Source organism: Vigna unguiculata, chromosome 1 (genome assembly GCF_004118075.2).
Source record: "Vigna unguiculata cultivar IT97K-499-35 chromosome 1, ASM411807v1, whole genome shotgun sequence".
Lineage (NCBI taxonomy): Eukaryota > Viridiplantae > Streptophyta > Magnoliopsida > Fabales > Fabaceae > Vigna > Vigna unguiculata.
The window spans coordinates 23,170,491-23,242,579 of NC_040279.1; the positions used below are offsets into that span (position 1 = coordinate 23,170,491).

Here is a 72,089-nt window from a genome sequence, read left to right on the forward strand (position 1 = left end):
TAATAAAACACAGATAAATTAGGAATTGTCACCATAGAAAAATACATGCTAGCTTAAAACTTGCAAACATGTTTCAGATCTAGCTCTGCCAAAGGATATGAAATAAATAAGTTCATTAATGACACTAATGGGTGTGGAAGGAAACAATTCTAAACTAAATGTCTATAACAATCAACCAACATTTATCGATAACAAAATACCTCACCAATACAACAACATCGCAATCTAACATAACCCAAATATAAAGGCAGCCATCAAGACACATGCCAAAAGAAATAGATGCATTTTCAAACTCCTAAATCAGTCACCAGCGCACCAGAATGTCAATAAAGGGCACCAAAACAAAAAATTCTCAATACCAAGAGACTTCTCGTAGTTATGGTTCAAAGCTTTGTCAAAAGAAGCAGTTTTATGGTCTTGCATCACTTCAAGGAATAAAAACAACTTTATTCATTAAACTTAATAGTCAATAAAATCACAATAAGTCCATATAATACAATATTAACTTACATTGATCAAATAATACATATAAGTAATTTGGGGCTAAGTTAGCCAATAACATGATTGCTTTGGCATCTTTTGTCATCAATATTCCCTTAGATCACTGTAGAATCTTTTGTCAAGCATAATACCAACAAGCTACAAAATAAATACAAATAATGAGCAACACGAAAATAATGTAAACCACAAAATAAGTACATAAAAGCATATAAGGAACTAACACAATACCCAAAATACAAACCACGAAAACCGCAAATACAATATTCAGAGCACAAATAGTGAAAACTATATAAATAATCGTTTATAAAATAGAAATTTATTACCTTGATATTTGAGTTCTTAATCTCCAAATAGTCCAGTAGACTTTAACTTCTATTTTCCAAACCTGAACAAAAACCCCCAAATACCAGGATATTAATTAAACTAAAACTTAATCCCACAGCTAAAATTCATAAAATTAATAGGTTCTAACATCTACTTTATAAACCGTAAACAATTGATTTAGTCTTGGATCAACTTCATAATAGGTTCTAATGGAGTTGTTAATGACTTGGATGATGAAAAATACAACTATTATGACAAATATATGTATCCAAAAGATCTACAAAACAGAGAGCAAGTATACAAACTTCATAAAATAAGAATAAGACAATAATAAAGGAAGGAACTTTTAATTGTATTATCCTATAAAACCTTCATTAAAAGAAAACAACCAAAAAACAAAGGTACTAGAAAACTAAAAACCCATACTATGAAAACTAAAACGAAGTTAAGAAGAACAACATAATAACAACCTAAAAAAAACTTCTTAAAGAACCATGAGACGAAAAGAATTTTGGTTGAAGAAGATCTAACCTTCAAATTGATACTGAAAAAAAAATAGTAGAAGAAGAAGAAGAAGAAGAACTAATGATCAACAACACCTAAACTTCAAAGTCATTGTGACCGAATAAAAAGATGAGGGGCTGAGAAAGTAATGGAAGATGAAGAAGAACTAATGTTCAAACAAATACACCATTGATAAACAAAAAATGTTAGTGGAAGAGGTAGCACCTAAACTTCAAAGTCGTGGTGACCGAATAAAAAGATGAGGGGCTGAGAAAGTAATGCAAGATGAAGAAGAACTAATGTTCAAACAAATACACCATTGATAGAAGAAGAAGACAGAGACGAAAAATGTTAGTGGAAGAGGTAGCGGGAAATTTAAGTAACTTGCACACCACCATTTGTTCGTCTACCAAATTTCGACATACATCTTTTGATGCGAATGCTTGGGTTCGTCCGAACCAAATGAAAAACAATGGAAGCAATTTGAGTCGAATCTAGATTGTAGTGATCCTGTGAAATTAATGTAGAGAAACATGTATGTCGACCGTCAATGGACCTGATTTCTCAATGATGTCTGATTTTACTATAACTAGCCCTCAAACACCATTGGCATCCATTGTTGTAATGGATGCATCGTGCAACGTAAAGATGGAGTTTCGATTCTAAAACTTTGAAGTTGTATCCATTAGTGATTTGATAATATTTTATTGCAGACATTATTGCCTCTTTTGAATCAAAGTGCATCTGTTTCCGCAGTTCGACTTCTCTATATGGATTGTAATTCATAGTAGGGACCGAAAGAATTTCTTGATCGTCTGGATTGTCTTCATAAAAATCATCAGAAGTAAACTCATCCACGATGTCTGGAATGGCAGGTTCGTCTTCGATTGGATTAGACGAAGAAGATCCTCTATAACTCCATGAACTCATTATGTTAATGTTGCTATGAAATGAGTTGTAAGAGATTTGAGATGTGAAGTGAGCGGTGTATGCATAGAAAATTTGGTAGAAGAACAAATGGTGGTGTATTTCAATATATAAGCACTTAAAAGCATGTTCACATAGCATTAATAACAAAGGAATATGAAGATCTAGAACCAAAATAGATGGAGCGGGATGCACAAAGAAAAAAAAAACCATGAAAACGTGCACCCATAGGATATTTTCTTCTAAAAACGTAGGGCCCCCACATGTTTTCTAATAGAAAACGTGCCCTCTTAGCGTTTTCTTTTTAAATGTTGCCCACGATTTCTGACTTCGACCAAAAAACGCACAGGGGTCACACGATTTCTTCATGAGAAAACATGTTTTGCCTAAAATCATAATTTTTAAAAAACTTGCCTATTCTTGTAATTATGCAGTGTGATTTGCCCAGTAAAAAAAAACCCAGCAAATTGACATAGCAATAAGATAGGAAAAAGATTAAGAGAAGGATAAAATTGTAAACTAAGTACAAAAAACCCGTTGTTTAGGACATGTATCAGTAAAATAAAGTGGATTAAAATATATTTTACCTAATGGTTCATTATATATATATATATATATATATATATATATATATATATATATATATTAGAATATAGCGGAGTTTGTTTGATAGAGAAGAAAGTTTCATCACTCTAATAAAGTAGAATCATCAAATTACATATGTTGAATAGCATTCTAGAACACTTTTATGATAGATTAAGTAAAAGATGTTTTGTGCTCCAAGGCATTCAACATTATTATTGCAACAAATTTATTTTTTAATTTTTCAGTTAGTATTATAATTATAGTTCAAAACTTCCAAAGTAAAAAAAGTATTTAAGATTACAAAAGTTAGAATTTGTAATTACATTTTTTTATTAGAAATTCTAAAAATGGTTTGTGAATTTTTTTAATTTACAGTTACAAATCTTGAAATTATTTTAATATATAAGGTGCTTTTCAAAATTATATAATCTAAAATTTATACCATTTTAATTAGTTTTTTTTTTCTGTACTACACTTCATCTAAAAAAATAAAAAATAAAACATCCTTTCTTATTCTATTATATTATTGTTATGTTGTTGCTGTCATCGTACTGTGCTATCATTGCTGCATAATGGAAAAAAGTAAAAATAAAAAAGCTCTTTCTGAAAAAAGAAACTCATTTCAAAAATATCATTCTATAATAAGAAATGATCTTTTGACTCTTCCTTCTCTTACTCAATTTTTACTCCATTATGTGTGAATGCGTATTTTCACTTTTTGTATTATGCACCAACACATTTGCTTGTACTTAAGTTGTAACGGTTATTCACTTTCTATACACTGCATCACTCAACCTTCCATTATATTTCTTTTAAATTTTTAATTATTTTATTTTTCAATTTTGTTTCAATTTTTCTTAAATAATATTGATAAAATTTAATGACTTTTATGATAATTATCAAACTAAAACTCCACCACATCCGTGTATATACGTTTTGAGTTTATTAAATATTACTTTTACATTTTAAATAATATTTTACGATTATGTTTTTCATTATTTTTTTAAAATACTTTTTGTATTACTTCGAAATCTCTTTTACTAATTTGTAAAACAAAATCATTTAATTATTGTATTATATTTAAGGTTAAAATCTCTTACGGATAGTGTTTTTATTCCAAAAACTTAATTAGATTTTCGGGATTTAAGTCATCTTAATTGGATTTTTATTTTCGAAAATATGTGTCAATTAGGCCATTTCAATTAGTATTTTGCTAATAGAGTTAAATTTGTATGTCAGCTCATGTTTTTTTTTTAAATTTTTTAATTTTTATTAATATTAAAAAATTGGTATATCTCAAAACACCATTGTGCCACATGATGATATAATAAATTTATTTGAAATATAAATTTTTTGGAATATATATTTTAAATAAATTTAAATTTATAATTTTAAAACAAAATTTAAAATTAATTGGTTGTTGATGTTGTCATGCATAAATGGGGACCTACATCAAATTAAGTGGGGAACTGCGTTATATTTTTTGAACAAATTTTTCAACTTTGACTAGTCAAAGATTTTTGACAGCACACCTCCACTATTTTTCGTTTCTTTCAAACTTGAACTTTAACATAAACTAGGTTTTGACCCGTGCATTTTTTTTTTTTTTTTTTTACTTAGACATGATATTTACATATAATTATTTAAAGAATGAATGTTTGATTGTTAGATATCTTTATTATTTAATTATTATTTTAGTATTAATTTATTATTTTGAAAATAAAATATAAAATATCTTTGTATCAGCTAATGCAGAATGTCTTTTCGGATGTCAGAATAAAATTTTTGGATTGTGTAGAAATTTATTTGTGATGAGGTTATACATAGTGTGTAAAAGTATTTTTCAAGATTTATTGTGGAATTTTAAATATAATACTTAAGTTAAGAATTATGATAAAGTTAAAATTTTTGAATTTTGTGTATATTTTTATAATAGTAATCATTTAACTATAAATAAGTAGTATTTTTTATTATTGATTTCTGATTAATTTAGTAGATCATATTGATCTTAATAGTCATTTACAGTACTTTGTTGAATTATTTTTTATTAATAAGAATAACATTAATTGATGGGAAGGTAGAAGTTGAAGTGTTTAAATATTTTAGTATTTAGAATAATTTTAATTAGTTATTATTGTATGGTTAGAATTGAATTATTATTGTTTAGTAGAGCAATATTAAATAAAAAATGTGTTTGCTAAGGTATTATTGCACAAGTCGATTTTTTTTTTGTTTTCTTTTAAACTTAGATTAAGAAAATTATTATAATTATTATTAATTTTAAATAAATAATTTATTTCTATAATTATATTTAAGTGTTATAATTATTTATAATTATAGTTATATAAATATATAATATTTAAAAAATGTTAATAATTTTTTATTATACTAATAATAAGTTTACTATTAATATTAATAATACCAATATTAAAACAATATTGTTCTATGATTAAACTTTATAATTAAATTTTTGAATTATATATTATATTAAAATGAGATGCATATACACGAATCATTGTTAAAATAAAATGTAGGTATATTATGCATTATGGATCCGTACAAAATAAAAATACAGAACCATTAAAATTTGTTAACAAAAACATAGACCTCAAAACTTAAATAAATATTTAAAAATAATTGGTCATATAGAACGATTAATCAATATATATTTAAAAGATTTACAATAACATGAAATCTGTACACAAACTATAGCTAAAATAAAATGTAGTCATATGATTAGTTATAGATCCCACAAAAAACAACAATATTAATAAAAATAAAAATATTATTAGTATTATTATTACTACTAATAAGAATAATAATAATGAAAAATATTAACAATAATATTAATAATAAAAATAATAATAATACTAAATATTCAATAATCTATAACAAAGAGGATTATCTCTTTTGTGTCCATATTTTATAATGTTAATTCTACCCTTTACAATATAATTATTTATTATTATTTTTTAAAATTAATGGTTATTTTTACCTATTTTCTATAAAAATGTTTATCTTTTCTTCTTCTTTTTTTATTCATCAACAATTAATTTCTCTATTCATTTCACTTTATCTTTAAATTTCTCTATTCATTTTAATTTATTTTTAAATTTTTCTATTCATTTCACTTTATTTTTAATAAATATAAATTTATTTTATATATTAATTTAATAACATTACACTATTATCACCTACTAACATACTACCATTCATATTTAAAAGAAAAGATGTGTAGTACTTGTGTGTACACTAATATTAATAATAGTAGTAATATTAATATTAATTCAAATAATAATAATAACAATAATGGTGGTAGAATAGTGTAACAATATTGTAGATCATGGATCCCACACAATAATAATAATAATAATAATAATAATAATAATAATAATAATAATAAAAGTATTAATAATAACAATAATAATTTTATTATTATTAATACTAAGAATAATGCAAAATAATAATAAAATAACAGTAACATTAATAATAATACAAAATATTTATTAATATTAATAAAAATAATAGTAATATTAATTTAAATAATAATAATAATAGTAATAGAATAGTGTAGGCATATTTTTTATCATGAATCTCATACACAATGTTCAAAATAATAATAATTATGATTATTATAGTAATAATAATAATAAATAGTTATTAATACTAATCATATTAATATTAATAATAATAGTAATATATTATTAGTTAGGTGTAGTAAAACAATATTGTTGTATAATTAAAATTTATAATTAAACTTTTGAACTATATATTAAATTAAAAGAAAATATGTATGCACATATCATTGTTAAAATAAAACGTAGATATATTATGCATTATAATTTGGTACAAAACAAAAATAAAAGATGAAGTTTATGTTAAATTTTGTTAAACAGAACCATAGATATAAAAGCTTAAACCAATATTTAAAATAAATTAGCCATATTAAATCATAAAATATGAAGTTAATTAACATAAATTATTTTAATTAAAAGTTGTAACATCCCGTTTTCATAGTTTTTATGCTATTAAATAAAACATTAAATTTTAATAATTCAGAAGCAGGTGATAGTAATAGGCCAGTATAAAGTAACGATACAGTCATCCTCAAAATAACTATACATATACTGCCTATACTAAACAAAAGGGGGTTACAAAACACCCTAAGCATCTAAGAGGAACAACAAATAACAACTATTGCTGGAAACGTCCCAAAACCCACTCAACTCCTGTCCAGGAGGGGTATATCCTCACCTGCACCTATATCTGCTCACGCCATTCAATAAGGACGATCATTGCAAAAATAGAAGACATATAGAACACACAACATGCAAGAAGGGTAAGCTAACTTAAATCAAGGATAAATCATGAAATTTTGATAGTTAAGCATTAATCAGAGTTGATCACACAATTATCAGAATCATCCACATCACCACAACCATAACACAATATCACCAGTCTAGACTCAATATCCGGATTATATAAGTGACATTGGAGCTCTCGGTAGCTTGCACTTGTGACGGTTCCCAAACTCTGCAGAGTTTTGGGCACAAGGGGTATTCACCCAACTACTCCCAAGGTAAGTCTCCTTCACGTCTATGACGGATCGGGTCCATAGACTAGGACCTCCTACTACTCCCCCCGACATAATCCATTATATTCTACATGAGTCTTAATGGTTATTAGGAGCGTCAATATGCCACCAATATGAGTCCTCATGTCCTTACATTTACTAAAACCATTTTCCTTAGAATTTCCCTTGAAATCCTAACTCCAACACATACTCATACAGACCAATTCCACACAATTTCATCATACTGACTATCATGCATAAGAATCACATACCAGACTAACCATTATCACATTAATTCAATTAATACAGCTGTAATTAATCAAAAACAGGGAAGAAACTCAATTTCTGCAATGAATCTTGCTCAAGCTAGAGGGTCTCGCCTAAGCTAGAGAGTTGTCTCGCTTAGGCGAGTTGCTCTCGCCTGGGCGAGACTTCTTACAGTGGCAATTCAATAATCCTAGGCGAACTCTCGCTCAGGCCAAGCTGGCTCGCCTAGACGAGGAGTTCTCTCGCTCAAGCGACTCCAGCTCGCCTAGGCGAGACTTCGCACAGTGACAAAGGCAAACTTCTGGTATTTTTGCTCAGGCGAGAGCTGCTCACCTGGGCGAAATTTCCAGGATTTCTCATCTGTTCTTCACATGCAGACTCGCTCAACTTCATCCAACACTCAATTTCACACACAAGCAGTTCCAAACACAGATTAAACACATAATCAAGCAATTCTATCACTTATGAACACATTTCATACGAAAATTGGGCGAATAGTCAGCTTCCCTTACCTTTTTGCCAAGAATTAGATTGGTGGAGTCAATGAATAACAAGGGAGCAGAATCCTTCCGTTTAACCTAGAAGAATCCATCATCAAGATAGGGAGAATGGAGAATAACGCGATCAGACCCATAATTCAAAGATTAGCTAGCGAATTCTAGCTGGAATTGAACCCAATTTAAAGATGAAACCTACCTAGGAGAGTGGAAGCTGAGGGAGGAAACTGTTGAGGGACATATTGGCTGGTTCTTCCAGAATCTGAATATGGAATAGGGAAACTGTGAGATGGCAGCAAACAGAGAAGAGAGGTTGGGAGAAGGTTGGGTTGCAGAGGAGTTGAGAGAGAAGTAATGTTTTTGTGTTTTAAGGGGAATTAAGAAAGAGGAGGTATCACAAAAGTCACCTCTATATATATATATATATATATATATATATATATATATATATATATATATATATATATATATATATATATATATATAAAAGACAGTATGACATTTAAAAAAAGTTAGAATAACATGACATGTATATACACGAGTTATTGCTAAAATAAAATATAGATATAGTATGTATCATGGATCCCAGTACAGAACAACCACAACAACAACAACAATAATAATAATAATAATAATTATTATTATTATTATTATTATAATTATTATTATAATAATAATAATAATAATAATAATAATAATAATAATTATTATTATTATTATTATTATTATTATTATTATTATTATTATTATTATTATTATTATTATTATTATTATTATTATTATTATTATTATTACAGTAATATAATAGGATAAATATATTTGTGCATTACGCATCTCGTAAAAATTAATAATAATAATAGTATGAAAAATTAAAATAATTAATTACAAGTATTTTTTGTAACAAAATAATTAAAAAAATAATATTTTTTATACCAACCTTTTAAATGTGAATAATAAAGTGTAATAAATGTTTATAATTTTCAATAAATATAAATTCAATAAATGTTTATATTTTTTATACCAAAAACTAAGATTTATTTAGCATTTCAACCATAAATCACAACTAATCCATAAACCATAATAAAAAAACCATGATAGTAGTTCAAGAAAATGGGTTAAAAGAACATTTAACCTTATAATCTCAGTTTGTCAACTGCAAATGCTTCAATGGCGAATGTCTGAACTTATTTTTGTAGCTTGTGATTTGTAAACCCTTCAAAATTGTGAGTATATACCACATACCAACTAAAATTGACAATAAAAATTAAAAACATAAGAAAAATTAAGTAAATAAAACCTCAAATGCTAAAAAAATACCTTTTTGCTAACACCATACCATTGCATTATTCTTGGATGTATAAAGCCCTACACTTAAACGTAACAAAAAAAAACTTACAAAATGTGACAAACGCACAACGACATATGTAAAATAGGAGCAAAAGAAGGATGTGGAATAATAGATTAAAACCCTAAAAAATATACCAACAAAATCCAAACAAAACCACAAACCCTAAGACGGTAAACACCAAGTAAAACTATCATAAAAAATGTAAACACCAAGTAAAACCACAATCGAAAAACCATAATAAAAAAGCAACTAAACCATGATAATGTTGGAAGAAATGGGGTTAAGAAACATCCAACCGTTTCGTGACCTCTAAATCCTTCAATGGAAACCTCATAACTTTTAGGGAGTACAGAGTGTTGTTCATCAAGTCTTTCATACAGGGTATGGTAGAGAAGAAAAAAAAGGGGAAATACAGAACCACAAAACAAAGAGAAGAAATAACGGGGAAAGGAGAGCCCCTTTTCTCAGACATTTGAAGTGCGAGCCCAATTACGTCTATCAGCTACAGTCTCTGCTTTTGATATTAAAGAACGCTGGAAAGACAAAGTTGTCATTAAAGATGCACATCTTCAAAACAAAAGCAGGGGTACATTAGTAAAGCAACAATGTCACCAATACAATGACGAAAAGACCATGAGTGAGGACAACTCTTCAAATAAAGATAATGGGTATAAACAGAACAATAAAAATGGAAATGACTAAAAACCCATCTATTTGGACAGCTGTCAAGAAATTAAGTATGAGTATTTGGGTAATATCTCTACCAGTATGTTTTCTTATAGTTATAGTAGATTAGTAAAGCAACAATGTCACCAATACAATGACGAAAAGACCATGAGTGAGGACAACTCTTCAAATAAAGATAATGGGTATAAACAGAACAATAAAAATGGAAATGACTAAAAACCCATCTATTTGGACAGCTGTCAAGAAATTAAGTATGAGTATTTGGGTAATATCTCTACCAGTTTGTTTTCTTATAGTTATAGTAAAAGTACCATAGTACTATTTATTTTGCCTTGGCTAGTAATTACCAAAAAATGAACTCGTTTCTATTGTCATGCATAAGTGGGGACTAGAGTGTAATTAAGTGAGGAGTTGCAGTAAACTTTTTGAACAAGTTTTTCAGTTATGGGTTAAGATACACTAGACTTTTTGAACAAGTTTTTCAATTTTAGGTTGGCATACATTTTTTACAACACAACTCTACTGTTTTTCGTTTCCATCAAAGTTGAGCTATAACATAGATCCACCATTTACTTGGATTTGGATCATTCATTACCAAAATGAACTAATTGCTTCTGTTATACATAAATGGGAACCTACATCAAATTAAGTGGGAGCTGCAGTAGATTTTTTGAACAAATTTTTCAACTTTGGCTTACTAAATCATTGTTGTTACCTAATATGTCATTATGTGTAGAGTTTCGTCCATCTGTATCTTCCTAAGAATATATGGACAAGTAGTGATGAAAACATGTGAACAAAGTTTTTTTTTTTCTAATATGTGTAATTAAGTTATTAATTTAAATATAACACAATAGTTAAATGATTTTATTTTAAAAACTAGTACAAAAGATAGTAATAAAAGAATATTTTAAAAAAATAATAAAAAAATATTATCAGATTGATTAAAATGTAAAATAATATTTAATGAACTCAAAACATAGATATAATCATGTGATAGAATTTTAATTCGATAGTTATCATAAAAAGTCGTTAAATATTATAACATGTTATTTAAGAAAAATTAAAATATAAGTGAAAAATAAAATAATTAAAGATTAAAAGGAAATAGAATGAGAGATTGAGTGATGCAGGTATAGAAAATATCAAAAGTTCAAGCAAAAGCATGTGTGCAAAGATAAAAAGTGAAAATACCTGCACTGCCACGTTAGTGAGTAAAAATGAAGCAAGAAAAAAGAGTAAAAATATCATTTCTCTTTCAAAAAACTTAATTTGAAAAATATTATACACATTTCAAAATATTCATTTTTAGAAATTTGATTCCGAAAAGCTTGTTGTGAAAATCATGTTTAAAAAAAGACATTGAAATATTTTTGACCTCAAAAATCACTTTCATAAAGAGTAAGATAATTATTTTAAAAATTGTAAAAGTAAAAGAAAAAAATAGGAGGTGATGAAGAAAAAGTATTTTAATCAAGTACACAAAAATGTTATATTGAATCCGTAACACTAGGAAGAAATCACAGTATGCAGGAAGCAAAAGCTAACAAGATATCTTAAGATTATCCTATCGTTCCTCTTTAATTTTTGGTATACAGAAAATATCTGAACACCAACTTCTGAACACAAATTTGTTGGCATCACTCCCTCCACACAGGCTTCGCTTTGAAACGATGGTCGTAACATGATACCACAACACTGACATTTTTCATATTACAAAAGATAATCCTTCTTTGTTTCCAACAACAAAACCCCTCCAAAACCTTCATCTTCCAATTATCCTTCCTTTTCACACTCTTCTTCTCCAATGGCATTCTGAACACACACCCACATGGCTTCTTCTTCTTCTCTCCTCCCAAGGCCACACCTTCCCACACCCCTCATCTCCAAACTCAGCTCTTTTCCGAGAACATGGAGTCTCTTCATCCTCACACACCCCAAACACGGGAACAAGCAAAAGCTGTCACCTTTCACCATCAATGCAGTGTACACCCCACATAGCCCCTACACCCCTTCCACACCCTCCAAAACTGAGCCCCGCAACGACCCCATCTCCGTCCTCAACGAGAGGATTCGCCGCGAGTACAGCAAGAAAGAGGTTTTCAGAACGGTGATGAACTCAGAGGAAGCGGGGAAGTACATGCGGATGGTGAAGGAGCAGCAGCAGAAGGGGTTGCAGAAGTTGAAGGGCGAAAGGGAGAGAAAAGATGGGGTCTTCAGCTACAGGGTCGACCCTTACACGCTCCGTTCTGGGGACTATGTTGTGCACAAGAAAGTGGGGATTGGGAGGTTTGTTGGGATACGGTTTGATTCTGCTAAGAATTCTTCACAGGCCTCTGAGTATGTTTTCATCGAGTATGCTGACGGCATGGCAAAACTACCAGTCAACCAGGCTTCCAAAATGCTCTACAGATATAGTCTGTGAGTTTTCTTATGCTGCATACTTCTTTGTCATTTGTTGAATCAAATGTGGAGGTGGTGATGCTGAACTTTAGATTGGATGAACTTTTCATTAAGCGCTTATCAGAGAAGAAAATAAGAAGGAAAAACCAGTTAAATTTATCTTATGTATAAGTTAAAATCAACTTTAGAAGAAACTAAATTGGATGGTCTGTGTAAAGGTTAGACTGCATAAGTTGATTCTAACTTATAGGAAAAGTTTACTTCATTTTATCTTCTTATTTTCTTCTTTCCTATGAGTTAAACTCATTGGAGAAATTAAATGCTAGAGTTTGGATATAAATTTGAAGTGCTTAAGTGATTTATTTAGCTTATTCATTTTATTTTCTTCATTTGCAAATGCTTTATCATAAGTTTATTCAAACATGGACTTAGATGCTTTGGTAAATATTGTTGTGTGAAATGTCGCGTGATTGCATTTGTAGGCCAAATGAAACCAAGAAGCCAAGGACATTGAGCAAGTTGAATGATACTGGTGCGTGGGAGAGAAGAAAGGTTAAGGGTAAGGTCGCAATACAGAAGATGGTTGTGGACCTGATGGAACTATATCTACACAGGCTTAAGCAAAGAAGGCCTGCATATCTGAAGACTCCTGCCTTGGCCGAATTTGAAGCTCAGTTCCCTTATGAACCCACACCAGATCAGAAACAGGTGACATTGTAATAGATGCTATGGAGGCTTAATTGATTGCGGTTTTTTGTTGCAATTTTATATGTTATTTTATCTCTTCTGAGTGAACATTCTTGTAGGCATTCATTGATGTTGAGAGGGATTTGACGGAGCAAGAAACGCCAATGGACAGATTAATTTGTGGAGATGTTGGTTTTGGTAAAACTGAGGTTGCAATACGTGCTATCTTCTGTGTTGTCTCAGCTAAAAAGCAAGCGATGGTTCTGGCACCAACAATAGTTCTAGCAAAACAACATTTTGATGTTATTTCAGAGCGCTTTTCTGTATACCCTGATATCAAGGTTGGGCTACTAAGCAGGTTCCAGGTATGTTTGGGAAATTTTTCCATTTTAGTTAAATTCATCTAGTCGATAGTCTTACACAGTAAAAGTAGATATTTTTCATTAATCAAATTAAACTTCTTTGATTGTGAAATAATAATATATTGTTGAGAAGTTCTCTCTATTGATAATCCACTTGAATCAGCATCAGACTATTTGAAGTATCCCATAGATTAGAACCATGGCCTGGACTACATAAATGGCAGTTTATGGGTAGAGTAACATTTCCTGGCACTAACGACACAAATTAAGTTAGTTAATTAGCAATCATAGGTCATTTACACCTCTAATTGTTGTTGATGTTTTGGTGTACATTTCTATCCTCTCATTTTTCTAATTATGAACTAATGACTGTATTAGATAGTTGTTGCAGTTATCCACGTATTATTAATACATATATGAAATATGTCACGTATTTTGCTTTGGTGTATCTATATTGTCCATCACCTATTTTGGTTTTATGGGCTAATTTCGAGGAGGAAGGAGGGGAAGGGGGGAGGTGAATTGAACTATCACAAATTTTTTCAAATAATTAGAATGAGAAATCTTATTAAATCTTTGAATTTCAGAATTTGGTTAATTAATGCACACACTTAAGAATGTACTATATCAAGAAACTGAGATAGATCAAGACAACGAATTTTGATACTTGTTCACTCTATACCAGGAGCTACAACTAGTGCTCAGCCATACTCGCTAAGCTCACTATAATTGTAGAGTTTTTACAAACACAACCAAAACAGTGAAAGTAAATAACTCAAGAAACCTAATCTTGAACCCTACAGAACCTGATTACTGTCCTAGTAACACTCTGTTACTACTATACTTACCTGAAAACCCTATCCAGAAACTATCTAAAGACTAAAATTTAATTGAGGAATAAGAAGAATGTCACCTGGAACAAGATCAACCAGCAGAAAAACAAAACCCAGGTGAACTGCTATGTTTTCTTCAAATCAAGGTATTGATACAAAAATTGCATAAAGCAAGCTTCAAGAATAGTTTTTAGATCAATTTGGACTCTCTCAGTAAGTAAAAATGATTTCAGAAGGAATGGTTTTGATTTCATGTTCAATGGTTTTGAAATGATAGTTATATAGAATTCAATCGGTCAATTTTAATGGATTAAAACAAAAAGTAATCAATTAACTCCTCGTTTTAACATATTAAAACAAAAGGGTCCAAAACTTTAATGTAGCTTAAGTGATTTTAATCTATTAAAATCTCGTTTTAACATATTAAAACAGAAAGGATAGAACTGAACATGGTTTTAAGTAATTCTAAATTCTAATCGATTAAAATGCTTCCTATAGTCATTCCAAACCAGCCAAGAATATGTTAACAGATTAAAGCATATTTTAATCAATTAAAAAACTACATGAAAAGCTCTAATGAGTCAAAAAAGCTTTTTAATTGCAATGTAGGGTCAAATCTTGAAAGGACAACATACATTAATGTTCTAATCAACACAAAACAACCTAAAATACTTGTAGGTTTTCATGAATATTCAAAATCTTCATGGGAATGATTGGATCCATCAAATATATGCCATAGCTCCAACAACCTACAAATTTTTATGCAATGCTGGTTTCTTTCTCCTCATTTGGCAAATGCATTTTATCAAGCTGTTTATGATTGCTACTCTATGCTTAATCTGTTCATCTATCTGAATTCATATTAAATTCAATATTTTACTGAGAAACTGGATGCGTTGCTCCCCCTTTTTCATGCTACAAACTTTTCTTATAAAGTGGAACCACATGGATGTTGTAGGAACATGAAATTGGGAAAATTTTTAAGGTCAATCAAATATGGGCTACATCATGAGCTTCTAGATGAATATTTATGAATAACTTACAAGTTCTATATCAGTTATAGATTATTTCACTTGTCTCAACTTGCAGACCAAAGCTGAGAAAGAAGAGAATTTGGACATGATTAAGAATGGTAGCCTGGATATTATAGTTGGGACTCATTCACTCCTAGGAGATCGTGTTACATATAACAATCTTGGTCTACTTGTGGTTGATGAGGAGCAGGTTTACCAATTATCTGCAATTCATATTTTCCTTTTTCTTTTAATTACAGTGCATTCCCCCCTCCTTCCTTACTGAGCAACAATTTATTGCTTGCAGAGGTTTGGTGTTAAACAAAAGGAGAAGATTGCTTCTTTTAAAACTTCTGTGGATGTACTTACTTTATCTGCAACCCCCATACCACGAACTCTTTACTTAGCATTAACAGGGTTTCGTGATGCCAGGTAAGGTAACTAGTCTTTCTTCAAATTATGAAGGAAGATTCACTGTCTTTGATTAACTAGGTATTGAAGAGAGAGTCTGTGATGAATCTGTCTTGCACATTGTTGGAAAAAAAATTCTAAAATATCAGGTTGATGAAAAATAAAGAATGTAATTTTTGTTTTGCTCACTTAATCATGTAGTGGGGTGCATGTTTTATAGATGTCTTTGTGTGTGAGCGAGTGCGAGAGATACAGTGAGGGAACTATATTGAATTGTGATATAATTGATCTTCCATATTACGGTACATTAGCATATTTTAAGTTGCTTTACTAGTAGTTGGTTTAAGTTGGGTATTGGTTCATTAGATATTAAACCATTCATTAGCCTAACCTGATTGGTTAGGCTTTTGGAAGAGTTAGTTCTTGACACGGTATTAAAGCCTCTATGACCACCACTCGATTAGGAGTTTGATTCAGATTTCCCACATTGTTCTGAATGAGAAGTTAAATTTAGCCCAAGGTAGAGCAACTTGTGAATTAGCCACTCTTGATATTAAGTATAAAACCATTTGCAAGCCTTCACCTGATTGCTAATGCTTGATAGCTTAATCTTTGAGAGTTATTTTTTGACAACTCTTTTAAACTGCCTGTGTTGGTCACACCGAAGATGTCTTTTATCCTAAAATCTAGAAAAAAAGGAGGAGGCTAAGTAAAAATATATGTTCAGAAAAGGGATAATGAAGCACTCTAATATCTTTTATACTTGATGGCTAAGTTATTCCTCTGCCTGCACTGCTTTCTCCCCCAAATTTGTGTATAACAGGATATCTGTACTGTTGAATAAGAAAATCTAGAGCAAAAGGCATAAGTATGCAACTATCTTAGTTATCAGAGAGTTGGTTCATCAATTCCCTAGAAAAATGAAAAATTACCTTAAACACAAATCTGTGTAACAATAAAATTGGTCTTAGAAATGCCCTTAACCTTTTTTTGCTCCTTAATCTTGTGGTTCTAGTTTTGCTGAGTATTACACTTTGGGTGCTTAGATGGAAGCATCATCTATTGTATGTTAGCTCTTCCTATTGAAATCAGGACTAATCAAACATCATTACCTGAGCTTAAGTATAAGGCTAGATATGATTTCTATTAATTTCTGTTTCAGTTTAATATCAACACCACCTCCAGAAAGAGTTCCGATCAAGACTCATCTTTCTTCATTCAGCAAGGAAAAAGTAATCTCAGCCATCAAGTATGAGCTGGATCGTGGTGGTCAAGTTTTTTATGTTCTGCCACGTATTAAAGGTGAGATACTAATTTCTATACATGTATCTGTGTGTAAGCTTATGTATTGTTCAAGTCTGAAAATAAGACCTTTTTGTTTGACTGTAAAAAGTGTTCTTCATATTACTCAGGTGGCTGATTATTAGTGTTCTATGGATAGGGTTTTCATTTGAGAGGAAAAAAGAAGAATGTTTTGAATGGATAAAAATGATAAAAAGGACACAATATTCTTTAGAAGATCTCTTATTGGGATAACCATCTGAATCTGCATCACAATACCCTATAATTTGAATATATCCTTAGTCCTCATACCTCAATATTGGTCCAGGAGCCTTTTTGATATATCTGAGAGTGCAGATTACAACATTTTAGTAGCCAATTTGAGGGTTTTGCATGAATTGACTACCAACTCAGACTAGATAAGAAATATCAGGTCTTGTAATACTGATATAAATAAGTTTTTCCATCAGCTTCTTATAACTTTTTGCATCTGAAAAATTTCACCTTCGTCCACAACTTTTGATTTGGATCATAGGATTATCAATAGGCTTGCATTTACCAACCCTGTCTCCTCTAGAATGTCAAGAGGATATTTTCTTTGTGAAATAGCAACACCTTCCTCTCATTGAGCCACTTCATAATGGTCTAACTCTTGCCACAATTTTGTAACTCATGGTCATACTCTCTAATTGAGTAATTCCCTTGTTTGAATTAGAGATTCTCATCTTAACCTCAAATTTGGGCAGCATCACCAATCTTGGAATAGTTTGCTTTACAGTTATCTCAATGCCCCCTTAGCTGTCTTCATAAACATGTAAGCATCACTCACTTTGGTGTCATGACATTCCATAACCATGACATACCACTGCATCTGCCTTGTCCCAACGTTAGAAATTTGGGATCTGAAAATTTCATACTGTTGAGAAGATGACTTTATTTGGCCTTCCCTTTTGAAATGGTTTGGACAAAATGAGACCATTTTATTTATTTTTTCCCATTGAATCTCATTATCCAAATTTTCTGATTGGTTAAGGGTTTTTTGTCTATCGGACATTTTGGAAGTTTGAAGTTGGAAATGCAGGCCTAGAAGGATAACAACATAAGAAAGAGGCATTGCAGCAATGCAGGCTGCAAAGATGATTACACAGGTTCCCAAGGATTTTGTAGCTCTAGTACCATGTCAGATAAATTGCATCTGATAATTTTTATAGAAGAGCAATTGCTCTTAAATAGAATACAAAGAATCTAATTAAGTAAACTCCTAATTTATGATAGACACAATCTATCCCTATAATTCAGCATCAGTGCAAGGTACAAAGAAAACAAAATATTTAACCACTCTATTACTTATGAAATATAATTAAATCTGTGCAAGGAAATATCCTATACTCCTAATGATAGAATTTAATTAATTCTTTGGAGGTGAATATTATCTTCAGCGAATTCCTAGATATTCTGACATTATCTTAAACATATTTCTAGGGATTCTGACAAAGAGTGTCCTTTGATACAATAAATTGCTGATGATCAGAATGCTTGTCTACCACTAGAAAATTTATTAGAAAATTGCTCAAGTGTTGCTTTGTAATATCAAGCTACCTCATTTCACTTGATTAGTTTGTTTACTTTTTTTTTTCATTAATTTTCAAAAGGTGTTAAAAACAAGTCTTATTTTTCAGCATTTGTGAGAATTCTTGGAAACAAAAAATAAAGTGAAGACAAGGTCGCAAGCTCATAGTACTAATGAAGATAAATCAACAGAGGATAAACCAAATGCACCCTAGTAGAGTTTGTGATTGTATATTAGCTTAAGTGTTTAAGATTCTGTTGTAAGCTATAGATTAGCCTCTGCCAGCCGTAGTTGATTATACCACCTTCTGTTGTTAACCAAACACACCCTTAAGTATTCCTGAAATCATTTGAGACATTAAAATTTAGAAGAAATAACTGTAGAATGAGCTACGCTGGTAATTTTATCAGAGGAATGTGAGTCCAGAAAACTTGTGATTTCAGTTCCTGAGAAGCCTGTTGATATATCAGTTATACATGGATGATAGAAAGAAGTTGATCTAAGGTCTCTCATTAGTGTGAATACATTTTTGTGCACATTTGGTGTTGCTCTTCTCAGAAAAAGAATTATACTATTACATGGCCATCACAGTCCTGTAAGAGGGTCATCATGATGTTGCTGTTAATGTATATTTTCTAATATGTATGATGTCTATTACAGTACTGAATCTGGTTTCTTAATAATTGTTGTGTTACAGGACTGGATGAAGTAATGGCATTTCTTGCAGAGCCATTCCCGAATGTGGAAATAGCCATTGCCCATGGGAAGGTAGTTACACACTTACCTTTTTAAGGGTCTATTGCAAGAAGAATGTTAGTTTGCTAAAGTGTGAGGAATGTTAGTTTTGGCTGAATACATTTGCTCTATAACTCTGTGTAGGTGGATAAGTAACTAAAAAAATTACATTTATTTTTGTATTTTGATACTCTCTCCATTCCAAAATAATAGTCTTTTTATCTTTTTATTTTTGTCCGAAAAACAATATTGCTTTTAGCTTTGTAAAGCTATTTTTCCAGCAGCCTCTACATATGGTTACGAGTAATAAATATTCCACTAGCATTGAAAAGAGATACTAGATAAGTTTAAAAGTTAGAGGTACTTTTGCCTAAATTTATTTTAATTTAAAGGACTTTTATGAAGAGATCTATTGAGATGTTTTAGAAAGTTTTAGATTTTATTGTCAAGATATTTTAGGAAGTTTAAGATTTTATTCTTAATGGTTTTAATTATGTATATTGGTTGTATTTGGGATTTATTACTGTTAGATATTGTTTAGATATTGTTTGATATTATTAAGATATTGTTAGATATTGTTAATCACAATTGCAAACAATATCTTCTATTTACTCTATTTATTTTCAGTTACTCTTTTTAATTGTACCTCTCTCTATTATAAATAGATTACCTATGTGTGATTTATACACAAGGGAAATTAATCTCAATCCCTATTTTCTTTATTCTCAACATGATATCTAGAGCATGGGTCTATTGTTCCACTTGTTTTCGAGCCGTTATGGGACCACTCATCAATGTTCAGTCCCATGCTCTAGATGTTCATGCCTCGGTGTGAGAGTGTGTGTCGGAAGTTCTACATCAATTAGAGATAAGTCCAATTTATCGTATATAAAGGGGATCAAACCTTACCCTACAAGTCCGTTTTGATTGGCGACCACTCGGTTTTGATTGTCTCGGCCAGGAGACCTTCATTCTGTCAACAACGTTTTCATCAAAGCTCCCATGCGCTCCCAAGTGCCTCTTGAAGTTGCCGATTTGCTCCCTTTATCGCTGCACTTGGTGGCGTGTCCTGTCTCCTCTCAGACAACGATTCAAACTACTGAGTTCGCCTCTTTCTCCTCTTTCAGGATGTGTGCTTGGTGCCTTTACTAGAGGCTCTTCAATTTTTAAGGTTTTTCTCTCTCCTGCTCGTCCATGGCTTCTTCCACTAGTGTCTCTTTTGACCTCTCTTCTACTAGTGGTGCCTCTGACCCGTTCATATATACTATGTCAATGTGGACTGGTTATACTTTTCCTCCAGTGGCAAAGATGTGGCAAAGATGGATTTTGTTTGTTTATTTATAGCCATAATGACTTTTCAATAATGGCCATTTTATCAACTAGATGTCAAAAATGCATTCCTCAACGGTGATTTGCAAGAAGAGATTTATATGGAGCAACCTCACAGATTTGTTGCTCATGGGGAGTTTTCTGGGTTGGTATTTTCACTAAGTCTTTACGGGAATCCGAGAATTGATTATATTTCTTGAAGTCCAATTTTAGTTGCTTTCCAAAAGTAGATATGCTTCACTCGTTCAATTTCACTTCTTCCTTTTATTCAATGCAAGGTGATAGTGCTACTTCAAATACAATGGAGAACACTGCCTCTACCATGATAAATGTGTCTTGGATCTTTTGATGGCATTCGTGCATCATAAAAATACTTAGTATACAAATTCATTCTTCATATGATGAATTGGATTGATCAACTCAAGTTAAATTCTGTTATATCAAAAGTGTATGTATGCATCATATATGTTAACATTTGACATTGAGAATTTGATCTTAATTGTATGCGTTTGACTGTTTATCTGGAGTAGCTGTTCTCAAAGCAATTAGAGGATACAATGGAGAAATTTGCTCTAGGCGAAATAAAAATCCTTATCTGCACAAATATAGTAGAAAGTGGGCTTGATATTCAAAATGCAAATACCATTATCATTCAGGATGTTCAGCAATTTGGCCTTGCACAGTTATACCAGGTTTTGTTCTTCCTAATTTCATTCTATTATTTTTGGTTTATAAGTTCTCATATTTTTTGTTGCTGACTCCAAGCATTGTTTAGAACTGGTTATTCTTATTAAATTTGTTGTGTAATTCGTATTACACTATCACTAGGTATAATGCATTTTTTTTTTCAAATTTCAGATATTGTGCTGGAGTAATTCTTTCCTCTCTTACAATCAACTTAATATTTTTTCAAATAAGCATGTTTTTGATAACCATGAAAGAATTTGAATGTGAAGTGTCAGAATTACATGGATTTTGTTAAAGGAGACTACGGATAATAGTCTCTTATTCTTGTTGATGTGGTGCAAAAGGCCAAAGGACTAATCCTTATTTATATTAGTATCCTCTTAATTCTAATCAAATTAGGAATTGTATGATGAAATTCAATGAAAATGGAATTTGCAAACCACTATAAGAGGCCATCCACTCTAAATATGGGATGTAATTCTGACATAAATATGGGATGTATATCGGAGAAAGTACGGAATTCCACATAGTCGCCCTTGAATTTCATTTGCTAACATTGTCTAAATAATTTATTTTTTAGAAGTTCTTTATTATATTTTGGGCTCAATAGCCCTTAGATGACTACTGTGAAAAAATATAGTTTGTTGATGTCTTGGAAATGGTGCACAAATCCCGGATCGAGTAGTATGGGATGTTTGGTATGTTTGGTGGAGTATTAAAGTGTTTGGTTCCCTCACTATAATAGTTGTGGGTTCCCCAAATGTTTTGGTACTCGTCTGAACTTTATGTAGTTGTTATCCGGATGTAGAAGAAAGTAGAACCTGTATGCATTTTGTTAACTTTTTCATTTGTTCAATATTTATAGTTGCGTGGAAGGGTTGGGCGAGCAGATAAGGAAGCACATGCATACTTATTTTATCCTGACAAAGGCCTGCTTTCTGATCAAGCACTGGTATGTTTTTCATCAATCCGTACCTTTTATTTGTAGAACTTATTGCACAAAAGAATTTCGAGTTCATCATATACATCTAACAAATGTAATATAACTCGGTATGTTACATACTTTAGTAATATTCCTATCTGTAAATTGATTCTTTCATTTCAAATATAGAAAGTTAGATGCTAAAGAATTGCTTAAAACCAGCGTTCTCCTTGGTGTTCTCCCATAGGAGAGGCTTGCTGCTATTGAAGAATGTCGTGAACTTGGTCAAGGCTTCCAACTGGCCGAGAAAGACATGGGTATTAGAGGTTTTGGTGCAATTTTTGGTGAACAACAATCAGGGGATGTTGGAAATGTTGGTGTTGATCTGTTTTTTGAGATGCTCTTTGAGAGCTTGTCCAAGGTAAAGTTTGATTTGTGATGTCTATTTGGTATGTAGCATCGGTCCTAGAATTTTAGTTAAAATAGAAGAATTCTTGATCATCTGCATGATAGTTTTGGGCTTATCCTATTCTTCTTTCACTTGTAGGTTGAAGATCACTGTGTTGTTTCAGTTCCTTATCACTCGGTACAGGTATCCTTGATGTACTACAAATAATTATTATAATGAAATGATATTTATTTTCTTTATTTTATATTATAATTAAATGGAAAAATTTAGAAGTCTTTTTTGCAGAAAAGGTAGTTGTTGGTCATCTATATTAATTTTTATAATAATATAACGATGCCAAACACATTAAAGTAATTACTCAATAAGTACTGGTCTAATTAGGGTTAGATGATTATAATGAACTACTTTTGTTGTTTGGAATCTTTCCTCTCTAAGTTGAACTTACAGACAAGATTTTAAATGATCCATATTCACAAGTAAAGTATATCGTTTATGTCATCAGTCTTTAACAGGATGAATTTTGCCCTTTTGTAGAACTCTTTCTTATTTGCTTTGGAAGTATTTTTTATTCTTTTAATTATTCAAACAAACTTTTGGATAAATTTGTAGTTCTGTTAAAACATGATTGATGGATAATAATCTGTATCTTGCATCTGTATAAATGCATGTAGTAGAAATGTTGGGTTGATGAATTTTCTACTTTATTATTATTATTTAGGTAGACATCAACATAAATCCTCATCTCCCTTCTGACTACATTAATTATCTGGAGAACCCTCTGAAAATTATAAGTGATGCTGAGAGAGTTGCTGAGAAAGACATCTGGAGTCTGATGCAATTTACAGAGAATTTGCGCCGCCAATATGGCAAAGAGCCTCGCTCCATGGAGATTTTACTGAAGAAGCTTTACTTGAGGAGAATGGCGGCTGATTTAGGGATAACCAGAATTTACACTTTAGGGAAGATGATCTTTATGAAAACAAACATGAGCAAAAAGGTATTCAAGCTGATGATACAGTCCATGGCATCAGATTTACATAGAAATTCGTTGGTTCTTGAGGGGGACCAAATTAAGGTATTCCATAGAATTTCTTTATTTCTGAATTCTTTAATTTGATGAATTTTGGCACCTCCTGTGATTTGCATTTGTATTTTTTTCATTTTTTTCCTCATTACACATTAAATATTGAATTGTATATAGTTAATTTGGTCATTTTATTGATAGATATTTTTATAGTTAAAATTCCATTTTGTTAAGGGTTCAATTTGTGTAGAAGCACTAATCATAATTTTCTTTTGGTTTGAAATTAATGCATTTGGACAGAAAATTCGTTTATGCTTCACTTTGAGAGCTTTTTGAGAGCTTCTTTCTACTAGACAAAGCTCTATATTTTGAATAAAGAGTGCTTTTAGCTTGTATCCAAACTGGCTCTTTGCCTATGTAGTTTTAGCATTAAAACTACCCATGTGGTTTCTTCCAAAGATGATGTAATAGAATGGCACTATCACCTAGGACACCCTAATTTTGCATAAAAATTCCAATTTGTTCAATCGTGAGGTATGTGTGAGTTAGCCCCTAAATCTCATTATCCTATCCAGATGTATAGAACACCATGCCCATTTTCATTAATTCACAGTGATGTATTGGGGGACTTGTTGAGTTAACAATTTGATTGAGTACATATAACCATTGGAAGCTTAAACAACATAGAAGAATAAAATTGTAAGAAAACTAGATCACAATTAGAATCTCATCCTTGTCTTAAGTCATGAATTGAATGAATCCTTGAGAGGCTTGAATCAAGGATTCCATCAACATAAGAAGATGCATGAGATAAAGGAACTGAGAACAACATAAGGAAAGAATTAAGAACATGATGACTGAATATGATTTAGAAGTAGGCGTGAATACAAAAACAAGGAATAAGAACAAAATCGAATATGACATTAAAGAAACAAAATAGAAAAGATGAAGAAAACTTATGAGATGGAAGAATATGCTACTTAAAGTTGAGAATTCATCTCCAAGATAAATGCTTCGGATAATTGTCACCCTAAGAAATCAAGATAATACCCAAAGAAAGAGAATCACTCTAACAAAAGAGACAATGCTCTAGAATAGCTCTCAATCTTTCGTATATTATAAAAGTGAATTACGAAGAGTAGTGATGGCTATATGTAGCCACTTGCAGAAATTTCAAATGGCCGAAGGATAGGTATTAGGCATGAAAATAATGAGGAAGAGTGGAATAGGTATTATAGAAGTAATGATAGGATATGGAAGGTTTATTGTAGAAGGAGAAATAAAAGGAACCGGTGGAAAAAGGTTATTATAGAAGACAAGAATAAAGGAAATGGTGAATAAAGGAAGGAGTGGAAAATAAGTGAATGTGGTGCTGTCAGTTGGGAGTTGATCTATATAATTAGACCAGTCAGTTCCTTGGAGGGAAGGAATAATAATTTTGTAGATTGAGCTTTAGCTCTTTGTGAACGGGGAACGCTTGGTGGAGAGAGTGCTCTCCTATTTTGTGTTCTTTTCAGTTTATTCAATATATAAAATTACTCTTTTTCCTCTTTACAATTCTAGGTTCCTATCTGTTAGAAGTGGACTTTAAGTCTAACTCAACCCCACAAGACCGGCTTATAAGATGAGGATTGCACTCACTTATATATTATGAATTGGCCTTATCTCTAGTCGATGTGAGACTTCTAACACACCCCACTAACACTGAGATATGTTCATCTCGTGCGTGCGATAAGAAATTAGTGGGTGGTCTGTTAGCAGTCTGATATCGGATAGAACAAAATGTTCAAGAAAGCTCACTAGAATTAGTTTTTTTTTTTAAACAATGACTCTGATACTATGTTAGAATAGTTTTGTGGGATTGAGTTAGGCTTAAAACTCACTTCTAACACTATCAGAGAGAAATTAAAATATTAAAATTAAAATTCCCCGAACTTGATGATTGACTGAGATTAACTATGTGCTTCCATGTTCACAGTTTCTATGCTTGGTAACATTTGCCATGCTTCCCTTGTGTCTTATTCTCTTGTTGCTGAACTTTTCTTCTTAAATTGGGCTTGAGTTTAGTATTCAATTGAAACCCAATTTCAACCCAAACAATGATTACAAATTAAACCCAACAATTTTGAGCCCAAGAAATAGAAAATAAATATTTGTGTTACCCCACCTGTTAGGCACCTTGAAACAGAGACGAGAAAACAAGACAGAGAAGAAGCAAAGATAAACTCAAACTGAATTTCACTATTAGCTGAAAAAGCCAACGTTTACAAAGGAAATAGCTTCCTTTCACACCAGAAGGCCCGCTAACACCTTCCAAAGGGAAACTATTTGAAGAATTTTTCAGAAAGTCTCTCCCCCATAGCAACTAACCTCATAACCCCTTTTATTTATAAAATTCCTTCTATAATACACATTCCACTCATTATTTCCCTGTCTACCATTACCCACAACTGCCGGAACAACTTTGTCTCCAAGGTTGAATTCTAAAATTTGATCTTTAATGGTAGAAGCGTCTTCCCACATGATTGCTTTGGACTGTCCTCTTGCCATTGCACCAGCCCTTGTTTTGAGCATGAAGAACAGGATTATGAGCTAAGGCTACTAAACTTTTATTATCACAATAGATAGCAAGAGGACCATGTGATATGCTTAGTTCTTTAAGAAGAGTTTAAATCCGTAGAATTTCAGGATTTTTTGAGCAAGACTGTGGTGATACTTTGCTTCTACACTAGACTTGGCTACAGCAGCTTATTTCTTAGACCACTAGATGAGGTATGATCCACGAAAAAATGACAGCGCTGAAAGTGGACCTGCGATCATCGTGCCTATACTGCATCACAAAATGCTTGAAAGTGAAAAGGAGAGATAGAGGTCATAGGAGTGAGATGAAGGCCATGTAAAAGCGTTCGTCCCTTTAAGATTTCAAGGAATTCTTTTGACAAAAATTCAAAGAGATCCAAGAAGTTGAGCTATAAACTAAGACACTTTGTTCACAGCCTAGTTGATTTCTGGACAATTTATAGTAGCATACTGAAAAGCACCTACAATAGATCTATAGGAAGTTGCATCAGGAAGAAAATAAGAACCTTCTTTAAGTAATTTGCAATTAGAGACCATAGGGGAAGAAATAGACTTCGCATCGAACATATTGGATCGATGTAAAAGATCAAGGAGATATTTGCTTTGGATTATAGAAAAAGCGAATCAACCTGAACAGTTATAACTCTGATTCCCAAAAAGTAATCAAGGTGACCCAACTGCCTAAAGGCAAAGTTAAATTGATTGATAATCCTTTGAGCAAAAGTGAACGAGTTATCTGTTATAATTATATAATCAGGATAAACTAATAAATAAATAGTGTTAGTTTGACAGTGATAAACATAAAAAGAAGGATCACACTTGCTAGGCTTAGAACCATACGGGACAACAGTTCCTGGTAGTTTGGCAAGCTACGGATGAGAAGTCTGCGTCTAACCATAGATAGCCCTGTTCAGTTTACACGCTAAAGAAAGATCATGACACCCTTAAGGTATAGGTATAGCTGTCAACATTGGCAGGTGTATTTTTCTTTTTTATTCCCTAAGGATTTCCTGACTGTAAATTAAGGTGTCCTTTAGGGTAAATATGCGTTCCCAACCCTACCTAAGGTGTATTTTTAAGGTTGTTGGCTTTCCTGACTGGTGTCATTTGCTTGACTTAAAATACACATAGCCATCTCACCCGTTTTATATATTGCACATTTAACCGTGTCACCTATTAAAATATATATTGCACATTTACAGATTCAAAACCAGGAGGTTGTTGCATGTAAACAGTTTCATTCAGAGTACCATTTAAAAGGGCATTACTAACCTCTAATTGAATGAGAGGCTAGCGATTACTAATAGCCAAAGACAATATAGTACGAATAATAGCTGGTTTGATGATAGGGGAGAAGGTTCATGAAAGCCTTGTTCATTTTACACACTAAAGAAGGATCAGGTTGTTAAATGTAGACAGTTTTATCCAGAACACCATACAGAACAGTATTATTGACATCTAATTGAACAAGAGGTTAGCGATTACAAATAGCCAAAGATAATGTAATACAAATAGTAACTGGTTTTATGACAGGGGAGAAGGTTTCATGAAAATTGTAATCAGATTGTTAACGAAAATCTTTAGCTACAAGACGATACTTGTGTAGAGAACCTTCAACATTGTCTTACCATTTATATGTAGAGTCAGCATTTTCTCTTTTTTCTGGCCATTTGTATCAATTAATGTAGGTTTCTTTTTGCATTATGCATCCTTCCTAACTTTACAAACAACCTAGGCCCCATACACAAAATAATATGTAGTAAGTTTATGTTCCTTTTTCCTAATGATTTTCTTCATGCAGGCTGAACTTCTTTTAGAGCTACCAAAGGAACAACTTCTTAATTGGATCTTTCAATGCCTGACTGAACTTCATGCTTCACTTCCTTCTTTCATAAAGTACTAGTTCCAATAGATGGTCAATTCTGTCAACACCGAAGTTGGAAACTCAACTTACTACTTACTTCACAAATATGTAAAATTTGATGGATTTAGTGTTCTGAAGAGCCAGAAACCTACCACGGCAAATGCAAAACAAGACTGTTTTGCTTGATGACTGTACAGGGACATCTGAACAAGTTGGAACTATCAGCTGATACTACTGAACATGTGCTTCCTTTCAAGATGTATGATCACAGCCACATCAATGAGGTTAGTTACAACTCATAGGCACCTTAGAGTTGGAGCTATCTAAATTGTACTCCTAAATTTGCATGCCTCATGCAGGACAGGGGAGTATGATATGAGGAAGCAGCTAGTGACCTAGTCACCTTTAATACTTGCACTCATAAAACAGCATTCCTTTCAGAAGCCATCTATGGTGATGACCTAGACATCTTCTCCAGTAAACCTTCAATCAAAATACCCAGAATTTACCTTTTGTATACATCACTGAGTAGTAAAGCGTTCTACATTCTTCATTTTTCCCATTTACAATTTTTTATCCAAGTTACCTGATTTGGAGAAATTCATTGCCAAGACTCAGTCTCAAGCTAGTTAATACATTCTAAAGAAACTAGAAATCATTCTCGTGAGTGGAGCATTTTTGTTGCCGATTTGTAAGAAATACACTGTTTATAGTTGTTGCTAGAAACTTTTATTCTCTATAGAAAGAAATTTTTGTAACCGTCACATGTTTTTGTAATCAGTTCCATCATTTAATATTAATTTCGTAGTTGACATCTATATTTCTGTTTTTCAGTCTTATCTTTTTCATTTATTCATATATCAAAAAGACCCCCTTCAAATCAAAGGAGAGAACAAAACTTATGTTCCTTTAACTGTAAAGAAATATGAAAATCTTTTGCGAAGGCATTTCAACGTGTTAATGTGTAGCAATGCTTAATGCATGTTACTCACTGAGTTTATGTTAATGACATTTTCACATGCCATGTCATTAAAAAGTTCCAGATCAGTAAGTTTGATGTAACCAAAAGTACATATTTCTATTCTTTATTTCTATTCTTTATTTATTTATTTATTTATTTATTTATTTATTTATATATATATATATATATAAATATAAATATAAAGAATAGAAATATGTAAGGTAATGACAAAAAAGACCGACCCGTCAGCCTGTCCAAAAAATACGGGCGGGGACAGATAACGCAGCTTGTGAGCCCGTTGCAACCGGTCTGACGAGCTTGCCAACACGGGGCCAGCCCGAGAGCTACAGTGGGCCAACTTGCAGCCTGTTGTCTAATTTTAAAAAACTTGTGCAGTGTTAAGTGAAATGTTGTTGGTGGCTTGAAACTAATCATAAGTGCGGTGCCAAATTGCCAATTTCCCTTTCTCTCGCCAAAACTGCCAATCTTCTTTTCTCTCTATTTTAAGATTTTAGTTTAAAAATGATATTATAATTTCTTGTGATTATTACATGGTTCATTATTGTCGAATTTTCATAGTGTACTTCCTTGTATTATTGTATTTTTTTATAATAAATATTCAAAAATTAACGAAGTAAAAAAAAGGGATAAACTATGTTAATGTTTCAAATGACTATTAACTAATTTTGTAAGGAGTTTGTGATTGAGAGTAACCAAAATACCTAATCATTTTACATTACATATACCCTTTGCTTCTTTTATTGTTGTAGGTGTCGTAAACCTTTATGAATACAAGGTTTTGTTTTTGTTTCCTTTTGTGTTTCCTTTATAGATGCTAAAATTTAAAAAAGTCTTTGTAGATCTTGCAATCTAGAAGTATTCTTAACATACAGATATATTCTATATTCTGGATTGGGAGATGTCAAATGCATTTTCAAATCTATAAGTGTATTCACGATCCTTGGAAATGCATTTCAAATTCTATAATCTAGAATATATTTTTTATACATAAAAAACATTTTGAATTTCATTATGTTGTAATGTTATGATGTTTTTCATTATGTTTCAATAGTTACACAAGTTTCTCACACTATTATGAAGTACTCTTTTTAAGTTTCAATGAGTCAATTAAAAGCTTGGGAATGGTTAAGACATAAATTTTCTTATGTTACATTCTCTTATTTAGACCGGTACTAATGTCCATTGGAATGTATAAAAATACTATGGTAGTCATGATTATGATGAACAAAAAATAACTATGCATGTTATAGAATAGTCTTGTTTAGGTTAATGGAAAATGTTATTGGATGTGTGCACAAAGAGAATGACTAGTACTAGCAATATGTAGCATAATATTTATCATAAACTAAAGGGTTAAATATGTTTTTAGTCTCTTAACTTTTAGTGAATTTTAGAATTAGTCAATTTCAAAACTTTGACCTAATTTAGTTCTTCATATTTCGAAATATGTGGATTTAGTCATTTTAATCAAATTTTGTTAAGTTTATTTGATATTTCAAACGCATTTCATAATAGTATTTGACTTAACATTAAAGTAAAAATGTGTCAAACCGTATAAACAACTCAAATACAATTGGACAATATTAATTCCATAATCAAGATCTTGATGTCCAACGTAATAGTATGAAGAATATAAAGAAAAAAAATAGAGCTATAAAATCTTAATATGCATAAAATTCACAAAGAAAAATAAGAAAATCTTAAAAAAAAATTCACGGCTGTAAAAAGTAGTTATAGGATTGCATTAAGACATTATCATGAAGGAAGAGACTATTTTGACATTATAATTAAGACAATTTATAAATGACTTAATTTAACTTAGACTACATTTTCCCCATCATTTAACTTATTTTTTGAATTTTTTTAGATCGGTCTAATGAGTCAAATTCATTTTATCATATCTAAATCAATAATTTAAAAATTGGTTAAATAAATATTTGTAATGTTAAATTAATTTATATTTATAATCTCATTCAAATCTTGCCATATTTATTATTATTTGAAACAAACAACAATTGCAAACCTCATTTGCATTCCCAACAGGTTCTATCAGCTTGGACCCTATGACAATCCTCTCAGAATACTTAGAGGAGATATGAATACCTTAGCCCAAGTTTGGATGACATTCTTCCTAACAAATATAGTGCCCATTGGCCATGTGTCCGACTTGAATGTGCCTAGATGCCATCTCCTCTATTGTATAATGAGGGAGGATCTCAATGTTGATGTGGTCACCATTATTTCTTAAGAAATCCACAAATTTATGACATATGAACTCAAAAAATAGTGAGAAGTCAAAAGGTGCCTTGGGATTCCCAGCTTTAATCACAACTCTTTGCCAAGCTCAAGGGGTGGAGGTAGAACTAACTGAAAAGATACAACCCTTCATCACCAAGAAATTCATTGAGCATTTTTGTACCAACCTAGTGGAATTTGAGCAACCAAAAGAGCCATAGTTAGAACAACAAGTTGTAGAACAAACAACAACTGAAGAACAACAAACAGGTCCAGCACAACAACCTCAACTCAACATAAATGATGAATTACTTGAGCATATGAGGTATTTGAGGTTGCAAATGGAGCACTTTCGCCAACAAAATGCCTCCATTCATAGAGGACAACTCCACCTTCAGGTGTACCTCTATCACAATGTCTACGGACCTTACCCAAGCATGACTCCACTAGAATTCCTTGCATATCTACGATGGCCTGAGGACAATCCAATTTTCCTAAGGGGGAGTGCACCTTTCATGGATGTTCTTGTAGTAAAATGTTAGCCCTTTGAGCATAGTTTCCAACAAAAAAAGAATAAACACATTTAGAGTTTTTGTAGAGAAAGTTATGACTAAAACACTAAACAAAGGTCAGTGCTCCTGAGTTCCACGTTGCGTTGGGCACAAGATCTGGCGTTAGGCGATGCCTGCTAAATTTCATTGATGCTTGTTTCATTTATCATCACTTTTCTTCATGCAGCTCCTTCCACGATGAAGCCATATCCTTATGTATGCACTTGGTCATGGCTAGGTGGTTGGCATCATCCCCTCTCTCTTCAAAAGGATTTGCCGTAAAATATTCATGTTTCCTTATGGCAACATCCTTCTTCAAAAGGATTTGGAGATTTTTTTTTTGGCTTATTCCCTCAAGATCAAATACCATTCTACAGAAAATAAAAAAAAATAAGGTAATTGTTAGTAGAATAATTATGTAAACCATGTAGCTTCCAAAGATCATACACCTTTGATCTAATGAATGATCAAGCCATTGGAGTTTAGAAGCATCTTCGTTTAATCTCTTGTTTGCCTTGTGATGAATCCATGTGCTTTTAGAGTGACTTCCCATTTGAACACAAGATCTTATTTGGTCTTGTCTTTCCTTATACTAGATGAAGATGAAATAATACCTCTTTTGATTCTCCACACAAGCCTTTGGCCTTTATCATGAGTACTCCTTTGTTAAGGCATCATTGGACTTGTGTATGTTACTTTGACACTTAGAATAGTTGATCTCACTAGAGTGTGTGGGAGTGTCTTTCTTTTTCTCTTTAGCTTTTTCTTATTGTTTCTTCTTTCTCATTTGTACTTGATCCTCTACCACTTGAGATGGTGTTAGAGGGTGAAGTACAAACTTTTTACCCTTGTGAGTGAAGGTTATCTCATTGGTATGACCATTGTGTGTAGTTTCCTTTTCAAAATGTCAAGGCCTTCACAACAGGATGTGATAAGCTTCCATAGGTACTATGTCATATAACACATTATCCTCAAAATTTCCTATGGAAAACTTAACCTCCACTTGTTAATTAACTATCATGCCCTTATCATCTTTAAGCCATTGGAGTTTGTAAGGTTGTGGATGGGGCATGATAGTTAATGCTAATTTTTCAACCAACTTAGTGCTACAAAAATTACAACATGAGCAACTATCCACAATGAGAGAACATGTATTTTCTAAAACTTTACGTCTTGTGTGAAAGATATTCTCTCTTTGGGTTAGTTCTTGGGGACTAGGTTGATTGTAGAGCATTCTTTTTATCATAAGAAGATCCCCATTGCAAGGGTAGGCATTCTTACTTTTAGGTGTGCTAATCTCCTCTTTCCCACTATCATTCTCCTCATCTTGGCTACTATATACATCAATACCCCTTAAGATCATGGTCCTTTTGGTAGGGTATTATGATGAGATATGACCTCTACCAAGACACTTAAAACACTTAATGTCACTTATGTGAGTGTGTGATGATGTTCCCTCCCTTAATCTTTCTTTTTCCTTTTCTTCTCTTTTCTCTTTCCCTCGGCTAGAGGGTTCCTCTTCTACCAATTGTTCTCCCTCTCTCTTGTAGTCCTTCTTGGTACTGGAGTTAGAGTTGATAGTTTTAAAACCTTTTCTCAAGAGTTGTTGCTCTACTTTTATGCACAATTGTACAAAATCATTCAAATCTTGATAGGGTAACAATTTCACTCTATCTCTAATCTAAGATTGAGACCGCTAAGAAACCTATATATGGTTTTTCTTCCTCCTCTCTAATTCCTACCCTCATCATGTAAAGCTCCATCTTTTTTCTATAACCCTCTACACTCATAGTTCTTGTTGGAGCCTTTGGAGTTTGTCCATAAGCTCTCTATGATAGTAGGAGGGTATGAGCCTTTTTCTCATGGCACTTCTCAAGTCATTCCAGTATTGGACTTGAGGGGAATTAGAGAGTCTTATTTCTCTCATTAGGTACAACCCACCCTTCAAGTTGAGTCATATAAATTTCCTCCTCTAAAACACCATTCAGAAAAGCGGTTTTAACATCCATTTGGTGTATCACTAGCTTATGAATAATTGTTAGAGTCAAAAAAACTTGAATAGAGTAAACCTTAGTCACAAGGGCAAAGGTATATCAAAGTAATGTATGTTGGGTTTGGGTAAAGCCTTTAGTTACTAATCTTGCCTTATACTTCTCTATGGATCCATCAGGGTGATAATTTTTTCTTAAAGATCCACTTATAACCAATGGATTTTGCTCCTTTAGGTAAGTCTACTAAGGTCCAAATATTATTTTTCTAAATTGATTCAATTTCAATCATAATGGCCTTATCTCATTATTTTGCATTAGGAGCACTAGTAGCCTCTAAAAAACTTGTTGGATCATTCTTAACTAGATAAGTATAAAAGTCATCTCCAAAAGAAGTTTCCTTCCTCTGTCTTTTTCTTCTTCTCGAATCCTCACATGTGGCATCACTATTAGTATATATAGGTTGATCAGATCATTAACCTTTAAAGGACATATATGTTCAAAGAACTCAACATTTTTTTGTCTCTACTATAATATTATGCTCAATCAAATCACTTTTTAAGAACAAGAAACCTATATGCAGCACTATGTTCAACATAGCCTAAGAACATACAATCATAAGTTTTAGAGACTATTTTCCTTTTCTTAGGATCGAGTAACATTACCTTAACTAGGCACCCTTACACTCTTAAATATTTAAGATTAGGTTGATAACCTCTCAATAGCTCATAGGGAGTTTTACCAGTTTTCTTATGGGGTATTCTATTTTGTAAAAAACATTCAGTAGAAGGGCTTCTTCCCAAAGGTTATCATGTGCATTATAACTAATAAGCATGACATTCATCATTAACTTAAGAGTTTTATTCTTTAACTCAACTACTCCATTAGACTCAAGTAAATATGGTGGGCTTACTTTATGGATAATACATTCTCTAACACAATATTCATTAAACAAAACATATTCATTACCTCTATCTAATATAATCCTCTTAATTTTCTTATTCAATTGATTTTCTACTTTTGCTTTATAGGTTAAAAACACATAAAGGCTCCAACCTTATGTTTGATTAAGTATACTTTGGTGTTTCTAGAATAATCCTCTATAAGTATTACAAAATAATTTTTTCCACCTCTAAACATGGTTTGTTTTAAATAAGGTAGATCAGTGTGAATTAACCCTAACAATTTAGTTAAACGTTCTACAGAATGACAAGCTTTCTTTGTAATTTTAGATTTCACGCATATATCATATTTATTACTTTGCTTATCATACATATTAATTAATCCTAGTCGTCGTAATTTCATTACATACGAATAATTAACATGTCCTAATTTACCATGACATACATCATATGAATCAATAACATAGGCACAAGAACAAGATTGATTAATAATTTCTAAAATATTGAGTATAAAGATACTTTGATCACAATATCCCTTCCCCAAAAAACATTATTTGTTGTCATTACAATCTTGTTAGATTCAAATGACACTTTAACCCCAACTTTTCCAAACAAGGCTGTAGAGATTAGATTAACTTTGATTGATGGCACATGTAGCACATCACTCAAAGGCTAGAGTCTTCCCATATATGAGCTTTAGAAGAACTTTTCCTTTTTCCAAAACAGGAGTTGTCTTGGAGTCACTAAGATACACATGTTCTTCTCCATCACCCACAATAGTGTGGGAGGTAAAAGAATTTTTTTTTGCACAGATGTGCCTTGTAGAACTAGAGTCTACCACTCATTTTCTCACATTGGTCACAAGATGTATTTCAGAAATGACCTTAATAATTATGTCTTCTCCTTCGACTATATTTGCCAGAGGAGGATTGTTGTTCCTAACTTTAACCCCAACTTTTCCAAACAAGGCTATAGAGATTAGATTAACTTTGATTGATGGCACATGTAGCACATCACTCAAAGGCTAGAGTCTTCCCATATGTGAACTTTAGAAGAACTTTTCCTTTTCCCAAAACAGAAGTTATCCTGGAGTCACTAAGATACACATGTTCTTCTCCATCACCCACAATAGTGTGGGAGGTAAAATAATTTTTTTTTTTGCATAGATGTGCCTTGTAGAACTAGAGTCTACCACCCATCTTCTCACATTGGTCACAAGATGTATTTTAGAAATGACCTTAATAATTATATCTTCTCCTTTGACTATATTTGCCAGAGGAGGATTGTCGTTCCTAACTTTATTTTCGTTAAAAATGGGGTTGAAAGCATTGTGATCAAGTTTTTTCTCATACCTTTTTGGAGCTTTAGTCGATAATGTTTATGGTGTGTCGCGCAAGCCTTCAGGATACAACAAGAAGTTCTCAAACTTTTCGAGAATATTAGAACTAGCATGATAACTCTTAAAAATGATTAAATATACCCAGGATATTATAGAAGAAAATATTAAGAGAGAAAAGAAAAATAGATAAAGGAAAAAAAGGGAGTGAGGATGTGTCTTTGGTTGGAGCATATGTCAACTATTTTTAGGTGTAGATGGGTTCCAAAACCCCAATCTCCTATGCTAACTCACCATGAGTTATGGAGCGAACCCCACATCTTGCGAAAGAAGCTCAACTCCACACTCATCATGGCTTGCAAAAGAAGAAGAAAAACATTTAAAGGAAAATTGTGGGGCAACAACATATGCAGAGGAAAAGTTGCATAAAATTTGTGAATGTGGGAACCAACTACCTAACATCCATCTTTTGCAATATCTATGTATAAAATGCTTATTTTATAACAACTCATAGCATGAAACGAGTTTGACATGTGAAAAAAAATTAATGTAATTGGCCTGAACTTTGACATGAAATTGAAATTCATCAATGTTCGAAACTTTTATACATCTTGGTCCATAAACTTTAAAAATGAATGGATATGTCCTTTTAACCCAATTATGTTAGAAAACTTTTACATGTCAAACATGTTTCCTAATTGGCATTGAAGTAGAAACGTGTCAAACGGTGTAAACAACTCAAATGTGTTAAAGTTTCGAACAAAGACAAATATCAATTTCGCGTCAAATTTTATGGACTAAAAACATATTTAACTATAATAATAATAACTTTTAGATTTAATTACTCTTTTGGTTCCTGTTTTTGTTCAAAATTTTCAAATTGGTTCTCTAGTTTTTTTAAGTTTCAATTTAGTTCTGATTTTTAAAAAAATTGATGCAATTTGGCTCTTTTCCATTAATTTATTGAAGCGAATCAATGATTTTTTAACAAAATTGACACTATGATTATGTTAATTACATCAATAAATCAAATCATTCTTATTAACAATTTTAATTTTGATGAAACATCTTTGATCTGTTTCAAAAAATCTAACGAAAATGGTCAAATTGTATCAATTTTTTAAAAGTCGAGACCAAATTAATACTTACAAAAACTGAAAGACCAATTTGACACTTTTAAACAAAAACAGTAATCAAAAGAATAATTAAACCTAACTTTTATGACAAAAAAAAATGATAATCTTTTATTTTTATCATTCAAAGCATTTTTATAATCTATCAAACTTATCCATCACATTACTCATCTTTAATCCCTTCCCTTAATCTAAACAATCACACTTTATGATAACACACATTTATGCTAGGAACACGTTACACGTAATAAGATGACCTAAGAATAAAAATATTGAATGGATGATTTTTTAACTCTAATATTGTCTCTCAATTCCAACATTTTTTTTCTTCGAATAAAATCACATAATGAGTGCTTATTTTAATTTTAAAATTTGATTTTATGGTCGAAACAAAGACAGACAAAAGGGGGAGTGGGGTCTGTGCAATGTTACTCGTCACTTTTGAGTCATGCTGCCACTTTTCAATTGGTTCGGTAATAATTAAACTAAATTAAATTGAAATTCAAACTCAAATTCTGAACTTAAACCGAAACCATTCCTCTCTGGGTCTTCAAGCAATTGACTTTTGCTTCAAATTTCATAACCGAAGTGGAGGATCTCATTCCATCTTCCATGAGTTTTCAAGACATCCAAGGTGGACCCCACCCTCCATCTCGCCGGAACCAGTCACCGGCGCAGGCCGTTGCCGCCGGAATATTCCAGATCAACACTTCCGTTGCCACTTTCCGGCGACTCGTCGATGCCGTCGGAACCGTTAAAGACACTCCCGAACACCGTCAGAAGCTGTACCGTCACGTTACCCCCACTTATTTAGTTTTTTTTTTTTTGTGTGTTTTCACAGTGGTTTGTTTGGTAGGCACAATACGAGGCAGAGGATTTTGCAACAGGTGAAGGATACTTCAGCTAAGCTCAAATCCTTGAGTGAATCTGATCGTGGTGCTAATTCCAATGTAGGCTTCTCTTTTCTTGTTATTTTTTATGTAATTTTTGTTTTTTCTTTCTTTTTCTTTTATTTGATGCTTCAAATGTGGGACTTTGAATTTTGATTACCCGCAATTGATCATACCCCGGTTATGCTTCCTGGTTTCGCTATTCACTTTTCGCCTTGTATTCGATGCTCTTCCATTTTACTGTGCTTGAAAAAACTACGAAGATTTTCATTTGAATTCTCTCACAATGTGAATATTTTCATGTTCTTATGTAATCATGATCATTTGTTACGTATGTATGTTGACTCTACTAGTAATTATTTCATTCCACTTGCGGGTAATTTCGAATTGGTTAACTAATGATTTTTACAGTGAGAGTGTTTCAAAATTAAATCAGCTAGAACTGAATCTGTGTAAAAAGGAAAAAAGTTTGGATAGATAACCCTCCTTGTTCTTTTTGAAACCCAGGCTAGTCAGAAAATTAAAGATGCCAAGCTTGCTAGAGATTTTCAAACGACATTGCAAGAGTTTCAGAAAGTACAACAGCTTGCTTCTGAGCGAGAATCTGCTTACACCCCTGCCTCCGCCTCTTCTACTTTACCAATAAGGTCAATGAATCTACTTGTATGATTTTTTCAGAAACACTTCTGAAAGGAAAAAAATAAGAAGTAAAATAGAAATTAGCTTCTCTAAACTGAAATTAGCGCAGAAACACAATTTTTTTTCTCTGTTTTTCTTTTTAACTTGTTCATAAGTTAATTTTAGTTTATAAAGAAGTGGTGTTTCTTTATTTTTATCCTTCTTATTTTTCTTTCTTAGAAGTGTTTATGACGAAAGGTATATATATAATTGTAAAAATGACTTCTATACTGTTGAAACCTAATTTCCTTTTTTCCCTTGTGATTTGAGGTCTTTTTAATTTCTGTGTAAGCAGCTCTGGCTCTGGTGAAGAATCGACTGGAATAGATGTCGAAAGTCAACCTTTTATTAGAGAACAGAAGAGGTGAGTCAGCAACATTTCAGCTGGTTCACTGGACCGATTGAACTCAATAATATTTAATCTTTATCTTACCGTTATAGGCAGGCTTATTCAACTCTCGATTGAAATGTAATTTTTCATGGTTTGATTTAATTGATCATTGAAATAAAACTGTAGGCAAGAGATACTTCTATTGGATAATGAAATATCATTCAACGAGGCCATGATTGGTGAAAGAGAACAGGGAATTAGAGAGGTAGAAGAGCAAATTGGACAAGCAAATGAAATATTCAAGGACCTTGCTGTTCTTGTTCATGATCAGGGAGTTGTTATTGGTAAATAAGATTACCATGTTAGTTGCTTATTGTTGCCAAAACATTTAGTTATTCTAGTAGTTCATATTTTATGCATAATTATGGCAGATGACATTCAATCAAATATTGATGCTTCTGCTGGTGCAACAACCCAAGCTAGGGTCCAGCTAGCCAAGGCTTCCAAAAGTGTGAAATCCAGAACCTCATGGGTGAGTCAAAAAGATCTTATCGTACTAATGCTTGAGTTTTGTCTTTATAAACATTAAAATATGATGCCGTTCATTTCATGTTTTACATTTGGAATTTATTTTTCAGAAATAGTTTCTTATTTCTTACTAATGGCATTGCTCAGTGCACACTACCCTTACATGTTAACATCTCTGCACGTAAAAAATATTCCCAGTATCATACCAGCACGCAACATTATTCTTTAATGCTATTATGTTATTACACTTGTACATCATTCTTATGTTATTTGACTACTCATATAATACTCCTTTCTTTACAGTGTTGGTGGGTGCTTGTAATTGTTGTTGTTGTGCTGGTCATATTACTTATTGTCCTCATTCTTTAGTGTGCAAGTGCATACAACTGGGACAGATTTTTTGTTCCGTATTTGGTGTGTTTTGAGGTGTGAAGAGTGTTTTGACCAAAGGAAAGTGTTGGAAGGTACAGCAATGGAGTTTGATATATTGATTGCATCTGCAGCTGGAAGTTGGAAGAAGCTAGTGAGGTAAAGTGATTTTATTAAGAAATATTGTCCTTTGTAATATTGACCAGTGCATGAATACACAAGGAAAAAAATAAGAAAGAAAACTCAAGAACAATCACAAGCTGTGTATGATAAGGAACAAATGAACTTCTTTACTCATAAAATAAGTCTTTGTTTTCTTTCTTTAATATTTGTGGAAAGTTAATATCTTATTAAATCGATACCAATAATCGTGGATGCAACTATGCAAAACAAATAAGGAAAATAAACCACATTAACTGGAAGCAAATCTCCCCCCCCCCCAAAAAAAAAGCAAAACACGGGTGTTCTAAAAAGTAAATTTGATCTAATTAGGATTTATTACTGATGCCTCAACAAAATTGGCATCCATCGAAACATTACTATCTCGTGAGAAAAAGAAAGAGCGATACAATAAGGAGGAGACAACGGTTATGTAAGTGTCATAACAAACTGCATACGTGGTCAAAGACAACGGTTGGATGGCAACGGGTTCATTTTGTCCCAATATCTAAATTAAAAATTCATTTTTTCATTTCAATAATAGATGATTATGAAATTTTTGTTTCATTTCTATTTCATTTGGGAAACAATTATATCATACTGTTTATTTACTACTCTAAATATTAATTAAATATATTTTGATAAAAAAGAATAATTATAACAAAAGAAAAACATAATATTAAGTATTTAATATAAAAAGATACACAACTTTTTTTATATTAAATATTAAGAAAGAAATTATGAAAGTAATATTATCAAATAAAAATATAAAAAATATTTAGATAAATGCCAAATAATTATAAAAGTGAGTAAAAGATTATTATTAGAAATAAGTTACGAATTTAATTATTAAAAGAAAATTAATACAAGTCTTTATTATTCTTACTCAAAATTATATTTTATTAATTTGAGATTTTTCATCAATTGAGATGAATCAAAGAATATTACGAGAACGTGTTTATTTTGTCATTTTAAGTGAGAAAGGAGAATAAGATTCGTTTAAAATATGTTCGTTCTTATTTCTTAGCATTTTCTGTCCCCCAAACCTTATTTGTAGGAGATGAACCCTGAAGTTCTTGAATTCGATAATTCCTATTAATTACCCTTAATTTGATTCTACAAATTTCGATAAATATATCATTCATAGTTTATTTATATCTCTTTAATTTATTTTCAACAATAAAATCTTAATATTTCTAATTAACTTACACTCTCCTCCAAGTTAGTAAAAAGATATCAATGCTCAAAAGGTTGTCTTGGTAGATCCTTCAATAAAATTTAAATAAGTTGGTGATTCATTAAGGTAAAAATTATACAAATCTGTGATAAAGTGTTCATTGAACTCAACATGCTTCATTCAATCTTGTAAGAGTGTGAATTATGAACAGTAACTGCTAAGACTCCAAATACCCATTGAGCTATTAATCTAAACTCAACTTCATCATTGTTGCAGGGAAACAAAATATTGTATTTTGATCCTTCACGTAATAAAGTTACTCCGATGAAAGTGTGCAATATCCTAAGATTAAGAATACAAAAGTTTCGCACATTTATACAGAAAAAACTAAATACGCACAGCTTAATATGAAAGAGCTATCATAGATGGTATACATTCAACTTTCTTAATGATGATCTTTTAGCAAAGTTATCTTTGTATGGATCTTCATGGAGATGACAATTATTATATAATCTTCCATATAAATAATCTTTATGTCCTTGATCACACAATTTGTTAAGAATTGGGCTTTAAGCATAATTCAACTCCACAAAACCGACTTGTAAAGTAAGGTTTGCATCCCAGTATGAAATTGTCTTATCTCTAGTCGATATATGACTTCCAACACCTCCTCACGCCGAAGTATATACATTCATGCGTGAGACTAGAATTAATGGGTGATTCATTAGGAGTCTGATAACAAGAGGAACATAATGTCCAAGAAATCTCGTTAGGATAGGCTTTATAAATAATGACTCTAATACTATATTCGAAGTGAAATTTATGTCTAACTTAACCCCACAAAACCGGCTTGTAAGGTAAAGCTTGTACCCCGTTTCCAACACAATCCTCTAAATCTTCACACAGACATATCCTTGTTATGCTTTGTTTGAGAGAGATCATTGTCTTGACATAGAGGGTTGAATTTCCCTCTTAATAATCTTGTTGTAAAATTATATAAATAGTGTAAAAATATTTTATAGATATATTTCATTTTTTTTAATTATGTTGTTCGCACTTGAAGTTGATTTTAGGATTCTTACATTCATCTTCAAAATGTTTTTGAAAAAAATTTATTTCTATGTATTTAGAAGATAACTAATTGAAGGTTGTTTGTTATGTCTATATTCAATTTGTGCAAGAATTATCTTTTCCAGAAAAGTGTTGTTTTTAAAGTGTAAAAGACAAACTTGAATTATGTTGCAACTTACCTTATATATCATTAAGAAAGTGATAGACTAATAAGAATATAATAAAGATGAGATAAATGTTCTAATATATGATGATCACATTACTAAACTAAACACAAATTAAAAGGTTTTGGGGGACTGATTCGGACCATACAAATATTTGGTTTAGTTTGCACAATATAGTTTTTCGTCTAAATCTCAATTAAAAAATAAAAATTATACTTTGACTCCCATTTTTTTACTTTCATCTTTTACTCTCTGACATGGTTTAGTATGAACCATTGATTCTTTCAAAGAAAAATATAGTAGCACATTAATCAATGACTGTCATGTCAAAAAAAAGAGAGTCTTAGTAACATGTCCATTAAAAAATGTGATTTATAAATCTAACAAAGATAATGGCAAGTCCACGTTAGCTACAACTGATAAAAGACCCAAATAGCGGTTAACTTTGTCATAAAGAAAATATTTAAGAATAATCTAACTCATTGTTTATAAATCTGTTAGCTATCACTTGCATCCTAAGTTAGAGAAGTAGAATAAGTTCAAAAGGAAAGGGATTGAACTTTTACAAAATATTTGTCATTTTCTTCCGAAAGAGAATCTATGAGTTTCTTTTAATCAATTAAATGAAGGAATTATCCATATTTTGTAATGCTCTAATGAAATTTACAAGTACAACAAAATATAAAAAAAATAAGAAGCAAAGAAGAAAAATGCTAAATTATTAACTTAGTTAATTAACTAATTTCAAGAGCAACAAAAAGAAAAAGAAAAATACACGGCATGACACAAAGTCTTGAACCTTACAAGATATGTTACCGTAGTTTGTTAAACCCTATAACAAGTGCACCTTAATCTTTGGAATAACAAATGAAAACAACAACGAAAAGATTTGAAACATGATAACTTGGAGGTGATAATAATAACACATCTTTTAGCCCAATATTCATTTGTTAACTACGAGTTTAACTTACCAATACAAAAAATTTTGGAATTACCGACAAAATTTTACTGATGAATGTATTTCTATCGATAAATTCAAATTATTGATAGAATTTTATCGACGAATGTATTTTTTGTTGATAAATTTGAATTATCAACAAAAACATTCGTCAATAATTGCATAACATAAAATCTGTCAATAAAATTCATTGCAGAAATTTTTTTGTCCAAAACTCATCTTAAGAGGGTGCGTTAAAATTAGAAGAGAAGAAAAAAAGATGAGAAGAAGAAGAGAAGAAGAAGAAGAAGAAAAGAAGGAAGAGGAAGAGGAAGAGGAAAAGGAGGAGGAGACGCTGGATGCGCATTGATGGTGAGGCGGTGACACGATGGCAGCACGATAGTTGTACAATAGTGGTGTAACAAAGACACATTGGTGGAACGACGAGGGTGATTGAAGAGAAAGAGAAAAAAGAGGAAGAAAGAAGAAAAAGTGAGAGAATGAGGTGGGGAAGGAGAAGGAAGAGGAGGAATCAGCAACGACGACAATGGCAATGGCATGACGAATTTTCCAAGATGAAGTGGAGAAGGTTTTGGAAGAAAAAAAATGAAAATATAAACCATAGAAAGAAGAAGAAGGAGGGAGAAGGAAGAAGATGAAAAATTCGCATTATTTACAAACGAATTTTTCAGTCAATAATTACCAACAAATTTTTTTGTCAGTAATTATTAACAAAATTTACAGATAAGAGTTTTACTGACGAATTTTTTATCATAGATAATCCATCGGTAATTTTGATTTACTGACAGAATTTGATCTTCGGTAATTAAAAGAACACATACAAGTAGTAAAAACCTTACATGCGACAAAAACTAGAAGAAGACCAAGGAAAAGGGGGCTGAAACTTAACTTACACGAACGGAGAAACTGATCAGTCCAATTTGAAGAGTTCGCCATAAGGATCACTCCTACGGTTTTAGATCTTCAATCATGTGAACAGAGGAGGAGAATCCTTAGAGAGAAGTCAGAGAACTCTAAAAAAGTGGTTTCTAGAGAGATAGTGTGTTCTAAAATAATGAAACTCGTATATAACAATTCTATTTATACCAAAACCTTTTAATATTAAAATAATTGTATCTCACTATTTTTAAACCTCTATCACCTTTGAAATGCCATTTTCTAGGGAATTACATAAGTTAAGAATAATATTTACATGTACTTTGATTAACCTTATGTTCAAATCTACAATGATTTTATATATATATATATATATATATATATATATAATTATTTTTGTATTTTATTTATAATATTCACTTAATAAAGTTATCCCATTTTTTAAAAATATAAATGAATAATATTATAAATAAAATACATACAAAATAATATTTTATATATGTATTACTCTAGATATGTACATAAGACTAAAAAAAGTGCAAGTAAATATTATTCATAGTTATCTTATATCTACATACAATAAAAGAAATTAACTACATCAAACTATCTATATATTTGTCTATCGTGCTCCTTTGTATACTACATATAACTAAGAGCAATTTCAAAAGATAAACTCCTATATACCTAAAATCTAATCTATAATGTGAATACACTAGGTACATGTGATCTTTTGGAAGATGTTTGAAACTCTTTTGATATATTTCTATGTATTAGTGAGTCATTTATATAATCTATTGGTGGATCAAACTTATAATCAACATGTGCATATTGGGCTAAAAGATATTTTATTGGTACTTCCTAAGCTGGTGTGAGTCATGTACCTCAAAATCATCAATTGGTGGATCATATAGGAAACAAACTAATGTTGTGTTCACTTGTGGGGGAGTAATTGTTCAGAGAGAATGGTGACGATGGATTAGGGGGTGACATTTGCATTCGTTTATGTGGATTTGAGAGCGAGGAAAGGTGATGATTTGCAGGATACCCAAATTTTTCAATCCCACTTAAATTGAGGTCATTTGAGGGGGATACATGTATAAATACATTGTTTCTTTTCCATGGTGGTGAAGGATGGAGGCAAATGTCCTCCATGGATTTCGTGGTCGAAGATAACAAGAAGAAACACATTTCATTCATGGAGAAGCAAAAGGATTTGATTCCCATGAAGTGAAACCGATCCATGAGAGTGAGCTGAAGAGGGATCTGATCCCATTAAAATAGAATTGATCCATGAGTTAATTTGTGTGTAAGGGATTGATTCCCATGAGTGTTGAAACCATTTCATGATAGAAATGTGAGAGTGGATTTGATCCCCATCTGTCGGAATCGATCCATGGCAATTTAAAATACATGTATCTCAATTTTTGGATATGGAAACTTACCCTTTTCATTATATTTACATGTGGACTGTTTCATGCACTGAATCCAAACATGTATTTTTTTTTTCACTAAAAAATAATTTCAAATAATTGGTTCCATCAACATTAGTGTCTCACTTTGAATTTTCTTCTTTACTTAACTAGATTACAAGAGAATGTTAATGCATGGAAACTTATTTTCTTGGGTTCAAAAATCAGTTGCAAGACCCGGGAAAATTAATTAATTAAATAATTAATTAATTAATAAATGCGGGAGGAAGGCGTCTTTATAACGTTAATTTTTGTATAATGTGATGTGGAAAAGTACTAGCTCAAGTGGTTGATAGTACTTGATTGTGTGAGAGGACTTGGGTTCGAGTCCTAGGTATGCCAATTTTGTGTTGTTGTTTTATGATTTATTTTAATAATATGTAAGAGTGTGGAATTTGAAATGTAAACATATGTTGATTGTGTATATCACCAAATGGGATTTGGTATACTGGTTGTGCTCGCGAAGTGTTTTCTTGTGTGGTTGAATACTCGTCTAGGCAAGGTTGGATGTGGTTTTGGGCAAATTGGTGGCTCGCCCAGGCGAGAGCCTAAGTGAGATAACGTACTATGGGCACTGTTTAAACCTCGCTCAGGCGAGGTGAGCTAGCCTAAGCGAGGCGGAAGGCTTAGCTTGGGTGAGAGGTCCCTAACTTAAGCGAGTTTATGTGATTTACTATGTTTCTATGTGCTTGTGAGTGTGTTTGGTTATTATACCATGGTTAGGTTGTATTTGCATGTGATGTGGTGGGTGGGCTTGAAGGACTAAGTCCATTAGGGGTCTGGGATGTGCTCGGTGGTTGGACACATGATGGGCATGGAACTGGTTGAGTTCCCGTCGGCTACTAATGGGCGATGAGTCCTTAGTATGGTGATTGCATGTGTCGGGCGCACGATGGGCAAGGAACTGTGATGTTCTCGTCGGCTACTATCGGGCGAGGAGTCCATAGTATGATGATTGCGTGCGTGCCAGGATCCAAGTGTGAGACTTGGATGTTTTACTACAAACGAGGAGTCTGTAGGGCATGACTATGAGCGGGATAGGCTCATAGGGTTGGACCACGAATGAGTCAGTTTCGTTGGAGCACAGGGAAGTCCCAAGACCTAGTTCATGCATATGACTCATGAAGGACTATGAGGTCATGGTTGAGTGATTTGGAAATTATGAGTTTTGTACTTATATTGTTTTGGGTGGGGAAGCATATTTACTTCACATATATCTGTTTATGTTTTATTGTGCATAGCTCACCCTATCTATGTGTGTGTGGCGATGATCGGATAACTTGTTATCCAGGAGCAGATGATGTGACAGGTGGGCCAAGAGACACTTAGACGCGGAGCGAGGGCTAGCAGGGGGATAATTTTGTATAGATGTACATTTTTAGCTTTGAGGAAACTATGTAATCCCTTTGGGAGTTTTTGATTTTTAATTCGGTTTATGAATTATGAACTCTTGGATTTATGGATTTTTAATTTTAAAGTTTTAAATTTCCCGTGTTTTGGGAAATAGTTTATATTAAATGCAACACTTGTTGGATTTCAAATTTTTTATTTATTTAATATCAGTAATATTCCTTAGGGATGTTATATCAGTTATCTTATTTTAGTAAGTTGAAAATTATTTCAATTCTTGGTTAGATGAATAGACCATAATTTGAAAATTCTAGCTTTTAAAATTACTCTTACAAAAAAATTAATATCTCAAATTTCTAAATTATTTACCAAAGCAATTATTCATTACATATTTTTATTATTTTTTATTACAATAATTATTTTTTTGTAATTTATTCATTTAAATATTTTTATAAAATAAATTTAACTCATCTTAATATAATTTTATATTACTTTCAACATCAAGGGCAATATGGTAATTTTACTTTTTTTCATTTAAACTTTTTTTTTTAATTTATTGCATCACTCAAATCACTTACAAACTTTATCTCTAAATCCTCTCACTTTCACCCTTAAATCTACTCAAAAAAATAACACAGACTTCACCCTTTAATCCACTCTAATCCATCTTCTTCCTCTCTCAAATTATTCTTCACAAGTGAACACACCCTAAAGGTAGGTGTGTAAAAGTAAGTTGTACACTAATTATTTGAAACATGAGACTAGTAAGACCCAATAGAAACTCCTATGTCACCTTTATATGTAATTAACCTTGTTTATGTTGGAAATATTTTATTATAATTTAAAAAATAAATAATTAAAATAAAAAATTCTACTGTTACTGAAGTTTTTATAGACCTTTAATTTATGGGTTAATGGTTTTTATGGCTAACGGCTATATTCTTATTACTATTTACTTCTTTTGTTTCCATTTTCTACCTATAAATACCACCTAAGTGCATGGGGAAAGACAACAACAAAGACAACAAATATTAGAGTTTTCTCTGAAATGTTCTTCTTTTCTTCTCTATATTATCTTTAAGACAATGGTGGTCATAAGGTTCGGAGATCCTTCGCTGGTTGTTGTATCTTGGGAGAGAAACGCATATGATTTGAAACACATATGAGTGTGTATTTGTTTAGTCCTGTGCAGTAGGGGTGTTTTCTCTCTAAGGATAGCGTTATGCGTGCCTCAACCCAAGATATTTCTACTCCTTACCTTTTATCTTTTATTTATTATTATTATTATAATTGTTGATCTCTGATTAATATTCATTATTTTATATATTGTCTTAGTATTATTATTGCTCTAATTATTATTATTATATTATTTCATATTTTTATTATTATTAGTATTATTTGAGTAATCATTTTCTAACATTCTTAGAGAGAAAAATTATTATCTTGTTATTTCTTTTTTTGATTACTCATCTGTATTCATTTCTAAAATTAGAAACAATATAGAGTTAAAGACTGAAAACACATTTTATGAACTAATGTGTTTGTTATGGTTATAATTAAATCAGTGTCAACTAAGCCTAAAAATTTGTGTGTACAATTGTTGTTATTTCTATTGATAACAATAAATGAAATTATGGATAAATGAAATTCCTAATCATTGAATAATATTTTGTGATGTTTATAGCTAATGTTTTTGTTTTATATTAATTTATGCTTTAATATTGTCTATTCTTACCATTGATAAAGATGTTCTATATCATGTATATATTTTAAGTGTTTTGTATGAAAATGATTATAAAATAATTTGTCTTACTAAAACTACTATTGTGTTATGGAAAAAAAATATCTTGATATCTATATGAAAAGAAAAATGATCGATAATAAATATAATCTTTATCAAATTTATGAATTTAAAATTATTGTTTATGACATGAAATTAAAATTAATTATTTTAATTGATATCATGTTTAAGATCATGTAAATGCTGATAAAAGAAGAAATCTTCATATCAAAAATTGAATGGATGGTCAAGTAAAAACTAAACTTGTCTTCCAAAAATTATTTAAAAAAAAAACAAGAAGAGTTTTTCATGTTTCTGAATTTATAAACTTTCTTGTGCTCAACAAGGTTATAAAGTGGTTTCCAAGTACAATAAGATTACTATTTCTAGACATTGTTTTTTGGTTGGTAAATGATATACTTGTGATGATTTGTTTGAGTTAAGTGTTTTTATCTAGTAATAAAATATTTATAAGTTTTCTTTGATTATTACAAAATGTTAAGTTGTGATTTATGACATGCTAATATTATAATTGTTGAGAAGTTGAGAAATTTTGGTTAGAGACCATTCAAATTATAAAATTTTGAGGTGCAAAATTAATTAAATAGAGAAATGATGATACATGTCTTTATAAATGAGTTTTTTGTGTGAAACTCATGGTATTATTCATTATGTAACATCTTCATATAGTGTATGGTGTTAATATAATGGTGCAGTGAAAGAAAAAAAAATGCTTTGATATGATAAATGTTATTCTACAAGTTCTAGGTTATGTAACATTATATTAGTGAAATTTTATATCTTGCTTACCATATTTTGAACACAAAAGATTGTGATAAAACTTTTTATGAGTTATGAAAGAAAAAAGAACCACATTAAAAATATTTCAAAGTGTGGGGGTGTCTTGCAATGGTTAATATACCTGTTAATAAACAAATCTTGGTTATATATTATAAAGTGAATGAATATATACCTCACTGTATTGCCATCTAGTGTAATATTATTTGTGTTTCTTATATTATGGCAATATGTCCAATTTCTTGAGATTATTGAATGATATTTTTAATGTAAATTGGATATTGATTTTGGTGACGCAAAATCACCTATTGGTTATGGCTATGTTTTAACCTTGGATGGAGGTGCACTATCATGGAAATATGTTAAAAAGTTGTTGTTCTATAATGATCTACTGTGCAAGCATAAATTATTTTTTTGTCCAATGCATCCTGACAATCAAATTATTATATTTAAAGTTTTTAGTAAAAATGTCAATGAAATTGAAAAATTGACATATGAGAATGAGAGACAAATATATTAGAAACTTAATTACTCATGATATTATCTCTCTTGACTTTGTCAGGTTAGAAAGAAATGTTGCAGATCTGCTTATCAAAGGGTTGATGCATCAACAACAAGTATTTGAGTCGTCGAGGGGAATGAGACTATAGCCCATAAATTAATTGCAAAAATGGACACCCATCTCTACATGAATGGCGATCCCATGGAATGGAGTTCAATGGGTAACAACGAAGTTGTTGTTGACTAAAGTACACCGAATAATTTGATTAAATTTTATGTCTCATTCCTATGGCGAGGTGTACTATAAATTGTGACAATAATAAGGTTGAGGTATGTGCATTATCATGCTTATTTTATAAAATACCTCTTAATAAACCCAATGGTTGAGGTATGTGCCTTATTATGCTTATTTTATAAAATACCTCTTAATAAACCCAATGACAATTATTGTAGGGGTGTGAGTCACAAACCACCCTTTGAGGGTTTACCTAGTGAGTGTGATGGTGGGGCCACCATTATGAGACATGGGCAAGTCTCTAAGTGACACTCATGAAACAAGATACATGCACAAGGTCGTAACGTGTACCCACTGATTAGAACCTATAATGAACACCGATATTGTATGTGTTATTTACTAAAACCCGACCACAGGGGATGTAGTTCAAGACAATCAAGTCTCTGTATTTTCTCGGGTGGAAGTTTATAAGCACTAGGTGTAAGGGTCAGACCCGGAAGGGTCCTTACACTGAACTACAATATTTTGTTTTAAAAGATAATATATTTGTTTTATTTTATTTTTTAAATTATGTGGGGGATTGTTGGAAATATTTTATTATAATTTAAAAAATTAAAAATAAAAATTAAAAATTCTACTGTTACTGAAGTTTTTATAGACTTTTAATTTATGGATTAATGGTTTTTATGGCTAACTGTTATATTCTTATTACTATTTACTTCTTTGTCTCCATTTTCTACCTATAAATACCACCTAGGTGCATGGGGAAAGACACAACAACAAAGACAACAAATATTAGAGTTTTCTCTAAAATGTTCTTCTTTTCTTCTCTATATTATCTTTAAGACAATGGTGTTCATAAGGTTCGGAGATCCTTCGCTACACTCGATCGATCTGACGGGTTGTTGTATCTTAGGAGAGAAACGCATATGATTTGAAACACATATGAGTGTGTATTTGTTTAGCCCTGTGCAGTAGGGGCGTTTTCTCTCTAAGGATAGCGCTATGCGTGCCTCAACTCAGGATATTTCTACTCCTTATCTTTTATTTTTTATTTATTATTATTATTATTATTATAATTGTTGATCTCTGATTAATATTCATTGTTTTATATATTGTCTTAGTATTATTATTGCTCTAATTATTATGTATTACTTTGTATTACTCCAACAAATATATGTATAATATATTATGTAGTACTTTGTATATAGTTGCTTACCAATAACATTAACAAACCATGCTCTTTTTCGGGTTGCAGGCCTTTGTTCATCTACTTGCAACTCAATCTCCTCATTTTCTTCCTCTTCATTTTCAGAATATGAATGTGATGTAGTTGGTATTGTTGGTTCAGATACATGAAATGATTGATATGGTGGCTGAGAATTAGATTGAGGCGCAATTGGGGGCTGGCTAGTTGAAGATATCCTCACTTTCAAGGTTCTTGAAAATAAATTGGTTAGATATTCCTAAAACTGAATATAAAATCAAATTGATATATACAAAATCTAATGTAAAACATATTATATACATAATACTTATTCATGAAATATGATAAAACAAATTACTTGGCTGAGGTGCAGATGGAGCTGGAGGGCAAACATATTTAGGATCTTGTTGAATACTTGCTTGAGATGCAGATGGAAGTGGAGGGGAAAATGAAAATATAGGACCTTGTTGGATATTTACTTGAGGTGTAATTGGGGTTGGAATTTGTACTTCAAGTCTTGGAGGTTGAGTACTAGGTAGTGAAGAATGAGTACTCACTCCAGTTTTTAACTTAGACTTACTTGAGGTTGAAAAGTTCATCTTCAAGTCTCCTGACAACAGATAAAAATTGATAAAGTTAGAAAAATAACTTAAGTCTATTTAGACCACATGCTAAAGAAATCGGACCAAAATGGGTATGCTTCAACTTTGATGCATTTAGTTGGATAACTTGGGTATGCATTTAATTACGAAACTATGGTAAGATTTAGATCAAACAGTTTTATTTTGTTCAGCAAACATCGCATATCTTCATCTATACCTACATTAACCCAAAGATTCATGTCATAAATTTGTGTCTGATGTATGTCATGATGTTGCAATTCAGACGAGGTTTATAAATATATACAAGTTCACAGAATGGTAATTAAAGGAATAGGGGTTGAACCAATTCAACCCCTTTGGTGTGTTAGGAACCCTAGTATGTGCAACACAATTCATTAAGCCTAATTGCATTCTTCCTCTGTCATGAAATGTAAGGAAAACAGTAAAAAGAAGATACTCAATGAAACCTTTTCTTTTACTTCTAGCAAAATAGATACATAAGTCAAAATATATCTTATAGCTGTGTAGGAGTCTTTGAAAAAGCTATTGTTGTATGATGAGTGATTATAGTTGTTAAGGAATATTAAATTTTTTCGTATATTTATGCAGTTCTTGATTTCAATTAATCTGCTTTGAGCTGGTTTATTGATAGATTAAGACTATAATCAATGTTTATGTTGGGATCTTAGGTGTTTGAATCGAGTGTTTTATAGGAAGGTGAGAAATGTTGAACACTGAATGTATTATAGTGTATTGTATATGATGAAGGAATGCATTATTAAATTCAAAATCGTAGGTTGGCTTTGTATCCATACAAATAAAACAATAATCACACCCACAATTTGCATGTTCAACATGGGTGGTTAGACAACTAATCAATTATTTTACCGAATTGAAACAAACTGAAATAGAATGAATAACAACAAAATAGCCTTTAAGAATTGATCCAATTTGAGAGGCTTGATCGTTATGTCTACAACTTGAAATCTCCTATCATTATGTTTGTTTTTCCAATGAAAAAATTGATTCTTGAATGCTTGTATATTTTCGATCATTTATCTATAACGCAAAATTGTGACTGCTACTTGCTCAAAAGGTCTCCTAACTTAAAATGATAACATAAAGCTAAGAAACTACTCAATCTCTAAAATCTACTTAAAACTCAGAATTACACTATCTGAGACCTAAAACACAAGCTAAACTAAGCTAAAACAAGCTAGAATTACCAAACTAGTAAATGGAAATGTTATGCAACTATCTTGACACCAACTAAATGATACATGAAGGTAAAAAAAACTGAGCTAAAAGTGAAAAACAACAAGAACTATGAAACCAATATGCACATAACCATAAAATGCACTAAATCAGTAAACTAGTTCTATCCTTATACTTAAATGACTTAAAATGAAGGCTCAAGCTATCTACAGCTAAGATTCACTATCAAAGCAAGTCTAAGAAGAAAAAGAGTATTACAAACCATGCTAGTTACTGAAAACAATAGAATTAAAAACTTACTATGAAAATCTGAAAAGAAAAATTCCATGCTACTCTCAAAACAACAAAATAACTATGTTAGCAAATGTAAATTCATCAAAGCATCCTATTATAACAGTTATTTATTCTAAAAAACAAGAAAGACAGAATTTAACCATGCACCTAAAATAATACTGCAGGAAGAAATTAAAATGAAAAGAAAATTTTAACTAGTAAACTAATTTTGAACTAGCTACACGATTGTAAATCAACAACATACAGCTACCTGCAATTACAACAACTGGATAGAATTTAGAACAGGAAGAAAACACATAACAGAATTTAAAACCAGAATGTAGAACAACTTCAAAACAAATATGATAAAAAAATCAAATACAACTATCTGCAATTACAGAAAAATCATAACAACTAAAAATAAAGAGAAAATGTTAGTGATGTTGGTTAAGAAAACTAGAAAGAAAAATAAATGCAAACATTTAGAATTTTAAGACCTCGCCCCCACACTTAAAGTGACATTGTTCTTAATATGGCAAGGGAGTCTGACCTTTTTAGATTTCATTTGTTATTTACACAAAGAAACCAAAAATACCTGAAACAATAAGGTTCAAATCCTAAATTTGATGAAAGAATGATATTGGAGACACAAAGAAAACATGAAGCGACTTGACAAAGATATAAATCAAAAATAAAACACAAAGACTTCAGCTGAGAAATCTCCAACATTTAAACTACATTAGATGAGGTGCACCAGACCCTTGCAGTAGTGCAAGGACAATGCTTGAAGGCCTCAATAGCAAGCTATTGCAATTGACTAGCACCAGACTATGTCAGTATGTCCATCTTATATTATTCTTTTTTTCCAGATTTTGGTATGATAATTTTTTTAATATAAAATCATAAGCTATACATAGACTAAGCCTATTAAGGAAGTGACATAATTACTGAATGAGATTGATGATCAACTGCATGTGTAACTACATGTTCCCATGTAGAAGATTTATTGGTTGACATTTTCTTCTTGGTTGATATTTTCTTCATCTTTCAGTGGTCTTCAAATAAGATAAACACATCAAATTAAACAATGAAGGATTATAGTTTAAAATGAATTAGTAAAATGACTCAACAATGGAAAAAAGAAAAAAAAACCTTGCTAGTTGTATATTTCCATCATCGTTAGAAAATAATATTTCTAGGTTTTGTTGTTCAAATGGCTCACATTCATGAAAATTGTCAACATCATCTCCATCCATGTTGTATAAGTCTATAGGCTTTACATGTATAGGTATGCACTAATTTTTATCCAACTCATCGTCTACATAATACACCATTTGAGCTTCTGATGTCTTAATATATGGCTCGTCATCATCATTATCACCGGTATGGATTAAGCGTCCAAAACTTACTAATGTAAATCCATACTCATCACTCATAATCCCTCTAGAAGTAGTTGTATTATCCCAGTTACATTTGAATAAAACAATTGAGAATCGACCATGGTAGTTTATCTCAATTATGTCTACCAATCGACCATAATACGACACACCTCCAAACTGCATTTGATTATCACTACTACTTGCATAACTCCTTGTCCCAAATGTACCAAACACTCCACTGTTTTGTATTTTAAGCCATAGATCACGCTCCAATATACGAAATTTGAACCCATTAACATTGTAGACACTATATCGCTTTGCACAATCAATAGGACCCATGGCCAAGAACTTTAAATCATCCGAATGGATATCGAATGATCCATTCCTTATCTAAAACACAAAAAGTAAGAATCATATAAATTATAACATACTCATAAATCAAAGATTTCTAGAGAAAATATACATACACAACGTGAAAACCACTCAACAAATTCTTTATGAACCCTTTTGTCTATCACAGAGGAAGATCGTGTGTGGCTTCTTAGTTGTATTCGTATAATGTCTCTAAATTCCCTATGTGAAACATGTAAAATATGTTATCTAATGTTAAATGAAAAACCAAATATATAAAAAAGCCTTGCTCTATAAATACTTACTGTATAAATGGGTCAACTATGGGGCAATTTGTTAGCACATGACGATGTGCTTGCAGCTTTTCCTTTGTAGATAGAGTGAAATAAGTAAAACTCCAAACTGGTTTTCCGACTGGTGGGAACAATGTACTTACATTACAAGACACATTATCAGGTTCATCATCAACATGATGCAATCGATTGAATACAGTCTCAATTCCATCTAAATATCTAGAACAAAATGTTAAAGACTCTTCAGCCATGTATCCTTCAGCTATTGATCCTTCTGCTTGTGCTTTATTACGGACATACGACTTCAATTTTCCTAGATACCTCTCAATGGGATACATCCATCGGTATTGGACGGGTCCTCCAAGCATAGCATCTTCCACTAAATGCACAATTAAATGAACCATGACTGTAAAAAAGGAAGGAGGAAATAACATCTCCATGTGACACAATGTGAGAACAATTCTACCTTGTAGTTGGTCAAGTTCATCCATTTTCAAAACTTTATTACACAATTGTCTAAAAAACAAACACAAATCAATCAAAATTGAGCAAACTTCATTAGGGAGTGTCTTTCTAATTGCCAAAGGTAGAAGTTGCTCCATCAAAACATGTGAGTCATGACTTTTTAATCCTCTAAGCTTACGTTGTTTGACATCAATGCATCTACTAATGTTACTAGAGTAGCCATCTGGAACTATTATGTTCTTCAAAGTTTTGAGAAAGATATCTTTATTTGCATTTATCAATGTATATATTGCAGGAAGATATTTACCATTCTCATCAGGCCAAAGATCAGGTCTAATACCCCAAAGTTGTAAATCTTTTCGTGCTTTTATATTGTCTTTACATTTATTTGAATTATCAATCAACAATGTAGACACAACATTATCACATACATTTTTTTCAATGTGCATGACATCCAAATTGTGATGCAATAAGTTGTCTACCCAATAATGAAGTTCAAAAAATATACTTTTTTTTTCCCCATTGTTGAGTGTCTAACTTAGCATGATTAACTCCCCGTTGTCTTTTGGCCCGTTCGTCAAGTAATGGTTCTTTCCCAAATTCAACATTAAGATTCTGAACTTGTTGTAACACATCATATCTTGAGATCGCCAAAGGTGGATTTCTATTTTCTATAGTTCCATCAAATCTCATTCTAGCTAGTCTAAATTTATGTCTTCCATCTCACCAACGACGATGACTCATGAAACAAAAATTACCACCTTTAATAAGTTTTTTAGGAGTTGTGTCAAAATTACATCTAGGACATGCCAACCCAGTATGTGTGTCCATCCAGATAAGGTTCCAAGACTCGGAAAATCACTAATGGTCCATAATATAGCTGCATGCATATCAAACACTTCACTTCCATATGAATCAAAAGTTTTGATACCAGTGTTCCATAGCTCTTTCAACTCTTCTATTAGTGGCTGTAAATATACATCAATATCATTTCCTGGAGCGCGCTTTCCAGGAATGATCATGGAGAGAATGAATGAAATTTGTTCCATACACATCCAAAGCGGAAGGTTGTACGGTATGAGTACAACTGGCCAAATACTGTGGCTAGTGCTTAAATTACCATATGGATTAAACCCATTTGTAGTCAAACCAAGTCTCACATTTCGAGGGTCTGAGGCAAATTGAGGATGCTTAAAGTCAAATGTCTTCCATGCTTTAGAATCTCTTGGATGCCTTAAGATGACTTCATTTGTACTTCCCGATGAATGCTGGAAGACATAAACATTCTCTGTAAGCGTGGCTTCAAAGGAAAATACCTCAACACCTTTGCAAGAATCTTTTTTCTTTTATTACTTGTAGCACCAATTGTACCTTTTCTTTTTGCCTTCCATCTAGACATTTTACATTTCTTACAAAAGTCCCTATTTGCGTCTTCTCCAAAGTACAACATGCAATCATCTTCTCCAAAGTACAACATGCAATCATTCGGACAAGCATCGAGATTTTGGTGTAATGAAGACCAAGCTTGTTAATGATTTTCTTTGCTTCATAGAATGGGCGTGGAATTTTAGCATGTTCAAAGATATCTCCCAACAACTCTAGTATCATGGACATTCCCTTGTCACTTATTTTGCAAAGACATTTGATGTGATACAACTTGATCAAGAATGAAAGTTTAGAATATTTATCACACCCTTCATATAAACTCTCTTGACCATCTTGCATTAAATCAACAAAATCTCCAATATCATCATTTCCGGCATGGCTTGACTCTGGACCCATTTCCTTATCGTCCACCGTGTCATTGCTATATTGATGATACCCAAATGAATCATTAATCATGTCAAACATCAGACTTATTTCATTATCTTCTTGCGGCATTACACGTGTTTCATCAGTCACATTTACTCCTCTTCTCTTCCTACGTAGAAGCCACATTGTATATCCTTTTGGAAAAGGTTTAAGAATCAAGTGCTCATACACTAATTCACGATCCTACCATTTGTTAAAGTTGCATTTTTTACATGGACATACTATTTTTGACATGGACATTTTTCACATGGACATACATTTTTGACATGCAAATACAAAGTCCAAAAATTTGTTTAAGCCATCCATAATTGAGGTGTGTTTCTTGGCATGTCTATCCAAGATTTATCCATTGGAAATAGGGTCTGTTCAAGCCAAAATAATTCATACATTATTTTAGGATAACAATAATGAATATAATAAAGGAGAATAATGAATTCTCCTTTCCTATCTAAAGTAGAAATTTGTTGAAAAAACCATATGTATATATAATTTTTGTGTGAAGAAAGAAAAAGTGAGAGGCAGAAACTTGCAGAACTATTATTAATGGTGTTATTATTAGTAAATATTAAGACCAAAATGGCTAACTAGTTGTACTAGTAGATAGAAACTTAAACATTATTACAAATATGGAATTACTTTGGAATATATAATAAAATAGAAGGATAAAACATAATGATTAAACTATAATACATAATATATAAGGATAAGAAATTCTTACATTAACTTTACTTGCAGAAACTCAATTAGTTGGTGAATTTGCAATGAACCTTGCCCACTGTCAATTAGCTGTGCAGCACAAGAAATTAGGAATATTATATATATATATATATATATATATATATATATATATATATATATATATATATATATATATATATATATATGAATATCCCGTGATTTTCAAGAAACCTTAAGGTAGTTTCAAGTAAGACATAAACGGCTGAAAAGCAACTATTATTATTGAAGTGTTAGCCACACCAAAACATGAAAAAGAAAATACAAATGTGTGTCTTCATGTGAATTATTAAACAACCAACAGATTTAAGAGAGAGAAAAAAACACAATGATTATTAAAAAGAAAGGGATGAAAGGAAAACTCATTCACCTTACGTAGAAAAATGATACACACATCACAATATAACCAAGTAAAAGACAAAACCAACCAAATATAGCACATTCAATATAAGAGACACACACACTCTTGAAAACTAAAAACATAAGCAATCTTCAAACAATGTCCAATGACATCAACACTATGTGTGTTTCTTTTTCTGAATGTTTTTTGTCTGTGGACAACACTGGTCTTGGGGATTAGATTAGATTAGATCTACCAGAGAAATAAAGCATTTGTTTGTGCATGCAGTGTAACATCCTTAAAGAATATTACTTAAATTAATATGTAATGATATAAAAGAAGTTTAAACGTCACAACATTATTTATCCCAAAATGCGGGAAAACAAAGTTCAATATTCAATGCGACAATACTCAAAGGAAATTAAATCAAAAGTTATTACAAGTTCCCATAAAACCATAAAATCAATAGTAAAAAATCCCTAGCTCTAGCCCAGCTAGCCCTCACTCCGCAGTCCGAGCACCATCAGCATCATCTGTATTATCATATGCTCCCGTGTAACGAGTTACACGATCATCGCCAAGCACAAACAGAAAGGGTGAGTTCAAAAATATAAGAAATCACATAAATTAAATAATATAAAACACCCAATCTTATTATCATAAATAGACATTGGTTACATTCTCAACACACCCCAAGGCTTTTCAACCTCTCACATACAATAAGGTTAGCCATGCAAATCTACCTCGCTCGTATCCCCACAAGAGAGTAATCGAGTATGAACCTCCCCGCTCATACCATCACATGTTATCCACCATCCATGAACCTACCCGCTCATGGCACAACATCTCCTGATCCACGTTTCATCAAAGCGTACAAACATTACACACAAACTGCACCAAACTCGCTTGGGCTAGAAGCCTTAACTTAAGCGACCAGGCCTGTCTCGTTTAGGCTAAGCTTCCTCGCCTGAGCGAGCGTGCTGCCAGAGTTCACGTGCGAAGGCGAGCTTAGGCGAGCTGGCCTCGCTTGGGCGAGATCTCCCTTCACTCAACACAACATCACTCGCCTAGGCGGCGAGACATCAGAACACACACTCCTCAGTTGCGATTTCTCGCTCAAGCGAGTACCTCTCGCCTGAGCGAGGTACTCTATCGCTCAAACCATAAGCTCCTCGCCTGAGCGAGTCCCTCGAGCATAACCTCACCACTACGCGATTTCTCGCCTAGGCAAGCTGCTCTCGCCTGAGTAAGATGTGCAGATGCAACCCAAAATTTCGTTTTTGCTATTCTCTCCTAGGTGAGCCTAGTTAGCTCAAGCGAGAATAGCAAATATTCCCCCTATCATGCGTGCAGAAACCTATACCCAAAAGCCCCAAAACCCCATTCAACTATGCCCAGCAATACATCACAGGATTCAACATTTTGTGCATGACTTGAACATCAAATTAGTCACTCCAATTGCGAAAGCAGACCCTCAACACCAACAGTACAGCAAATTCCCATAATTCCCATACAATGCTGAACAAATTGACCAAAACCGCATAGCAACCATTTCACCACTGATTCATACCATGAGAAGCACGAAAATTCTTGATCAAACACAGTTATACATGCATCTCAAAGTATACGAAATTCACAATCATAAAAACACACAAAGGAACTCCCCTAACCTGAAATTCCTTACTCAATTGGGTCTTTTAACCAAAACTTTGCACTACCACCAATAATTCCCCTTTGCTCTCCAAAACTCAGATTTCTTGGTTCTCTCTGACTCCCCTTGGCACCCCAAACTCGTGCTCCCCTTTCACTCTAGATTTCAGACTTCACCAAAACCCTTCTAATTACCCAAATTTCCCTTTTTATATGGTTCTTAATTATGGTTAATAAAAAAACGAAAAAGGCTTTTAATTATTTATAATTGTCTTTCATATCTCATTATGAGTTGTTGTCTTTCCCTTCCCTTGGTTGCCCAAGAGCTCTAGAGTTTTCCCACCCTTTCACATTCAGACCACAAGCATTTTAACAAAAATAGAGGGTTGTTATGAAATAAAGTGAATAATAGAGAGAATAATAGATAATAGAGAAGAGAAGAAACAAGAGAGAATAGGGAGCAACTCATCTATGTATTATTATTGATAGGAAGAGTCCTATTTATAGATACAATATGTAATCCATAAAGGAAACAAATCAACTTAGTTAATACAAATATTTACCATAAAGAGTAATGAATCATATGAGTAAATATATCAAATCAATGGACAATCATTAATTCATAACACTCCCCCTTGAGTGTCCATTGATAAAGAATGTGCCTCGTTAAAACCTTACTAGGAAAAACCCTTTAGGATAAAAAAACGTAGTGAAGGAAAAAGAGTACAACATTCTGTATTCTTTAATACAATATTGTTCATCACATATTATATTTCTCCCCCTCATGTAAACTTACATCATTAAGGTGACAAAGTCCGAATTTGTGAGTCATTTGCTCAAAAGTTTTTCTTGGCAAAAACTTTACAAATAGACTTGTCATATTTTTAGATGAACGAATTTTTGGATATCTATATCATCCTTTCAATTGAACAATATAAACTTTTGGTACTGGTGCAAACATTCGTTTTTCATATAAACGTAAATATCAATATGAAATTTTTTTTTTAACACTCTCATAATCAATGAGGTGATCAATGCTTCCATTTGCTTTAGCAAAGAAAATAACAATATCAAGATGAGTAGCATCCATATGGCCATAATCAGAATCACCATCTTCATAAGCAAAATGTGTTTCTATGTTCTTCTCATTGTTTGTAAGATGCTCTAGTGTACAATAAGTACAACTCAAATGGCCTTTACCATCGTAATGATAATATATACCTTCATCTTTTTGTCAATATTTTCACATTTTCCTTTTCCTTTTTTTCTCATTATCGTGCCACTTCTGGTGACAAAATGTGTCTTTGAAATTATCTTTATAACCATGTCCAAAATCAAGATCATGATCACGATCATAAAAATATAAATCAAATGTTGCTGCATTCACTTCTGGGAATGGAGCAGAACCAATTTGGACATGTTTCATGATTTTCTTGAGGTCAAAAGCTCATTTCTTTGTTCAGCCATACAAAGGCATGAAATAAATTCATAATATTTATTGCTGCATTCACTTCTGGGAATGGAGCAGATTAGGCGGATCTCATGATTTTTCATCAAAAGCTTTATTGCTTTGTCCAGCCAGTCATACATAGGCATGAAATAAATTCATAATATTTGTGAAATCTCTTTTCACAATATTTTTGTCGCATGAGCAAATTAATTGCTTAGATGCTTTATTTCTTTATTCAATGGTATCCCAATATCAATTGCATATAAATGTATTTCAACATTTAAAATTCCAATATAAGGAATTCTTCCTTGTAATATCAAGAGTCACAAATCCAAATTTTGCAACTTTTCACGTGTTTAGAACTAGCATATAACATAATAATATTAATAATAATAATAATAATCACGATATTATTATTAATAAAAATAAAAATAATAAGACGAAGATGAAATTTGATAAAGTTAAATAATTCTTATCACAAGAGGAAGAATATAAGGTAAAATTATAATTTGAGAAAAGATTAGAAAGAGCCTGGATTGAGACACGCATAATTCATAACAAGGGCTAATTTGTTCTCAGCAACAAGGGGGTTGAACCCACAATATTTGTATAATCCCCAATATTTTTGGATTTCATTATCACATCTCACACTCAAATATATCATTAAAATAACACACAAAAATTGACACACATAGGACTTGAACCCAAGTCCTTTCACACAATCAAAGTACTCTCAACCATTTGAGCTAGTACTTTTCCCCATCATAACCCTCTACATTAAATACCTTAAAGGCTTCCATTACCCGTATTTATTAAATAATTATTTACTTAACTATTTAATTTTCTCGGGTTTTACATGCAGCATAAACTTGGAAAAATAGTTTGGACTATGGAGCTTTTTCTTTTTTTTTTTCCAACATAACTTTTGCTTTATGGAAAAGAAAATTAGTAATGGACCAATTGCGCAATATATGTTAATTAGTTGCATTTTTCCCTTGTGATTGAGTTCAGCCAGGACCATGAGTGATAACAAAGATATTATGGAATTTTCATTGACATAAAATAAAAAAACATACATAGTGTAGATTTTTGTCTCTGTACACAAAAGTTTGGTCTAGAAAAACTAACAAAACTAGTCTTACAGTTTAAAAATTACTAGATGATTAGGTAATTCAGTATATACATTTTCATAAACACTTATCAGAAAAACAAATAAATATTTGTGAAAGAGATTATATGAATCATCAATACTCACTGAAGTCTTCATATATTAGGTAACTGAAGTCTTCATATATTAGGTAACAAAACAATTCAAACTTGTGCACTTTTGAGACATGAATCCTATGCATTACCAACCTCAAGGAACATTCCTTGGCATGTTCATAAGATACATTTCTGATTTCTTTAAAAATATTCTAAAATATGTGTAGTGCAAAAAGATCACAAGCAGAGGGAAACTCATTGGTGGTTTGCATTCTATAGTTGCAGAGGTATATGGTTTGGTGTAATGTTCACAATTTGCAACCTTAATTTCATCAATAAATTAAAACTTTGATGCATAAAGTGACATGTCTGTATGCTAAGAATGAGACTCATCATTGGACAAGAAAAAGAAATGGCATTTTTTTTTTCTCTTTTTACCTTCAATTTGCTGAAGGGAAAAATGGGTTAGCGCACTCATGCCAACATAGTGTTTCTTTCCTAGGTGTCAACTAAGGAATTTCTACTTAAATAACAGTAGCAATCACATGGTGCCATGGTCAAATAAATTTTGGTTTCTACTTTTTGAGTAAAAATTCTATCATATAACTTTTTTTTTAATTTATATATAATCTAAATTTGTTTGAAGCAGACACTTATTAATTATTTTTCTCTTTAATATATTTATGAAAAAGTATATCTAAATACACCCATATACCTTATATTGTTGTCAGTAACATAAATTTATTAACTTTGGTCAATCATATATAATTTATTTCATATATATATATATATATATATATATATATATATATTTATTTATTTATTTGATCTCTTTTTTCTTTAGAAATTATTATAAATGTGTTGTATCCAACTCAAAGTGTCTGAGTTGATTACCTCATCCTAAGTTTATGGAAAGAATATAATTTTTTATTTTTATACAACATGTCCTATGAAAGGGATATATAACAGGCATTAAATATGTTTAGTTCTAGATTAAGGGTTAACTTTAAGATAATATTTAATTGACACTTATAGAAATATCTAAGTCTTCAAAAGGCAAAAATCTCGTTAGAGTGTTAAAGAAAAATCCTAATGCAATAGAATCCTAATGCACAGATTCAGTCTTGTGCAGATTTTTTAGTCTCATTGATATGCAAAAGGCTAACTTATGTGGGTAGTAAAGCATTATGCTCCCTAACATGCAGTGTCAGGGGACGACCATCATCAAGAAACTCTAAGGTTTGGTTCCAATGAGGGTTGAGAGTTTTGTGTATAACCAGCCATATAGTGCCACAGGCAGAAAAAAATCAAGCCTTGTAAGAGTGAAACATCAAGAACATGCAATGCAACAGAAAAATGACATCTGGAGAGTGAAACATGTCGTAACAAATAAATAGAAAGGTACAATAAACAAGCATCTGAATGAAAAGACCCTCTGGAAAGTATTCTAAAAAAAATTGACATGGTATATGTTAGCACTTATTAGTAGTCTTTTACCACAAATATAATCATCAATTAATGGCAGCCCAATGAAATTAAAAAAGACAAGATAATTGTGACATAACCATCACCAGTATCATGACAAGAAACTACAGTCATAACCATCATCAGAATTCTAACCTTCGTCCTCCGCTTCAAGTTCCCATAGTTCACCCTCACATAAGGATCACTTGTCCCTCGAAGATCGGCAGCAATAAGGTCTCTTGCTTCAATCACAACAAGTTTTATCCAACCATTGGTTGAACCTTGTGTATATCAAAGGATTAGTACATGCTAGAGCTTAAAAAGAAAACACAGCCAGAGAAAACTTCGCATGGGTAAATAACTGAAGTGGTAATAGATGAAATGAAAACGAAAGCAAAAAATCGAAAAGAGAAACGAAATTAGGGCAAAATCAAAAGCAAAAAATCGAATGCAGTGGCAAATGAAATGAAAACAAAACTAAGATTGAAATGCTGGAAGACAAAATCGGGAGATCGAAAGACGAAATAGGGAGATGAAGTATGAAAACGAAATTGGAAGCAAGGGAGAGCGATTTCGTTACCTCAAGCGGTGGAGAAGGATGTGCAGCGGTGGTGGAGGACGGTGGAGAGTGGAGAACAGAGCTTCTCCTCTAAGACACGACCACGACAAAGGAAAGCAAAGCAACACTGCACCTTGAGACAATTGTGTTTCTAAAACATTAAAATTTACAAAAGAAAAAATGAAAAAATTAATTAAATTTGAATTTTACGGGGGTTCCTTAAAAAAACTTGGTACTTAACTGGGGTTTTTAAAACCTCTGGTATATTGGATTTTTCTAGAGGTTATTATAACCCCAACTAATTAACCCTTGCTAAAATTAAATATTTTTGTAGTGTGATGGACGTGGTGGCCTTCGTATTTGCATTTTTGGCCCTCATCTTTCTAATTCCATAAGATGGTTGGTTGGGCTGTTATACTGCAGTGTTTGGTGGTAGTAGTGCTGCTAGTGGGGTTGTTGCTATTGGTGGGGTTATTGTTGTTGGTGGGGTTGTTGTTGCAGGTGGAGTGGGTGCTGCAGATGGTTGACTTGGTGGTGGTTCACTTGGTGTGGGTTGAGTTGGTTGTGGTGCTACAGCTTCAGTGGGACGTTCTTCACAGCCATGGACAGGAAGTGCTGGATAATTGTTCCTCTTGTGCCCAAGTGCGCGACAAACTGAACATCTCTTTCTATGACCACCTAGCCTAATTTGGGTGTTATCTTTTTTCAGTTTCCAATCTTCCAGCCTTCTCTTCTTCTTTGGTCTCCCTGGAAGCCTTCTTTTAAGTGGTGGTAGAACATCAGGGAAGGCATTTGTTTCCCAGAAAAGGTGACCATTGGCAGGTAGAACTATAGAGTTGTATATCTCTTCATATGTTGTACGTCTGAACCAATGTGGAATGTAATCTTCTGCCTTTAAGTTGAGGAAGTTCATGGCAATAATTGCATGGCAGCATGGGATCTCACTAATAAGCCATTTCCTACAACTGCATTCCTGGATTTCTATGTTCACAGTGAACTTGTCTCCAATTAGTGAGACATGTCTAACTTCAAACAATTTTTGACCTGACCAACTACACCAGGAATAGGACCAAATTGAAAAGTTATAAACCTAAACTAGGACCAAATTGAAAAAACTTAACTAATAGTAGGATCACATGAGTGTACCTTGGTATCCAATACTTAGTTTTTTCATATTCTTTTGACAATCTGGTTCGTATCTTAGGGCAGATTCCACCCTAGTACTTCTGCACCCTGGATCTGTTTTTGGACCACCTCTTCATAATATATAAACGGATCTCTTCCAGCATTGAGATGATTGGCTTGGACATTGCATCCACAATAACGCTGTTGAAGGCTTCACTCATATTGTTTACCAACGTGTCATATTTGGCTTGCATGGTAAACCTAGACCTGGACCAATATCTAGAGAAACAAATTTGTTAGTTGATAACACAAAAATGTGATTTTATGTAACAGTGATATGGATGACTAACCTTGGTGGAATTGCTATTAGGTATTTAAAGGCCTCCTCGTTCACTTCTTCAATATTATGCATTTCTCTTTCCCACGCTCTTGGGTATGTGCCGGTTGTAGCCTTCCACATCAAGGTTTTTAGTTGCTTGCTTCCAAACTTTTTTCTATAATTCTTGTATAGATGGCGCATACAAAATCTTTGCTCAGCCCCAAGCAATAGCTCTTGTATGGCAGGAAGCAATCCTTGTGTATGTATAAGTGTTTTAGTATTCATATTAAAGAATTATAAGTACAATTAACATCAAAAAAATGAAAACAGATTACCTTTTGTTGGTTGGACATAAATGTGTAGAACCTACATATATCAGGACCTCCCAAGTCCTCAACCAACAACTCCAAGAACCAGCTCCATGTGTCTTCGTTCTCAACTTCAACTACTGCATAGGCTATATGAAGCATTTGGTCATTTGCATCACGACCTACTATAGTTAGTAGCTCACCCCCATATTGGCCTTTCAAAAAACTTCCATCAAGCCCTATGATGGGTCAACTGCTTACAAAATTGTCCTTGCATGCCTTTAGACTAGTGTAAATGCGCATGAAAATATTCTCATCATTAACATCTTCCACTTTAACTTTCATTGTGGATCCAGGGTTTGATCTAATTATCTCATGAGCATAATCATAAATCCTTCTATATTGATCTTTAAAAGATCCTTCAACCACCTTTGCTGCCAGTTGCTTTGCCTTATGAGCCATTGAAACTGTCACCTTTGTATTCCATTTCCTTGCAGCTTTATTACGTATATCAACCAACTTCAAATTAGGATTTTTTATTAATGTGTTGTCTAAGGTTTGACTCAACCATTTTCAATTCATCAAATTTATACTAAATTCTCTGTTGCACCTATAACAGTCTTGAACTTTTCTCAGCTGCCATGTTTGACATGAAACCAGAAATCCACAATAAAGGGACCAATTACACTTGCCTTGCGCCCCTAAACATCTCACACTCACTCTTTCCTTGTCATTTTTCTCAAACTTCTAGTTCCTCCCAGCATGAACAGCATACGTTCTTACACCATCAACAAATTGTGCCTTATCCACGAAGGTTGTCCCTACTTCCCATTTGTAATCAGCCATTGACTTGGGTTTCTTAAATGTACCAAAAAAACTGCAGGTGCTAATCCCATCATGCTCTGTCTCACTATCACTGCCCTCAATACTAAATAACTCTTCTGACTCCCAACCATTATCAAACAGTCCTCTATCTCTACCATCATGAACCTTGTCGTCATTCTCATCACTGTCTTCACTATCATAGTTTTGGTCACTTAGACAACTTCAACTGACACCAAACCTTCATTAGATTTTTCTTGACCATAATCAACATCTATTTCTACATCTATTATGCCTTTAGTCCCTCCATTACCACAACCCCAGTCATGTCCATCACTATCTCCTAAAGAGTTTGCATCAGAATCAATCCAACTTTCAAAACCTCAACCCTTTCATCATCACAATCCCTTTTGTCATCACCTTCAGCAATATCATCCAGTCCAATATCAGCTTCTGGATTACCAATACATGTACCCACATCCTCAACTCCCATTTCTTCTTCCAAATGCCCAATACCTTCACCCACATCATCAGCTACAATTTAAGGAGCATAAGCAGACCTTCTTAAACTATCAACCACTTCACCTTCCTCTGATTCAATTTTAGGCTCTTGGTTAATTACATATTCACGTGGAGCAGACCTTACTACAATATCAATTCCTAGTACTTCAAATTCACTAACAGCATGGCTGCTTTCACCACTCTCTAAAGGTCTCCCAACATCTCCTTCAGGTTCCACTATATTATCCTCTACTTGGGCTTCATCAACTCCATGCACAACAAACATGTGCACTTCACCATAATGCCTTGCGATATGAAGCATATTAAGTGCACCCCTATCATCATCCAAGGGGTGCAATAACATCTCAACACAATAACACAACCCCTTTATACTATGATACCCCATTTCCTTAAGAGACCCTAATATTTTGAAATAACTCCATCGGTCAGGATCGTATGACCAATGAGTAGTTTCCCCACCAACATACTTACACCACTCCTTTTCGGCAAAGTGACCACGGTGGTGGACCACAACTTCAAACCTTTCATCAGACATTGGAAAGACCAAAAAACAGAAAAAAGCCTGCAAATTATAAACAATCTTTAAATGGGGAACAAATACTCGGTCTACAACCGACAAACCGACAACCAACCATGAAACCCACCCTAGATAGCGACAACACAAACAATTAAAATGGTGGGACACCAGCAAAAAACAACAAAAAATGCACCACCGAAAAAACAACTACAAATTAAAATAATCCATCGAATGCATAAACAAAAGCGTCAATAAACCCTAATCATTAACAGTAATCCCAAACAATAGTCAACAAAAATCAAACCCTAAACCAAAACATACCTCCGCGATGAACACCTTCAACCCTCCCCAAACGATTCTTCAAAGATCAGCATCAATATTAGATGGCAGAAATTGATCTAAAATGGCCAATTAAAGGATATCCCCAAATCGTCAAACAAATGCCCAATTCGACACCAAATCCCCAATTCGACAAACACAACCCTAAACCCTATTCAATTAACCTTAAACCCTAAATGATTCTGCAATTACAATTAAATGGCCAGCACAGTAACATAATAGACACGTCACTAAATAGTGCTCCACGTCACAGAAAATAACTACGCTGGCCACTGTTCCGTTAACCATTTAGACGGAGTTAATGAAAATGAGTTAATTGAAAAAATATAATGAAAGGTACGACCAAATTGAAAACAATTTAAAAAGTAGGACCATTGTGAGAAAAGTCGACTAAAACTAGGACCAAATGACTATTTAAGCCTTTGATTTTATAGTTTCAAAAAAAAATATAAATATTTGAATAATAAGAAAAATAAATATTTGGAATCTTAATTATTATTATACAAACATTATTTTTTATCTCCATAACTTTATATTTTTGTTCAAGTTCTGTGGTGTTTTTTTGAGATTCTATGATGAAATGGTGAAATGGTTAGGTCATTCCAATTAATACAATGACTCAATTGAAAAATATAAAATATTTGAATACTCAATAAAAAAACATTGTTATAGAAACTCAATGAAAAATGCTTAAATTTAAAAGGTTTAAAACTTAATTAATTCTCTTTTTTATTCACTTAAGTAACAACAATGCAAAATAAAATCATGTCATCTTAATTAACAATAAAATCAAATGGTAGAGATTCATTTAAAAGATATAAAAAAATTGCGTACTTAATAAAAAATATTTTTAATAAAAATTTAGTTAAAAATATTTTAATTTATCATAAACTTAAAACTTAAATAACTCTTTAGTTAAATAAAACTAAAAATTCTAATTTGTGAAGCCAAAATTTGAAATTCTTATTCTTTTTCATTAATTTAGAAATGATTAAAAAATTATAAATTATTTTAAATATAAGTGAATTATTTTAAACATAAGTGAGGGTACTATTGGCTTTCACTAAATTAGAAATCATTAATTTTGAAAATTTCATCACTAGGAAAAGTGTTCTGGTTGATTGGCTTTCATTTCATCCTCAAATTCTGATATATTCTACATTATATTCGCTTGAGATAACCTTTACAGAAAAAACATTTTTATTATGAAAGTTGGATGCACTCATAATTCTGAAATTCTCTTTTTAATTACTTCATAAATTATTAAAGAAGTAATTATAAATTATTTTAAATATAAGTGACCGCGTTATAATTCATCTCTCCTTATTGAAATTTTTGTCACTAAAATTTGCTTTCTAGAAGAAAAAAAAATTTGAAATATTCGGCTTTGATCCTATCTTCCAATTCTGATTTACTATCTCCACCATCTCAACTTTAGATAATTTTAACGAAAAACCTATAATGGAAGAGACTTGCATGGGTAAGTTAAAAAACAGTTTACCTTCTACATTAAATCAAATTAATTTTACGCGTTTAAAATGTTTGGTTTTATATAATTAACTTGTTTTATCATAACAAATTTAATATAATATATAATAAATAATATATCTAGTTATCTTATTCTTTATAATAGAAAATACATAAACTAAAAAGTAATAATGCATGTACACTTTTATTTATAGGAAAATTATATAATAAGTTATGGACAAACATAAATAAAAATAACAGTAAAAATAAAAATAAAAATATACACTTACTTTTCAATGTTCTTTTTAAATATCCCTAAAACCACTTTATTAATTTTGTTCTGTCCTGTCTCCTTAGAAATATTCTCTCACACTGGTCAACATTTCATTCTAACTTTTATAACTTCAAAAGCTGGGCCCTTTAATACATAGACGATTTCAAATTCTTTTTAAATTTGAATAAATCAACACAAAAATACATATACTAAAAATTGTATTGAATAGATAAATACATATACTAAAAATTGTATTGAATTTAAAATTAATATAGACGTTAAAATATATGAAATAATAAAGGTTGAACTTAATAAAATAAGAGTGTATAATAAAATAATAATTTATATTAAGCGAGAAAAAGAAAGAGGAAGAATGAAGATGCAGATCCCCAGTGGGGTTCGCATCTGTCTCTGCTACTAACGAGAGAACACAAGGAAAGAAAAGAAGAGAAGGAAAAGGCAGTGTATGAGAGTGTGTGAAAGAGAGAGCGCGTGAGAGATCATAGTACCAGAAATGGGGAGTCTAGTGTACCAAGTGATTTCCTCCGCTGCACTTCTCACGCTTGGGATGTACCACCTCATCAGCACCACGCGCAACTACCTCAAATCGCCAC

General features: G+C 32.0%; 4 protein-coding genes across 5 annotated transcripts in view; 3 read left to right on the plus strand and 1 right to left on the minus strand.

The window, feature by feature from the left end:
- Nucleotides 1-11,764: 11,764 nt before the first annotated feature.
- Nucleotides 11,765-29,132, plus strand: LOC114163842 (ATP-dependent DNA helicase At3g02060, chloroplastic). Of its 2 annotated transcripts, XR_003599429.1 has the most exons (14): nt 11,765-12,634; nt 13,099-13,324; nt 13,423-13,668; nt 15,588-15,722; nt 15,819-15,943; nt 17,085-17,224; nt 19,471-19,541; nt 21,368-21,529; nt 22,390-22,476; nt 22,694-22,867; nt 22,994-23,038; nt 23,574-23,930; nt 28,261-28,607; nt 28,683-29,132. XR_003599429.1 is itself a non-coding variant. In XM_028048205.1 (13 exons), exons 1-13 carry the CDS (start codon nt 12,045-12,047, stop codon nt 28,360-28,362), a joined length of 2,460 nt encoding a protein of 819 aa, XP_027904006.1. In that variant the 5' UTR covers nt 11,765-12,044; the 3' UTR covers nt 28,363-29,123. The 2 variants fall into 2 exon arrangements, 1 of the variants encoding a protein (XP_027904006.1); XM_028048205.1 differs by having other exon boundaries at nt 28,261-29,123.
- An 8,819-nt stretch (nt 29,133-37,951) lies between these two features.
- LOC114174559 (syntaxin-22-like) lies at nt 37,952-40,548 on the plus strand. The gene is made up of 7 exons (XM_028059397.1): nt 37,952-38,235; nt 38,307-38,400; nt 38,848-38,987; nt 39,314-39,382; nt 39,536-39,693; nt 39,781-39,881; nt 40,181-40,548. Exons 1-7 carry the CDS (start codon nt 38,063-38,065, stop codon nt 40,244-40,246), a joined length of 801 nt encoding a protein of 266 aa, XP_027915198.1. The 5' UTR covers nt 37,952-38,062; the 3' UTR covers nt 40,247-40,548.
- A 25,646-nt stretch (nt 40,549-66,194) lies between these two features.
- On the minus strand, nt 66,195-67,996 carry LOC114189806. Its single transcript, XM_028078508.1, has 4 exons — nt 67,789-67,996; nt 67,609-67,683; nt 67,258-67,480; nt 66,195-66,834 (listed from the first exon to the last, which is right to left on the minus strand). Exons 1-4 carry the CDS (start codon nt 67,994-67,996, stop codon nt 66,195-66,197), a joined length of 1,146 nt encoding a protein of 381 aa, XP_027934309.1.
- A 3,840-nt stretch (nt 67,997-71,836) lies between these two features.
- Nucleotides 71,837-72,089, plus strand: part of LOC114173558 — a 1,301-nt gene continuing 1,048 nt past the window's right edge. The window contains exon 1 of the mRNA XM_028058040.1: nt 71,837-72,089. This exon is cut by the window's right edge and continues 1,048 nt beyond it. Within this exon, the coding sequence (XP_027913841.1) occupies nt 71,990-72,089 (100 nt within the window). The 5' untranslated portion in view covers nt 71,837-71,989.

Bases quoted from the DNA above. Each gene is read 5' to 3' on its own strand.
- LOC114174559 (XM_028059397.1), top strand. From the start codon at position 38,063: ATGAGTTTTCAAGACATCCAAGGTGGACCCCACCCTCCATCTCGCCGG. The intron at 38,988-39,313 runs GTCAATGAATCT...CTGTGTAAGCAG, and splicing joins TCTTCTACTTTACCAATAAG to CTCTGGCTCTGGTGAAGAAT. The intron at 39,383-39,535 runs GTGAGTCAGCAA...ATAAAACTGTAG, and splicing joins TTTATTAGAGAACAGAAGAG to GCAAGAGATACTTCTATTGG.
- LOC114189806 (XM_028078508.1), bottom strand. From the start codon at position 67,996: ATGGCTCATAAGGCAAAGCAACTGGCAGCAAAGGTGGTTGAAGGATCT. The intron at 67,481-67,608 runs GTCCTGATATAT...TACATACACAAG, and splicing joins GTTGGTTGAGGACTTGGGAG to GATTGCTTCCTGCCATACAA. The intron at 66,835-67,257 runs GTTAGTCATCCA...TTCCTGGTGTAG, and splicing joins CTAATAGCAATTCCACCAAG to TTGGTCAGGTCAAAAATTGT.
- LOC114163842 (XM_028048205.1), top strand. From the start codon at position 12,045: ATGGCTTCTTCTTCTTCTCTCCTCCCAAGGCCACACCTTCCCACACCC. The intron at 22,868-22,993 runs GTAAAGTTTGAT...TTTCACTTGTAG, and splicing joins TCTTTGAGAGCTTGTCCAAG to GTTGAAGATCACTGTGTTGT. The intron at 23,039-23,573 runs GTATCCTTGATG...ATTATTATTTAG, and splicing joins TTCCTTATCACTCGGTACAG to GTAGACATCAACATAAATCC.